The sequence below is a fragment of the Echiichthys vipera genome (genome assembly GCF_963691815.1).
Source record: "Echiichthys vipera genome assembly, chromosome: 23".
In the NCBI taxonomy this organism is placed as follows: Eukaryota; Metazoa; Chordata; class Actinopteri; order Perciformes; family Trachinidae; genus Echiichthys; species Echiichthys vipera.
In genome coordinates, this window is record NC_139848.1 from 13425372 (window position 1) to 13477779 (window position 52408).

The 52408-nt window shown below is 38.2% G+C and overlaps 2 protein-coding genes across 2 annotated transcripts; both read left to right on the forward strand.

Moving 5' to 3' along the window:
• Nucleotides 1–12732: 12732 nt before the first annotated feature.
• Nucleotides 12733–28016, forward strand: LOC310964868 (1-phosphatidylinositol 4,5-bisphosphate phosphodiesterase delta-4-like; the record flags this gene model as incomplete). Its single annotated transcript, XM_083938163.1, has 15 exons — nucleotides 12733–12757; nucleotides 13477–13635; nucleotides 13720–13948; nucleotides 15189–15318; nucleotides 15412–15643; nucleotides 15880–16081; nucleotides 17129–17273; nucleotides 18275–18427; nucleotides 19483–19650; nucleotides 24918–25074; nucleotides 25186–25302; nucleotides 26057–26235; nucleotides 26331–26463; nucleotides 26555–26704; nucleotides 27925–28016. The coding sequence occupies 15 exons, from the start codon at nucleotides 12733–12735 to the stop codon at nucleotides 28014–28016; spliced, it is 2271 nt and encodes a 756-aa protein (XP_083794289.1).
• Nucleotides 28017–30416: 2400 nt separating this feature from the next.
• Nucleotides 30417–43566, forward strand: slx9 (SLX9 ribosome biogenesis factor). Its single transcript, XM_083938166.1, has 6 exons — nucleotides 30417–30703; nucleotides 32407–32503; nucleotides 39129–39197; nucleotides 41751–41928; nucleotides 43261–43326; nucleotides 43415–43566. The coding sequence occupies exons 1-6, from the start codon at nucleotides 30503–30505 to the stop codon at nucleotides 43539–43541; spliced, it is 738 nt and encodes a 245-aa protein (XP_083794292.1). The 5' UTR covers nucleotides 30417–30502; the 3' UTR covers nucleotides 43542–43566.
• The last annotated feature ends 8842 nt before the right edge of the window (nucleotides 43567–52408 follow it).

Below are 52408 nucleotides of genomic sequence, written 5' to 3' on the forward strand. Positions count from 1 at the left end.
CTGTTGTTGTTGATTTTTGCCGAGTTTTGGATCTTATTCCTGCTGGAACATGTTTGATTGTGTTGTTAATTTGTTTTGAAAGCCTTTATTGGTGATTTCTGATGTTGGGAAGTGTTGCTCTAACGTTACTCCACATTCATTCACTGCTACATGTAGCTAGTTACATGCTAACATCAGGGTTATCTTGGTTCAGGTTGTTAATTTCTCCACATTGTCAGATGTGATTCCTGCTGGAAAATGTTGAATTATGTGGTAAATTTGTTTACTTCATTGGTGATTTTTCATTCACTGCTAAGCTACATGCTAATGTCAGGGAAAGCTGTAATCTTGGTTTATGTTTCTTCACATTTTCAGATGTGATTCCTGCCGAAAATGTTTGATTGTGTCGCTAATTTGTTTTAAAACTCTTTATTGGTGATTTTTGATGATAGAAAATGTTGCTATAACGTTACTCCACAGTCGTTCACTGCTACACGTAGCTAGCTAAATGATAACATCAGGAAAAGATATTATCTTGGTGTATGTTGTTCATTTTACCACTTTTTTTAGATGTGATTCCTGTAATTATGCAGTTAATTTGTTTTCTTTATTGGTGACTTTTCATTCACTGCTAAGCTACATGCTAACGTCAGGGAAAGCTGTAATCTTCGTTTCTTCACATTTTCAGATGTGAATCCTGCTGGAAAACGTTTGATTGTGTCGTTAATTTATATTGAAAGCCTCTATTACAACAACTGAGGCCAAAAATGACAGTTTTTTAACAATTCTGTAAATATTTCAGCACTAAATTCACTTCTGAAAAGTCTTTACACAAAAAAATCCTCTGTGATGATTTCTAATATTTGCACGTTGCGACCGACTCTGCGTTGAGCTGCTTCAGCCTGGCAACAGATCAACACTAACAGATCTGACTAACAGACTAACAGAATGTGAATAATTAATTATCAAATAAAATAATTTGTTTATAAAACCACTTCCCTCTGACTTTATTTAGGCAGCAGAGAAGCTTCTACGGAGTGAACCTGAGTGCTCTTCATGGTGCCACAGTGGACGAGTTCTTCAAGCAGCCTATCATGGTTTGTGAAACCTAAGATAGCTAACGTTAGCTCAGTGAAACCTAGTGAACCCTAAGCGGCTAACATGAGCGCTTGCTCATGTTACCACAGAGAAATCCAAGCTGGCTAACGTTAGCTCCTTGCAAACATTAGCTCAGTAGAGCTTGAGCTGGCTAACATTAGCTCCTTGCTAACATTAGCTCAGTGAAACCTAAGCTAAGTGAAACCTAAGATGGGTAACATTAACTTCTTGCTAGCCACAGCTCAGTGAAGGCTAAACTGGCAGAAGCTAGCTCCTTGCTTAAGTTAGCTCAGTGAAATCTAAGCTGCTAATGTTAGCTCCTTGCTTATGTTAGCCCAGTAAAACCTGAGCTGGCTAATGTTAGCTTCTTGCTAATGTTAGCTCAGTGAAATCTATGCTTGTTAATGTTAGCTCCTTGATAAAGTTAGCTCAGTGAAATCTAAGATGGGTAACATTAGCTTCTTGCTAGCATCAGCTCAGTGAAAGCTAACCCGGCTGAAGTTAGCCCCTTGCTCAAGTTAGCTCAGTGAAACCTAGCTCCTTGTTAATGTTATCTAGCATAGATTTCACTGCTTAGCTCCTTGCTAATGTTGGCTCAGTGAAACCTTAGCTGGCTAATGTGAGGCTGACTGGTCACTAACGGAGTCGCTGATAAGTTTATGAACCTTACAGAGACACTTCAACGTCATCTTGATCCGATTCTTAATTGAAATTCTTTTTTAAGGACACATTTGACGTGCAGATCCTGATGGCCAGGTCCGTCAAACACTGCATCAACTTCATGGAGGCTACAGAAGAAGATTTGCACAGGTGAAAACTGTATTCTTTAAGCAGCATATGAACATGTTTTTAACACTAACACAGATGGGAGATTCATTGATTGGATGAAAGATGAAATATTCATTCTGACCACAAGAGTGCACCATTACACTGAAAAACTAACTTTTTGGTTTAGTAAAATGTATCCAATAATAAAGTTTTTTTTGCATAGTAAAATTAAAATTCATTTGGACCTTTTCATATTTGTGATAACTGTGACGTATCTCGGTAACGGAAGGTTGTAGACACTCAGGGGTGGCACAATTGGAAAGCCTGTATATGAAAACATATTCAAGAAATCAACTTCCATCTCTCTACGACCTTCTGTTACCGAGATACGGCTGAAAGAGCCAAACCGGAAACTCCCATGATGCATTGCGGGATATATTTTATCAATAAAATTGCATTTTTCTTACCAATGAGGCATCATAAACACTAAGTATGATATATCACTGTGTTGGTCTTTATCTCAGCTATCAGAATTTATTATTATATATAATAATTAAAAATTCTTTCTGCCTTAAGAATCATTACAGTGCAAAAAACAGGAGTGTTAGGTAGTCTTCATCCCCAAAAGTAAGTAAGTACGTTACACTCGGTATTGTTGAGTAACTTGTACTTGCAGTGCAGTTAAATTTACTTGAAAAATTTGAGTGCAAAAGGATTTTATTCAGTTATACAAGTTAGTTTTTTTCAGTGTACCTCATCTTCTGAATGGAATGTCAATGGAATGGCAAAGGAAACAGCTTGGGTCCATGGTAATGGTGCACACACTAGTGGCCCAAATGAGTATTATAGTATTACACTTCATAAAAGACCCTGATAAAACCGTTTTTTTAAAGGAAACAGCAAAGACAAAAAGAGAGGAAACATTTATGAAATAGTATGCGATACCGATGCATCTAATTGTGATGCAGACAAACTAAAAGGTGTGTCTGTTTCTTGCAGGGTGGAGATTCCCTTTGTGTTTACTCTGCTGCAGTCCGGTCTGGTCCACGGACTGGCCTTCTGGTTTGATGTGGCCTATCGGGGATCCACGTAAGAGATGTGCACCTTTAGTAAACACAGACAGGGACAGTGGCGTGCACAGACTTTTTGAAGGGCAGAGGCCAAAAGGGAAAAAAAGGGCACATGTAGTGTGTCCTCACCACTGATGAGGACACTTTAGCACATGTTTTAGCTGACACAAGGGCACTTTAGAGCGCCTTTTGGCTCCTAGAGGGCACTTTAGCACACATTTTGGCTCCTAGAGGGCACTTTAGCATGCATTTTGGTTCCTAGAGGGCACTTTAGCACACATTTTGGCTCCTAGAGGGCACTTTAGCGCATGTTTTGGCTCCTAGAGGGAACTTTAGCACACGTTTTGGCTCCTGGAGGGCACTTTAGCAGAGGTTTTTGCTCCTAGAGGGCACTTCAGCACATGTTTTGGCTCCTAGATGGCACTTTAGAACATGTTTTGGCTCCTTGGGGGCACTTTAGAACGTGTTTTGGCTCCTAGGGGGTACGCATTTTGGCTCCTAGAGGGCACTTTAATATGCATTTTTGCTTCTAGAGAGCACTTTAGCATGCGTTTTGGCCTCTAGAAGGCACTTTAGCACACATTTTGACTGAAGTGAGGTCACTTTAGCACATGTTTTGACTTCTAGAGGGCCCTTTAGCACATGCTTTAGCTCCTAGAGGGCACTTTAGAATGTGACTGCCCCCCAATGCAAGCCTGTGGACAAGGAACACCTGGGGGAAAGTAAGGTGCTCCTGAACACATCGGAGCTTTCCCAGAGGTTTAGAAACAAATCTCCCCTCTCTGCGTGCCTCTGCAGGGCCACAGTGTGGCTCTCCACAGCTCCCACGGAGCCTTTGACGCGCTGGTATCAGGTCCGATGTTTGCTTCAGACGCCGCTCTTCGCCAAGCTGGGACAAACTCTGTCCGGGACCGTCCTGCTGGTGGCTAACAGCAGGTACACCCCCCAGATGTTTCCAATCAGACAAACCGGTGAAGAATGCTTTTGGTCCGTAACCTGTCATCATGAAAGTTTTTCCCTTACCCTCCAGACAGAGCTACGACATCCACATCACCGCCACAGTCGACCAATCAGGCTTCAGATCCGGAAACATCCTGGACCTCAAGAACCCGTTCTTCAGGTGTCTCCTTTTCCCTTCTCTCGTAGATTCAAAAGCACAACCAGATCAAAACAGGGAATTCCACTTGATGTTGAATGTGAAACTCAAAGTTAACCGTCACCTTTTGTTGTCTGAACTTAACGGAGGAAAAAGAAAGCATTTCTCTGACAGGAGACACTGTGTCTTTGGCAGGACATCGACTTGGTAGAGAACTCCGGGCTGCCGGTGACCACGCGGTCCATCCATCTGAAAACAGGTACATTAGGAATTATTTACGATCATCTTAACGGATAACCATGAGCATTAGCGGCTTTGGTTGGACCTTATATGAAAAGATGAAATCAAATTTCTTGACTTGAGCCATCTGCTTTATAAGTATATAAGTAAATGTAATAAGGATGGCCACGTGCTTTGAGTTTAACACCTTTGTCCTCCTCGTGTCCTCTGACCAGCCTCCCTGACCTGCTCAGAGACTACACCTTCGCCCAGCTCCTGAAGGACGACTCAACCTTCATCCAGGTTCTCGAGGACAACTCCACCTTCACCTACATCCTCGAGGACGACTCAACCTTCACCCAGGTCCTCAAGGACGACTCCACCTTCACCCAGGTTCTTAAGGACGATGCCACCTTCACCCAGGTCTTCAAGGACGACTCCACCTTCACCCAGGTCCTGAAGGATGACTCCACCTTCGCCCAGGTCCTCAAGGAGAACTCCACCTTCGTCCAGGTACTTAAGGATGACTCCACCTTCACTCAGGTCTGCAAGGACGGCGCCACCTTCTCCCAGGTCCTCAAGGACGACTCCACCTTCGCCCAGGTCCTGAAGAATGACTCCACCTTCGCCCAGGTCCTCGAGGACGACTCCACCTTCACCCAGGTCCTCAAGTACAACTCCACCTTCGCCCAGGTCCTCAAGGATGACTCCACCTTCACCCAGGTCCTGAAGGACGACGCCACCTTCACCGGGGTCTTCAAGGACGACTCCACCTTCACACAGGTCCTAAAGGACGACTCCACCTTCGCCCAGGTCCTCAAGGAGGACTCCGCCTTCGTCCAGGTATTTAAGGACGACTCCACCTTCACCCAGGTCTTCAAGGACTGCGCCACCTTCGCCCAGGTCCTCAAGGACGACTCCACCTTCGCCCAAGTCCTGAAGGAAGACTCCACCTGCACCCAGGTCCTCTAGTACGACTCCACCATCGCCCAGGTCCTCGAGGACGACTCCACCTTCACCCAGGTCCTCAAGTACAACTCCACCTTCGCCCAGGTCCTCAAGGATGACTCCACCTTCACCCAGGTCCTGAAGGACGACGCCACCTTCACCGGGGTCTTCAAGGACGACTCCACCTTCACACAGGTCCTAAAGGACGACTCCACCTTCGCCCAGGTCCTCAAGGAGGACTCCGCCTTCGTCCAGGTATTTAAGGACGACTCCACCTTCACCCAGGTCTTCAAGGACTGCGCCACCTTCGCCCAGGTCCTCAAGGACGACTCCACCTTCGCCCAAGTCCTGAAGTACGACTCCGTCTTCGCCAGGTCCTGAAATACGACTCCGCCTTCGCCCGGTCCTGAAGTACGACTCCACCTTCGCCCAGGTCCTTAAGGACGACTCCACCTTCGCTCAGGTCGTTAAGGGCGACTCCACCTTAACCCAGGTCCTGAAGGCCGTCTCCACCTTTGCCCAGGCCCCCGAGTATGACAACATCTTCGCCCAGGTCCTCAAGGTCAATTCCCCCTCACCCACGTCCTCGAAGAAAATTCGACATTCACCTACATCCTCGAGGACAACTCCACCTTCACCCAGGTCCTTAAGAATGACTCCACCTTTGCCAGGTCCTGAAGTACGACTCCACCTTCGCCCAGGTCCTGAAGTACGACTCCATCTTCGCAAGGTCCTGAAGTACGACTCCACCTTCGCCAGGTCCTGAAGTATGACTCCACCTTCGCCCAGGTCCTTAAGGACGACTCCACCTTCGCTCAGGTCCTTAAGGATGACTCAGCCTTCACACAGGTCCTGAAGGCCGTCTCCACCTTCGCCCAGGCCTCCGAGTATGACAACATTTTCGCCCAGGTCCTCAAGGTCAATTCCCCCTCACCCACGTCCTCGAAGAAAATTCGACATTCACCTACATCCTCGAGGACAACTCCACCTTCACCCAGGTCCTTAAGAATGACTCCACCTTCGCCAGGTCCTGAAGTACGGCTCCACCTTCGCCCAGGTCCTGAAGTACGACTCCATCTTCGCAAGGTCCTGAAGTACGACTCCACCTTCGCCAGGTCCTGAAGTATGACTCCACCTTCGCCCAGGTCCTTAAGGACGACTCCACCTTCGCTCAGGTCCTTAAGGATGACTCAGCCTTCACACAGGTCCTGAAGGCCGTCTCCACCTTCGCCCAGGCCTCCGAGTATGACAACATTTTCGCCCAGGTCCTCAAGGACATTTCCCCCTCACCCACGTCCTCAAAGAAAACTCCACATTCACCTACATCCTCGAGGACGACTCCACCTTCACCCAGGTCCTTAAGAATGACTCCACCTTCGCCAGGTCCTGAAGTACGGCTCCACCTTCGCCCAGGTCCTAAAGTACGACTCCATCTTCGCCAGGTCCTGAAGTACGACTCCGCCTTCGCCCGGTCCTGAAGTACGACTCCACCTTTGCCCAGGTCTTCAAGGACGGCGCCACCTTCGCCCAGGTCCTCGGGACGATGCCACCACCACTGAGTGCTGGCTGGCCCAGCGGGTGGAGAACCTGCAGGAGGGACAGGTCATAGACGGGGCGTCCCTCTGCCTCCACTGAGACATTCATATGATTTACACTTGTTTAATAAAGTGGTGCTGGACCAACAGCTGCTGTAGCGTCTTCATTCTGCTGCAGACAAAGACATGTTCAGGTGTGATGTCACACCTGTATAATATAATATAAAATATAATATATAGAATATTTCACATCATTAGACTCCAAAGTCTACCATGATCATAAATATTGAGATATAGATTATATACAGACATGAGACAAGAGACCCATAGACACAGACACACAAGTCTATACAGGACCCCCATCTCTGCTGGTAGACATTTTGGATGTTTTTTTAGTCATTTTCCATCTATTTTTAGCAATTTTGCATCTATTTTATTCATTTTGCATCTATTTTTAGTCATTTTTCATCTGATTTTAGTTGTTTTTCATCTTTTTTATGCCATTTTGATTCTATTTTTAGTCATTTTGCAAATATTTTTTGTAATTTGGCATCTATTTTTAGACGTTTTATTTGTCTTTTGGATTGTTTAGAAATGACTTTCAGTTTTGTTGTCATTTTTTGTTGTTTAAAGTCAGTATGTGTCCATTTTAACCGTTACTTTTCTTCTTATTTTAGTCATTTACTGTGTTCAGTAATCTGTTCATGCCACCACGTGCCTCCAGAATAATACTAAAATTATTATTATTGTTATTATTGTTATTATTATTATTTGTGTTATTATTATTATTATGATATTAGGTCGTGAGCTTGTCTGGTGTCAGAGCGGTGAACTGCTGCAGAGGGTGCCGCTGGGTAATGTAGTCCTCTGATCCCCTGAGGAGGTCACTGTGTGTGTGTGTGTGTTTGTGTGTGTGTGTGTGTGTGTGTGTGTGTGTGTGTGTGTGTGTGTGTGTGTGTGTGTGTGTGTGTGTGTGTGTGTGTGTGTGTGTGTGTGTGTGTGTGTGTAATGTGAGCTGGAAGCTGATCTGATCTGATCAAAGTTTGATGAGCGAGCGAGGCTCAGTAACACTACACTCGCTCTCTCTCTCTCTCTCTCTCTCTCTCTCTCTCTCTCTCTCTCTCTCTCCAGTGCATTATGGGAGAACACATTGAGACAAGCTGCCAGACTGAAAACACTGTTTTATTTAATGTGGCTAAAGTATGCATAAGTTAATATTTCTGTTTCATATAACTTATTAATACATAAATGTATTTAAAATAAATAAATGCACAAATGTAAAAACCTATTTCAGAAAACAAAAGGGTAATTAATACAAAGCAAACAAATACAATTTTTTAACACATGAAAATATTTATCGAGTCATTTATGTATTAGTGTTTAATTTTGGCAGCTCCAGGCCTCCATACTAAAGTTGATTCTGTGTTAATACTCTGAAACTGAAGCAGGAAAAGGAAAAAACAAACAAACGTGTAAAAACATGTTTCTAAGACTTAAGTGCAACAGCGGGTCTTTTACTTTGTTAAAGCATGATTAAAATTGAATTATAATGTTATAATAATAATAGCATTATTTTTTTTAGTGAATTTGCATCTATTTTTAGTTGTTATGCATTTATTTTTAGTTGTTTTGCATCTATTTTCAGTTATTTTGCATCTATTTTTAGTTGTTTTGCATCTATTTTTAGTCATTTTGCATCTATTTTTATTTATTTTGCATCTATTTTTAGTTGTTTTGCATCTATTTTTAGTCATTTTGCATCTATTTTTAGTTGTTTTACATCCATTTTGTAGTCATTTGCATTTATTTGTAGTCTTTTTGCATCTATTTTTTCATTTTGCATCTATTTTTAGTCGATTTGCCTTTATTTTTGGACATTTTATGTGTCTTTTTGATTGTTTTCTAAAAAATGTTTACTTTTGTTGCCATTTTCTTTCATTTGTAGTCAGTATGTGTTACTTTACTTTTCTTTTCTTTTTTTATTTCAGTCATTTACTGTGTTCGATCATCTGTTCATGCCACCACGAGCCTCCAGAATAATGCCATTATAATGCTATTTCAGTAACATTATTTTCTGCTCTAAAAGTCACAAATGGGTTCTCTTTATGTTTTATTTAGTCATAGAAACAAAACAAGGATTTCAGTTTTAGAAAAGTCAAACAACGGAGAGAGAGACGGGTGAGAATGATGATGGTGATGGGAGGAGGAGGAGGAGGAGAGGAAGAGGAGGAGGAAGAGGAGGAGGAGGAGGAGGAGGAGGAGGAGGAGGAGCAGCAGCAGAGCGTCCCACTCTGTCCTCAGTCAGTGCAGAAGCGTGGAGAGGTGAGGACAGGCCTGCAGACACCACAGGACCAGGACCAGGACCAGGACCAGGACCAGGACCAGGACCAGGACCAGGACTCTGAGATGATCCTGCAACAGGTCAGTTCACAGATGTATTCCTGTTTCAGACTGTTGAAGAGAAAACCTGTTTTGTACGGAGGACTGAAGCCGCCAAAATCAAAAATAAATTCCTAAATGATTTGATAAAAAGAGAAAGAGAAAGAAAGCATCCCTTTATATTAGTCACTACTCTTTTGTTGTTGTTTTTTTAAAAACACACACACTTACAAATATCAAATACACACACACGCACAAACAGGTCCTATACACATGGGCTAATGGAGAGATGTCAGAGCGAGTTCTTTGGTGTAATATTAAAATTACCAAGAGTAATGTTCATTAATGAAATTATTTTTGATTTGCTTTATTGATTTACCTCTGTATTCATTTCCCAATGTGTTAACTTCCCAATTAAATTTCCCCCTTTGTGTTATTTCATTTAATATAAATGTGTTTATTTAAATTAAATTAAATTATTATTATTATTTTGTATTCTGTATACTTTCCTTTTTACACTATTTTTTATCAGCCTCTCATTTATGGAGAGCTGATGCAGAGAAAATGAAAATCTTAAAATAACAACGACAACAACAATACAAATAATAATAATAAGAAATAAAATAACTAAAAGGAAAAATTAAACAGTAAAGTAAATACATTGGGAATTATCACAATAAAGGAGCTTTCTAAACAGAAATATCATGAATTATTTTTGTTGGACTCCTTTATGTATTTATTCTTCATTGTACAAGACTGTCGTTCAAATACAATAATAAATCATGTAAATATAAATGTATTAAAAAATGCCATCATTAATGCTTGACTACAAAAAAAGCAATACCTGCATTTAAAAATAAATAAAAGATCATTGTGAAATAAATACGTTTAAAATAAACAAATAGAAGGGAAACTTAAATAGGAACGTAAATATTAAATACACGGGGAAATGAATAAAGAAGCAAATTAAAACAAATATCAAATCATTTCCCACTTTATTAACGTGTAAACATTCATGTTTCGTATTATTTTGGGTAGTTTTAAAGTCATATTCATTCATCAATCTAGATTTTTAATTATTTATTAATGTTTTTCTTTTTATAATTTGGCTCGACAGAAGCAACATTTCATAAATAAATGACTCAGTAAATTTTAATTTGCCATTAAATTTACTAAAATGCAGTCATTAAATAATTGATAAAATTGATAAGGTGGTTGGTGGTGGTTGGTGATTGGTAAGTTGATATTTCTGTTTTAATAATCCTCTTTATTCATATCCATTGTTTTAATTCACCTATTCATTTACGTTCCTATTTAATTTCCCCCTTTATTTATAGATTTATATTCAATTTTAAGTGTATTCATGTAGTTTTTTTTACCTTAGCGTTTATTTTCAAATGTATTTATTCATTTTTATACACTTTTAAATTTGATTATAAATTATTATTTATTTTTAAATGTATTTATTCATTTTTATACACTTTTAAATCCATGGACGATTAATTATTATGTATTTTTAAATGTATTCATTTCTGTATTTATTTTCTTTATTATGGAAATGTTTGAATAATATAAGTCATTAATAAAAAAGTCAGATACATTTGAGATTATTAGAAATAAACGTAAAAATGTATTAAGAAGAAAAGAAAATAGGTGAAATTAAGTAAGAAAGTAAATAAATTGGGGAATTATCACAAAGGTGCATTTATAAGGAAGCCGATTAAAACAGAAATGTCAATTTTCTTCCAGATTTTCCACTTTTTTCTCATCAATTTAGAACTTTTCTACTCAGAGATTTGCCCATTGCTTTCTCGTAGATTTACAACTTTTCTTATTTTGCATCTATTTTTTTCTTTTTGCATCTATTTTTAGTCGATTTGCCTTTATTTTTGCACAGTTTACGGGTCTTTTTGATTGTTTTGTAAAAAAAAATGTTTACTTTCGTTGCCATTTTTTGTCATTTGTAGTCAGTATGTGTTACTTTACTTCTTATTTCAGTTTACTGAAATGAATGAGTGAAGGTGAAATTAAATAAGAAAGTAAATAAAATGGGGAATTAACAAAAAGGTGCATTAAGAAAGAAGCCGATTAAAACAGAAATGTCAATTTTCTTCCAGATTTACCACTTTTTTCTCATAGATTTACAACTTTTACTTTCGTAGATTTACAACTTTTATTTATAAGATTTACCGCTTTGACTTTCGTAAATTTACCACTTTTTTCTCATGGATTTAGACTTGTACTTTCGTAAATGTACCACTTTTTTCTCATAGATTTACCACTTTTACTTTCGTAAATTTACCACTTTTTTCTCATAGATTTACCACTTTTACTTTCGTAAATTTACCACTTTTTTCTCATAGATTTACCACTTTTTTCTCATAGATTTACCACTTTTTTCTCATAGATTTACCACTTTTACTTTCGTAAATTTACCACTTTTTTCTCATAGATTTACCACTTTTTTCTCATAGATTTACCACTTTTACTTTCGTAAATTTACCACTTTTTTCTCATAGATTTACCACTTTTACTTTCGTAAATTTACAACTTTTATTCTCTGAGCTTTATTACATTGTTCTCATCGATTTACAACTTTCTACTAAGTTTTACCACTTTTTTCTTATCGTTTTACTACTTTTTTCTCATCGATTCACAACTTTTCTTTTCGGAAACTTACCACTTTTTCCTCATAGATTTTCCACTTTAATTTCAGAGAATATCAAAGTTCTTTTTCTCCTACATTAACCTAAGACACCTCGAAGGACATTAACCTTCTGAGGTCTAAGGCTATTTTTGCACCTTCCTAAATGACCCTTTTAAGGACACTTCCATAAAATATAACACTTTCAGAGAATATCCACTTTTTTCTCTCGTAGATTTACAGCTTTTGTTTACAGATACAGAATAGAATCAAATAAAATATCCACATGTTCAAATGACATGAGTAAAACATATTAAACATTAAACCAATGTTTTTTTGCCCTAGAATAAGAATAAACATTACACAGGTGTTTACTGTCATTGTAATTATAATAAATGCACAGATAACACACAGACAGATCAGAAATACTTCAGAAATGTTGTGTTGTATCTGTGTGTGGTGAAGTTAGTGATGTGAACTAACACTGTGAGAATTTCCTGAGGTCTATCTTCACAGTTTGAACCGTAAATGAATGAAGGAGTCAAACACGAGTGCGTATTGAGCAGTTTACCATCAACAGACCTGCGGGGAAACACACGACAAACACTGAAAACATCATATTGAGCCGGAGACCCTGAGAACACAGCTCCGAGAGCGTCAAGGTCATCAGTGAAAGGAATGCTGCTGACGCTGTGGTGGGGATTTGTGGAGATTATTTGGCTTAGACGCACCGAGAGAACAAAAAGTGCAGCGGAAAAAACAGAGGAAACAGAACAGAGCAGCGAAACAATCAGGCTGCAACTCCACCGGCTCCAGAAACAAGTGTGATTGTAAAGAAGTCAATGAGAAAATGAGCCTAACCTTCGCACTTGATTTATTACCTCAGTCAACATTTTCCTAATGAGTCCATGGTCTAGATCTCTAGTTTCAATTTGCATCTATGTTTAACGAACTGACTTCTTTTCTTCAGATGGCACAAGTGTGAGACGACAACGAATGGCTTCCACGGGGAGCGGCCTCCGTAAGTCTGCTTCTGTCTCTTTACCGTTCAGAATATACAGAACTGAAACTTTCTCATGTTGTCGTCTGAACTTAACCGTCGACTCTTGTCATCTTAATTTAACCGTCACCTTTTGTCGTCTTAACTTAACCGTCACCTTTTGTCGCCTAAACTTAACCATCTCCTTTTGTGGTCTAAACTTAACCATCAGCTTTTATCGTCTAAACTTAACCATCACCTTTTGTCGTCAAAACTTAACCGTCACATTTTGTCGTCTAAACTTAACCATCACCTTTTTTCCGTCTAAATTTAACTGTCACCTTTTGTCGTCTAAACTCAACCGTCACCTTTTGTGGTCTAAACTTAACAGTCACCTTTTGTCGTCTAAACTTAACCATCACCTTTGGTTGATTAAACTTAACCGTCGCCTTTTGTCGTCTAAACTTAACCGTCACCTTTTGTCGTCTAAACTTAACCATCACCTTTGGTTGATTAAACGTAACCGTCGCCTTTTGTCGTCTAAACTTAACCGTCACCTTTTGTCGTCTAAACTTAACCATCACCTTTGGTTGATTAAACTTAACCATCGCCTTTTGTCGTCTAAACTTAACCATCACCTTTTGTCATCTGTTAGATTCACAAAGAAAACCTTTTGAATTTTGATTCACATTTTAATCACAAATATATTTTTCAGTGCAAACATATTCTGTTTGAACAAATATTGTATTTTAACTTTTCAGGCATCCAGGGGGACGACAACCTCCAGTCCATGCTGGTGGGGACGGTAATGAGGAAAATCAAGTCTCGCACCTGGAAGAAGCAGCGCTACTTCAAACTGCAGGATGACTGCATGACCATCTGGTACAAGTCCAAGAAGGCCGGCAACACCCACTCCACATGTACGAGCACACGGTTCACGGACACGCTGATTTTGATGACACCAGGCGTCTTTTCATGTTTGTGACAACAGTCTTTGTGTCCAGTTTCAGTTTGTGATGTGGAGGCGATACGGGAGGGCCACCAATCCGAGGTGCTGCTCAGCATCGCAGATGAGTTCCCGGCCGACCGATGCTTCACACTGGTGTTCCGCGGTCGAAGGGGCAACCTGGACCTGGTGGCCGAGTCTGCCGAGGAGGCCCAGTCCTGGATCCAAGGCATGAGAAAGCTGATCGAGAACCTGGAGAACATGGGGGAACGGGAGAGACTTGACCAGTATCTTTCACTCAGGGTTTCAGTCATATGCCACAAAGTCTGAAGATGCCTTCAAAGTCTTCAAGACTTTGAAGGCATCTTCAGACTTTGTGGTTGACGGAAATCACAGATATTCAAAACATGCTAAATAACATAATTTAAGGTTGCATGAAGATCCCACCAGCCTGTGATTTCTGTGGTGATGGGAAAAGTAAAGTAACATATATAATAACATGAAATAAAACATGTAACATGTAAAACCAGTTCTCAATAGCCAAGTCCAAGACGATCCCAAGTTCAACAAGGTACAATTCCAAAACAAGTGCAAGACGTCAAATGCTTGTTACAATGTTGAATATTTTGTTGGCTAAAATTTTTGTTTTGTTGGCTAAACTGTTGTTCTGTTGGCTTAAAATGGTTGTTTTGTTTGCATTAAGTGTTCTTTTGTTGGCTAAAATTGTTGCTTTGTTGGCTAAAATTGTTGTTTTGTTTGCTAAAAGTGTTCTTTTGTTGGCTAAAGTTGTTGTTTTGTTGGCTAAGATTGTTGTTTTGTTTGCTAAAAGTGTTCTTTTGTTGGCTAAAATCATTCTTTTGTTGGCTAAAATAGTTGTTTTGTTGGCTAAAATTGTTGTTTTGTTTGCTAAAAGTGTTCTTTTGTTGGCTAAAGTTGTTGTTTTGGTGGCTAAGATTGTTGTTTTGTTTGCTAAAAGTGTTCTTTTGTTGGCTAAAATCATTCTTTTGTTGGCTAAAATAGTTGTTTTGTTGGCTAAAAGCGTTCCTTTGTTGGCCAAAATCGTTCTCTTGTTGGCTAAAATTGTGGTTTTGTTTGCTAAAAGCGTCCCTTCATTGGCTAAAATTGTTGTTTTATTGGCAAATGTTCTTGTTTTGTTGGCTTAAATAGTTGTTTTTGTTACAGTGCAAGACGTCAAATAAGTGGACACAAGTCAGGACTTAAGTACAACAGCCCTGCCTATGGGGACAACAAATTAATTTGAAATACTGTAATCTGTTAGCTCTTGAGATACCTTGTCAACAGGTCAGAGGTAAACTTATACTTGTCCGTGGTGCTAGAAGATGCGTTAGAAAATGTGTCTTTGGATTTATAGGACAATCAGAGTGTTACTGTTCGAAGTGTACTGCAATATACCTGAACATTCATCATACCAGTCGTCATCAGGTTACCCTTCCAAAGCTCTTGGAAACACAGTTAAGTGTTTCAGCCATTGTTGAATGTGACGCTTTCCTTAAGTGGCGTACCCAGGTGGATTGGTGACTGGTTCAAGAAGGCAGACAAGGACAACGATGGCAGGATGAACTTCAAAGAAGTGCGAGATTTACTGAAGATGATGAATGTGGACATGAACGAGCACCATGCTCATCGTCTCTTCACGGTGAGAGCCTGAACTAAAACTGTGGTCATTTGTGATTTAAACATTGAGTGTTTGGTTTCTGCTGTGACCTCTTGGTTTTGTCTCTTCTCTCAGATGGCTGATAAATCCCAGTCGGGTACACTGGAGGACGACGAGTTTGTGCTCTTCTACAAGATGTTGACCCAGCGTGAGGATGTGCTGAGGGTTTTCCAGGAGTACTCGGTGGATGGCCAGAAGCTGTCCCAAAGCAACTTTCAGGACTTCCTGAGAGAGGCGCAGCTGGAGGGGGACGACATCCAGCAGCATGCCAAGCAGCTCATTGAGCGCTACGAGCCCTCTGACGCAGGTACACGGACTGTAACTTCTTTACTGTGTATGGTGTATCTTGGTCTTTGAAGTTCTACCCTGTTTCTCTTGGTGCTGGATCGGCTCTTCTTATGCCTGACACCCACTCTGGAGTACAGACCGACAATTAGGGACCTCCAGGGTTCTTGGAGTTCTTGGTACTGGATAAGGTGCCATCAAGGTTTGGGTGCCAGCACCATGTGAGGTGGTTCTGACACCATCCTGCTGTATTTCCAGCCAAGCTGCTGAACGTCATGACATTTGACGGCTTCTTGATGTACCTCGGCTCAGCTGAGGGCTCCATCTTCAACCCGCACAGGCGAGCCGTCTTCCAGGACATGAGCCAGCCACTGTGCCATTACTTCATCTCCTCCTCCCACAACACCTACCTGATGGAGGACCAGCTCCGAGGCCAGAGCAGTGTGGAGGGATACATCAGGTAATAAGTAATAGTATTTGTTGTTTTGTTGGCTCAAGTCGTTGTTTTGTTGGCTAATATCGTTCTTTTGTTGGCTAAAATCGTTCCTTTGTTGGCTAAAATCGTTCTTTTGTTGGCTGAAATCGTTCTTTTGTTGGCTAAAATCGTTCTTTTGTTGGCTAAAATTGTTGTTTTGTTGGCTAAAATTGTTGTTTTGGTGGTTCTTTTGTCTGGCAAGCTCGTCATAGCTAATGTGATTTTTTGACTTTCGAGTCCTCTGTGCATTAGACCAGAGGGACTTTATTGTTATCCAACATTGTGTTTCCATGGTCCCAATGCAAAAACCCGATTATAATCGGGTTAAGGGCATACTCCGGTTTCTCAAACACCATGTAAACACCGTACCCCAGGTAAAATATGAGTTTTCATACCCCAGGTTAACAGACCTAGAGAACTCCTTTAGTTCACCGATTATTCGTGCATTTACAGCATTCCCGGATTACTGTCGGTTTTCTCGTCTGTGCATGCTCCCCACTCCGCGGTGGTGGCTTTTGACCCTGAACTAGAATAAACCAGGAATCAACGAAGTCAGAAACAATGAGAAAAAAGCAACAATAGACATTACTTACATTTTTTAGGGATGGTGGTATCTTCGGTGTCAAGAAAATCATAATCATAACAAAAGATGTTTATAATTGACTCCAGGTTACAGAGAACTACTTTGCCCATGGTACACATCCAGCAGTGCCAACAACAATTTCTAAATCCACTGCTAAAACCATTTTGCAGATTTTACAGGATTTCCGTCTGCATAAATCCCTGGCCTAATTGTTCTCATGCTCCATTGAGCTTCTCAGGGACGATGTTGCCCTACGGTAATCCTCCACCATTCATGGACTAAATGTGGGATTCTTGACGTCAAATTGTTTTTAAGTAATTACTCCTATTTCATCAAATATACCAGTGTCTCATAATGCCATAAACAAATGACCTCAACTTGGGGTCAGTGTGTGTTGTACCCTCCTGTGACTCTAAGTATAAAGACTATGAATTTGTTTTGCTGCTCAGGACTCTGAGTCGTGGCTGTCGGTGTGTGGAGGTGGACTGCTGGGATGGTGCCAATGGAGAGCCCATCGTCTATCATGGACACACTTTCACCTCCAAGATACTGTTCAAGGATGTTGTCAACGCCGTGGGCAACTACGCCTTCAAGGTAGCACCACCTGTCTGGCTGTATCACCCTATGATTGACAATTGGAGACACTGGTCCAAATGTGGCCAAGCATGTTCTGTTATCCCCTCACGCTTGCATTGCAGTTGTGTTTGCTTTTATTGTTTAGTTTTTTCAAGACCATAATAGTGTTAGGATGGATCTAACAACAGGACTGATCTATCTTCTTACATCAAACTATTCAATGCATAGAAATTAGGCAACAATCTGAACAACTCATCCAGAATCAGCAGCCAGGAACAACTTGACCAGTTCTCAGTAGCTGAGTCCAAGACAATCCCGAGTCCAACAAGGCACAAGACCAAGACAAGTGCAGGGGTCAAATACTTGTAACAATGTTCATTCTGTTGTTGGCTAAATTTCTTGTTTTGTCGGCTAAAATTGTTGTTTTGTTGGCTAAAATTGTTGTTTTGCTGGTTAAAATTGTTGTTTGGTTGACTAAAATCATTCATTTGGTGGCTAAAGGTCACAGGTAACGCGGTGGTGCTACCTTAAATGCCTTTGAGGCAGCTCCACCTGTGTCATGTTATTGACTGACACACTCCCAGACAAGTTTGGAAGGTGATCACTCTGGTTCAAATGTGGCTTTTCATGTAGACCGAGGGTGCTCTGTTATCCCCTCATGCTGGCATTGCAATTGTGTTTGCTTTCATTGTCTACTAAAGCTGTATCAACAAATCGCTCAGCATCTCATTGAACATTTATGAGAGGGAGAACTACTGTGCAATGATATCCAAGACATAATCTGAAGGCTCGATAAAGTCAAAAGAGTGCCAGGTTCACATGCATGACATGGCCCGTTGTGTATGAGCATCTGTCCATAGCTGAATATTGTGGCCTTGTGACCTCCTGTGCATCCATCTGCTGGTCTTTCAAAGGGCCAGCCACAGTCCACAGGTAAATGGCAGCAGGTGTATTAGCTTTCCCCCATGATAATGCTCACCAGTGTTGAATTACAAACTCACTCCCTCTCCCCTGTCCAGGTATCGGAATATCCAGTCATCCTGTCCATCGAGAACCACTGCGGTGTTGAGCAACAGAGAGTCATGGCCCAACACCTCAACCACATCCTTGGTGACAAGCTGCTGAAAAGCACATTAGACGGAAAGGCCCCCATCGGGCTGCCGTCTCCTGAGGTTAGCACTTACCCCACTCTCTGTGGTACAGTAAAAAAAATAAAAAAAACATGCACCTAAGTGACTTTGCAGTTCAGGACTTGGTAGCGCTGACACACCCATGGTACATCAGCACCTTTTGTCTGATTTTCTGTGCAGAATTAAAGCCCAGACACGTCAACCTAGACATCAAACTCACCTCACGTCATCGTAAAAACACAGCAAAACAACACAAAGGGAATAACTGTCCGTACCAGCAGGCAGCAGTAGTCTGGTGGTGGTGTTAGGGGAGGTTCAGCACCTTCACTTTCACCCCAAGGCCTTTCAGAGCCTCCGAGGCCATATGATCTGTGTCTACATGCAACACTGCCACCCTGAATTATTCAACACAATATTTTCCCTCTCTTGCAATGTTGAGAAGGCTTAGCAATAGTTGAATCCAAGACAATCCCGAGTACAACCAGGCACAAGTCCAAGACAAAATGTCCAATGGTAACCAGTAATCGTTCTTTTGTTGGCTTAAATCGTTGTTTTGTTGGATAAAATCGTTGTCTTGATGGCGAACATTGTTGTTTTGTTGGATAAAATCGTACTTTTGTAGGCTAAAATCGTTGTTTTGTTGGATAAAATTGTTCTTTTATTAGCTAAAACTGTTCTTTTGTTTGCAAAATTTGTTGTTTTGTTGGCTTAAATCATTGTTTCGTTGGATAAAATCGTTCTTTCGTTGGCCAAAATCGTTGTTTTGTTTGAAAAAATTGTTCTTTTGTTGGCTTAAATCGTTGTTTTGTTGGATAAAATTGTTCTTCTGTTGGCTAAAACCATTCTTTTCTTTGCAAAATGTATTGTTTTGTTGGATAAAATTGTTGTTTTGTTGGCAAAAATTGTTCTTTTGTTCATTCAACAACACAATATTTCCCCTCTCTTGCAATGTTGAACCCCCCCCTCCCCCTTAAATAGTCAACTGTTTTAAGAGTTTTAACAACCTCCTCAACTAATGTATGAACGTGTAACTTATTGTTACTAAATCAACCTGGATGTGAGGGATGACCCTTAGTTTTATTTGAACTTCCTGTCAGGATCTGAAGGGGAAGATTCTGCTCAAGGCGAAGAAAATCGGAGGTCTGGAGGAGAGTTTCAATGGGATGGTGGAGGACTCTCAGACAGGGGAGGTCACAGATGAAGACGAAATGGCTGAAATCGACGAAGATAACCTGCACCGCGAGAGCATCCGCCGCAGGGTTAAGGTAAGTCAGGTTGTTTAACGTAGACCCAGACAGCCTGTTATACATGGTCTGATGAACCTTCCTGATGTAGGACCAGCATCATCTAGTTCAGTCATTTTGAGGCCAATGCTGCAACACTAAAGCAGATTTTAATGTATGAATGGGATACAAAATAGATTAAACTGACTAATCCAAAATGAAGGCACTCCTTTTGATTAAATACTTCTTTTTAATTGCAGTTGGTCGTTTCTGTAGAATGTGCAGGTTATTAATTGAGCTTAAGACTTCCAACACCTGTGGAATGGACTGTTCAGCATTTGAGTCAATCAGAGATGCTCAGGACAGGTTTTCCGGGAGTCAGGCTGTCCTCATGCCTGCGGAAAGGAACGCAATGTAATTCGTAAACGTATTTGTAACTAGTGAAATTTCAGATGGGTCCCAAAACACAGAACTTTCACTTGGAGGACTGTTGTTTATGTCCTTGAAGAACTAAGACAAACCACCACCTTTATGTGATCTGGACCAAGTCGTATAGTGACTTAACTTAACTGTCACCTTATGTCGATTCAATTTAACCATCTAGACTTAACCGTTGCCTTTTGTCGTCTAAACTTCACCGTCGCATTTTGTCGTCTAAACTTAAAATCGTTCTTTTGTTGGCTAAAATCATTGTTTTATTGGCTCAAATCGTTGTTTTGTTGGTTAAAATAGTTTTGCTGAGTAAAATTGTTGTTTTTTTGGCTAAAATTGTCCCTTTTTTGGCTAAAATCCTTCTTTTGTTGTCTAAAACTGTACTTTGGTTTCGTTGCGTTGTACCGTAAGCTTTTACTTCATCACACTAAACTAAAGTAAACGGCAGAGGAGTGTTGCCTCCTGCTGAGTTTGTAGTCAGTGTTTCGTTTCTCAGTAAGCTTCTCAGAGAAATCTGGTCGTCTTTTTATCCACCGGAAAAGGACTGCATCAACTTCTGTCATCCCTCATGAAAAATCCAGAGCCTTGAAGGGCAGGGAGCAGACGCTGGGTGTTAGATACGCTGATCCGTTTACACTGTGACAGCAGAGAAAGACTCCGACTCTGTCAAACACTTGTGACCGGTGTCTTCTACCGCCGCCATACACACCTGAAGTGAACTGCATCGACTCTTACACAACTAAAGGGAACATGCACAGGAGGATCTCATGGCGGCTGCTGTCCCAGACCAAGCCATGCCATGCCATGCTGGGCCAAAGTAGGTGAAGGTTGCACAGTCTCCTCTGAAATGAGATATTTGACACTCTGAAGGACAGTAATTGCAGTCAGTAATCACCTCTGGAGGTAAAGACTGAGGTGTAGAGTCTCTAAGTAGGGCTGGAACGTAACACCAAGTATCCACTATTCCAGCGTAAAATAAATAAAACACTCATTATGTGACCGAGCAGTTTGATATTTTTTAAAAGAGACATTAATAAAGAACACTTCTGCACCTGATTTATTGTACCATGAAACACATTTGAGAAGCATAGTTCTCAAAGGTCCTTCCGTCAAAATAGCCTCTCCCTACAACAGCCATTGTCCAATCCTAAGTTAGCAACCGTAACTATGCAGGGGAGGTCTGTCAGTTCATATGAACCCGCAGTCATCTGCGACCTCAGCGAGGTTAAGGAGTTGTTCCTGGGGTGATACTTTTGTAGCGTCCAAAGTTATATGTACTCAAATGATGTTTGGTTTAACATGTCCAGTTTTGGGGGTGAAAGGGCCTCATAGTATGTCTTTCTCTGTTTGGGCCTTGAGTGGGGAGCCCCTCAGTTATTGACTATCTTTTCTCCCAGAATCCACAAGCAGGTCCTCCAGCTCCAGCTGCTAACATCAACCCATGTTGCTAATGGCGTATGGCTACAAGTTACTGACAGTCATAGCTAAACGTTAGCATAAAATAAAACAATATATGGACTTACCCTGTTCCTTCGTGCATGGATGGATTACTAAATGGGCTTACGGGGCACAGGCCCTGGGGCCCTTAGGTTCAGGGGCCCTTAGACACAAAATGTTGCTGAAAAAAAACACAAATAGATACTAAATTACCACAAATTCACCAAAAAAAAAAACTACAAACGACCCCAAATGACTACGCAGATGCAAAATGAGCATAAAGAGATGCTACATGATCAACACAATCAATCAAAAATATACCCATAATGACTACAAGCAATCAGAAGCACAAAAAACAACTAAAATAGATTCAATTCGATTCTATATCCAGTGCCAATTTATAACAAAAGTTGTCTCAGGACACTTTACATATGGAGTAGGTAAAGACCACACTTTATGACTTATTGATGATTTACATTGACCCAACAATTCCCCCATGAGCAGCAATCTTATGCACAGAGTGGCAACGAAACCTCCCCTTTAACCGGCAGGAATGAACAGTCAAGCAAAGGAGAGAGAAAGAGAGAACAGACAGATTAACAGAGAGAGACAAAGACAGTAGCAGGAAGCGTCGTGCAGGACCACGGCAGCAGGCACCACCATGATCAGCAGAGACCTGCGAGACGACAAAGCACAAACAACTCCGGGGAAGAAGTTGAATTAGTAACATCTAACTAAAATAGATGCAAAATATAAAACACCACAAAAAGGTGACAAAACAAGTATAAAATGGATGCAAAATAATCACAAAATGACCACAAAACAACCACAAGGAGGTGCAAAATGACTGAAAGTAGACTTTGAGTTTGGGGGTCTAGTTTAGGGTGGGGTCTGTGTTCAGTGGAACATTGTATCATTATCTGTCGAGACATGGGGAACGCCTTGACCAGGAATCCTCCGATAAATTATCGTAACTCTCAAATGCATTTTGACTTTTTTTTCTGTGTCTGATATTTCACAACTGTTGTTCACGAGAGTTGCTGTAAGTTCTTTGGAGTATCTCTCACTGATGTCGTTGAAATCATGTTGACATGAAACTTGACAGGCCTAGCCAAGCGAGGCGGGACTTAGCGACCATAAAGGTCCTCTTGTAATTCCAGAGCTTTCTTTTATAGTCTTGCTGTCTTCGTCTGATGCTAAGGATGTGAGTGTGAGTGTAATTACGGCCCAAAATCATCCCATGGTCTTTTTCAGCACTTACATCAAATAAGCCATGTAGACGTTTTTTTTATTAAAGTAGTAGCTAACAGTGATTAGCTCGGGGCAGTACGGTGAAGGCATTAAAATGTCTTTTTTAACTACTAATACTAATATAGCTCAAAATAACAGTAAACCTCTGCAGTAGCATGAGAAGAGTCCCTACACAGACAACAAATTGTTGTGTCGTGTCGTTTGGTCTGGACTGGTCTTGTCTTGCCTCGTCTTTACTGTTCTTGTCTAGTCTGGTCTGGACTGGTCTGGTCTGGTCTGGTAAATGGTAAATGGACTTGTACTTATATAGCGCCTTTCTAGTCATCTGACTACTCAAGGCGCCTCACAGTGTTTGTCACATTCACCGATTCACCCATTCACACAGACATTCACGCTGATGGCAGTGGACATCTACATACCATCTAATTTGATCTAACCATTCACACCACATTCACACACCCATGCGCAGCACGGGGAGCAATTTGGGGTTCAGTGTCTTGCTCAAGGACACTTCGACATGTGGACCGGGGGGAGATGGGGATCGAACCACCAATCTCTCGATTAGAGGACGACCCACTCTGCCACCAAGCCACAGCCGCCCCCGTCTGGTCTGGTCTGGTCATGTCTTGTCTGGTCTGGTCTGGTCTGGTCTGGTCTGGTCTGGTCTGGTCTGGTCTGGTCTGGTTTGGTCTTGGCTAGTCTTTTCTTGTCTTGTCTTTTCTTGTTTTGTCTGGTCTGGTCTGGTCTGGTTTGGTCTGGTCGGGTCTTGTTTTGTTTTGTCTGGCCTGGTCTGGTCTGGTCTGGTCTGGTCTGATCTGGTCTGTTTGATCTGGTCTTGTCTTGTTTTGTCTGGTTTTGTCTGGTCTGGTCTTGCCTTGTCTGATCTGATCTGGTCTGGTCTTGTTTTGTCTGGTCTGGTCTTTTTTTGTCTGGTCTTGTCTTGTCTTGTCTTGTCTTGTCTTGTCTGGTCTGGTCTGGTCTGTTCTTGTCTTGTATGTCTGGTCTGGTCTGGTCTTGTCTGTTTTTTTCTGGTCTTGTCAGCTCAGGACTCCTTGGGCATTTAGAGTCATGTTTATTGATAAGCATCTGAGACGCATGAAACGGCACACTGGGAACGCTGTCAACACAGTCATCAGAGGTGAGGCCAGCAGCGGGTTTGGCAGAGACGTCAGCTCGCGGGCACTGCTGCAGATGGAGCAGGTGTCTGGACAGTTGGCTGGTAGACAGCTCTTGAAGGCGGGGTAGACCTGCCGGATCGGCTTTCGTGTGGAAAAATGCGTGCACGCGGAGGTGATCTGTGGGTTACTGTTTGGACCACCGCACCTCTCGTCTCAGCGGTCATGGACCCTGGCAGCACTCCTGCTTTTTCTCTTGCCGTCGCGGTCGAGTATCACTTACACAGTTCAAGAGAGGGTTGTCTCGAGTTTTGGTTGTGCCCCTGGGCGCCCGTCCATGACAGGGTTCCAGGGTTTACCCAACCACCTGACTAACGCACTGAGCCAGTTGGTGAATGGAGCCTTAATCAGTCCCTTCGGTGTGTTCATGACACAATGACTCTTTGGGTCACTGGGTTTGGATCTTTTCCTGCAAGTCAGCAGGACCGCTCAAAGGGGCTCCACTAGATACTGGACACATTTAGAAACAGAAATACATTAAATAGGTTAAAGCATCTTTAAGTTGCCTCTTTAAGTAGTCCAGTTTTACCTGAAGTTGCTCGTACCATTGATTAATTCATTAATCAATACTTTTTTAAATTAATGAATTAATACAAAAAGTAAAGACAAAAGTAAAGTCGCCAATTTTAACATGAGTATCAATTTTTACAACATTTGATCAATTAATTAATTAAGTCCTTTATTTATTTTAAATATTATTTTTGGCATTTCTTCTTTATTTTGAAATCAATTTTTAAAATGAATACATGTTAAAACAATTGTAAAACAAAAAAATACATTGTCGCCAATTTTAAACATAAATATGAATTTATATAACATTTGATTAATTAATTAATGCCTACATTTAGTTTTAATGTTATTTTCTTTACATATGAATGGCATATTATTTCATTTATTGAATAATTTAATTAATTGTTAATTTTATTTATTGTGGCACGTTCAGTCAATCATAAGTATGAGTGTGTGTGTCCATACATCTGTTGGTTGAACTTTTATATTCATCCTCTCTCTTAGAAGTCAAAACAGCGTCTGTCCAAGGAGCTGTCCGACTGCGTCGTTTACTGCAAAAGCGTCCACTTCAGCAACTTCAAACACTCTCGCATCCACTCCAAGTTCTACGAGGTGGCGTCTTTCACCGAGTCCAAGGCCCGCAAACACCTGAGAGAGGCGGGTGGGTCCAGCCTTATCACTCAACTCATATACATTCATAGAGTTATCCGCGTTCACGATTAGCCACTGTTGTCTTGACCTTCACTTTACTTCTGCTATTGTCTCATTGCAGGGGCAGAGTTTGTGTATCACAACTCACGGCAGCTGACCCGGGTTTATCCCAGTGGCTTCAGAACCGACTCCTCCAACTTCAGTCCTCAGGAAATGTGGAACGCCGGGTGCCAAATTGGTGAGTGAACTGAAGACATTGACTTCATCTTTTAGACCTCCCGCCTTTAAATTATTGGCATTTCTGTCATTGGGGTACGGTTTGCGTTAAGCTTTATCTTAACCACACTGGCGCCTGTTGCTGCTTGAGCCCAAAACCAAACAATTCAATTGGAATCTGGAATCGAGTAGGACTTGCTGCTGCCCTCAGATACTTGAGACTTGACTTGGACTTGCCAAAAGGGACTTGTGACCATCTCTGCGTAGTATAACTGTAGGAAATATTGAAGTACCAAAAACTCTGCGTAAACAGGAAGGATGGGTTGGGGGATGGTTCGATGGGTCAGACACGCAGGCCTTTAACACGGGAGACCTGAGTTCAAGTCCAAGTGGGTGCTCAAAGTCTGGTTCCAGCTACAGGAAGGTGAAGGGTACTGAAGGGAAATGCTGTAGTACTTGAGTAAATGTACTTAATCACTTTCCACTACTGCATATGTGCGGAGATGGCTGAGGTTGGGCATTTACCTCAAAGGGTCAGGTCAAAACAAAGGACAAAACCCAAATAAATGTAAAGTAGATCTTTTGTATCCCTCTTTTTTTTAAATTATTGTTTGGTAAATGGCGCCAAGATCAACTCAGAAGTCATGCTTTATTTTAAAGTTGAAAAAGATGAGGCTCTTAATAACATTTTCATTCTCTCAAAGTGCCTGCATTAGTATTTTTTTCTTAATTTCTTGTCCAAACTGTAAATTTTGTTTCTTCTCCTTGCTGTTCAGTTGCGTTGAACTTCCAGACAGCTGGGGAGGCGATGGACCTGAACGACGGCCTGTTCGGTCAGAACGGCGGGTGTGGCTACGTTCTAAAGCCAAGTTTCATGCGAGAGGCCGAGAAAAGATTCGTCCCCGAGACACCCCAACAACGAGACGGCTACCAACCGGTTGTCCTCACTGTACAGGTACAAAAAAGAGAGGTCCCAGGACGGAGCCCTGGGGAACAGCTCCAGTTCATCAGCTATTGCTTCATTGATGACTCTGTGTTTATGTGTTTCAGGTGATCAGTGGTCAGCAGCTGCCCAAAGTCAACATCAAAGAGGACTCTATAGTGGATCCTCTGGTCCGGGTGGAGATCCACGGCGTCCCTATGGACCAGGCCAAACTAGAGACCAGATACATCGACAACAACGGTACAGAGTGGACACAAAAAAAAGCACAGAATGGGTATGACTTTTAATTAATTGGCTTCTGGAGATTCAACCATTTGTCCTTGTTCTGCAGGGTTCAACCCTGTGTGGTATGACACTCTGCGCTTCACCATCCACGCTCCTGAGCTCGCCATGGTGCGCTTTGTTGTGGAAGACTACGACAAGACGTCGAAAAATGACTTTGTAGGGCAGTTTGCACTCCCGCTCACCTGCATGCAGCAAGGTAAGTTTGCTTCTCAGGCTGTTTGTTCACTGTTCGTACATATAACTATGAAAAGTACAGCACAGTAATTTGTATGGATTCTGCGTATTAGAATCAGGTGACGTAGTATCGCCAAAGGATCAGACCCCCGGTGCTGGGGTTCAGGATCAGACTCCGGTGCTGGGGTTTAGGCCAGCTGAGGGTCTGTGGGCTGCTGGCCGCTGCAGAGTGTGTGTAGCAGAGGCACAGCATGTGTGTGTTGTTCTGCTCCAACAAAACCCTTTCCCCCGGTGCTGATAAAAATCCTAAACGAAACACTGACATGTGGAATTTATTGTGTGGTTAGCTGCTAATGTTAGCTACTGTTAGCTCATTGCTGAAACAGATGAATTTCTAAATAAGTTTATCAGCTAACGTTACAAAGCGACAGGTGCCAGATCCATGCAGTTTAGCTAAGTGACAACTAGCTAGCTTACGTTTGCTTCATACTAATGTTAGCTCAGTGAAACCTAAGCTAGCTACAAACCTCCTTGCTAATGTTAGCTGATGTTTTGCTGTGTCCCAAATCGCACATTGCAGTCAGTGTACTGACATCCGTGCACTGTGTGCCCTATGTACTGACTGTCCACCAGTAGTGTAGTTGTTACTGCTCCGTTGTTCCACCATTTTTCCAGTTTGAATATAGTCCCACCTCTTCCACTACGTAGACAAAATGGTGACAATTGAGGGCGTCCACACTCAACGGTTTGGCAGTTTTTGAGTGTGCGCCTCGAGAAATGCAGAACACTGCATTTTACCGACTTCCGGCATGAACGCACTTCGACCCTCAAAAAAGCCAGTTTGAGGATGGAAGTGTGCGATTTAGGACACAGCATTAGCGTCTTGCTAATGTTGGCTCAGTAAAACCTTAGCTGGCTAGTGTTAGCTCTTGCTAGAATCAGAATCAGAATCAGAATACTTTATTGATCCCCGGGGGGAAATTCTTTAAAGTGTAAGCTCAGTGAAACCTAAGTTGTTTAATGTTAGCTCAGTAAAACCTAAGCTGGCTAATGTTAGTGCCTTGCTAATGTCACTGCGAAACCCGGCAACATGCAAGCCTCGACCTCGCCTCGGTACGGTCAAGCTAGCTAGCTTGACGGGCCTTGTCTTGCTTTCCCTATTGTCTTGGATTTCCACGACACATAGAAAGCAGCAACCGGGGTTATCTCGGCCTTTAGGAAACAGCTCATTTGTGTTCGCAGGTTATCGTCACATCCACCTCCTGTCCAGAGATGGAACCAGTATTCCTCCCTCATCTTTATTCGTTCACATCCGGATCACAGAAGTGGAATAAAGAAGTATATAGAATAACTGTATAGCTGCTGAAAAAAGTATTTAATAAGATTTAATTTGATGTGAATAAATACGCCAAAGCTTTGGTTGTTGTCCGCAGCAGCAGATGTGTTTGGTGTGTGTAACCTGTTGTTGTTGTTGTTGTTGTGACTGTCTGCGGCTCGTGGTTGGCGAAATATTGTGTTGTAGAGACGAATGTGCCACCGTTTTGTGTTCCTTCAGTATTTACCTTTAACACACATGCATTTCTCTTCCAGCTGCACAGCTCACATATTCGGATATTATCTGGTATCAAGTAGGTAAATCTACAAGAAAAAAAAGAATATTCTCTGACATTAAAGAAGTTACTTTACAAAAAAAAACATGTGTATCATCTGAAATTAAAGTATTACATTCTCAAGAAAAATAATTCATGTTTTCTGAGATTAAAGTGGTAAGAATATGAGTTAAATACTCACAAATTTATGGGGAAAACACATAGACTGTTTTTATTTAATGAAATTAAAAATGTATAAAACACAGATGTAAGGACATTATTTCTCTTCATTTTAACATTTTATGTTTTATGATCCTTCTGTGTAAATGTGTTTTGATATGTTTATTTTTGTACAGCAGCGTTTGTTTTTTATTATTCATGTGACGCATCTACCTGCTAATAAATGTGATTTTCACTGAAGCGTGCAGCTCTTTCATCTTCTTACTGAGATAAATATGATATACAGTAAATATGAATGAACTAAATGCTGAGATGTTGTCTTTGGCGACCTCTAGTGGGGTCAGGACCCTCAGGTTGAGAACCATACACACAAATAATACTAAGAAAACAAAGAAATATTTTTGTTTTTCAGCCTTAACAAACTTTAACACAGAGGGTAAAATTACTCTAAAATACCCATATAATAGACAGAATAAAAGAATGAAGTTTCAAATTGTTGCACCTGAAAATGGGAATTATAATAAATAAATAAACAGTTTATTAATCAAAACATCTGAATATTACACTTATCATAATTCACAAACAATCACAGTGACATAATAAGTTATAATGAGATATAAAATAATACAGTCAGAGACAATAACCTGTGTCTCTACTGATTTAAATCAATATGGAATAAATAAATTTTGCTATGAAGTAAATAAATAATTAAATAATTCTAACAAATAAATTAATAAATAGGACTGTGGAATGATAACACTAATTAATACTTAAATATGGCTTTAAAATGTATGAATTAATAAATAAAGGAACAAATATGGTTATGACATAAAAAGGTAATTAAATATGAAAATAATATGAATATATCAAATAATAAATAAATTACTTAAGTATTTAAAATATATGGATATGAAATAAGTGACTATTATATGACTATAATAGAAATAGATTAAATAATAAATTAATATGGGTATGAAATAAATAAGTAATTAAATATGAATATAACGTGGGCAAATCATTATTAGGGCCAGGAAACATATGTAGTGTGTGTGTATATATATACAGTATATAAATTAATTATGACTGTAAAAAAGAATAAACAAACATGGCTGTGGAAAATATGTTCAATAAATATATGCATAAATGTTAATTTATACAAATATAAATATTTGTAAAAGTTTAAAAATAAATGACAAAGTTTATAAAAAAACATAATTTAACAATTATTTATTGATTCAACTATATTGAGTGATTTATATTTATATTGCGTGTATGTTTTATGTATTGCCTAATTTTATCATTTTATACAAAGCTTTTTTATTTGTTAATTAAAAATGAAAGGCATTTTTAGTCATTTAATTTCATTAATAAACTATTTTTAAAGCGATAAACATCGTATTTATTTAATAAAAAGAAAATCCATTTCATAATCATATAATTTCATTAATACGCTCTTTGAAATGATAAACATCTTATTCATTTATTCATTAAAAATAAAAGGCGTTTCATAATAATTTACCTTAATTAAATCAATAAGCTCTTTTTAAAGCGATAAACATCGTGTTTATGTATTTATTGATTAAAAATAAAAGGCGTTTCATAATAATTTAATTGTATGTAATAAATAAACTCTTTCAAGCGATAAACATCGCGCGGAACATTTGATCTTCGCCGTTTCCCACCGGAGCACTAACCCGGGACACTTAGCACGCTTCCGACGTCAACAACATCAAATTTCCCGGTGGGCGTTTCACAATAAAAGTATTTTTCAGCTCTCCATGTGTTGTGAACGTGAGTTTTTGATAAACACAAATTGTAAAATATGAATAAAATATTTAAATAAACTTTAAAGTGAAGGTTTAAAGTAAATATTAGGACGCGACGCTTTAAACACCTTAAAGCGAGCTTTTATTTTGAAGGTGCAGCAGGTCAGCCCCGGTATTTGTGACGCTGTTTTGACGGGATCCCACGCTGTCGACACCGTTCGACAGTTTATATATTTTAAATATATAAACTTTATATTAATTACTATAAAGTTAAAGTGCAGAAACATGGTGGGGAAGATCCGACACGTCCGGCAGAAGCTCCACCAGGAGGCCGTGAAGCTGCACCTGGACCCGGGCTGCCTGACGCTGAAGCCGGGCTCACTCACTCTGAACCCGGGCACCCTCACTCTGGACCCGGGCTTCCTCACACGGAGCTCCGGGTCAGTGCAGCCTCCTGCAGACAAACAAGACAAGACCGACAAACAGGTCGATATTAAATAATATTAATAATTATTATTATATATTAAATATATATTTAACGCATAGGTCTGTTGTTATGGCTTCAATGTGTTTAACTGCGTAAGCAACGAGACGTGTTTTGTTAATGGACACGGAGTATGGAGGACCCAAGCTGCCAAAATACATAAAAAGAAGAAAATTAATACTGGAAACATAAATTAATATGCCTTTAAATGTGCATGAAAAAAAATATTTAAAATGAGTTAAAATAATTCCCCTATTCATTTACTTTTCTATTTAATTTCCCCTGTTATCAAATTTGTATTTATTTTTTGCCCAATGTTAAAAAATAAAACACTGGAAACATAAATTAATATATGAATATTATAAATATACTTATTCTAATATTCAAAAATATTTAAAATAATTCTCCTATTTATTTACTATTCTTCTAAACTTCCACTTCTATATAATTTATTTGTAATCGATTTTTAATGTATATATTTATGTATTATTTTCTTGATACTTTTCTTTTTACAGTATTTGTTTACCAAAATAAATATTTAGCATAAATTCAGAAGACATGAAACATAAGCTAATATGCCGTTAAATGAACATAAAATAATATTAAAAAATATTTAAAGAAATTCCCTTATTTATTTACTTTTCTATTTAATTTCCCCTGCTATTTGATTTATTTGTATTCAATTTAAGTGTATTTATTTCTGTATTATTTTCTTTATACTCTTCTTTATACAGTATTTTTAACCATAATACATGATACAAATAAAAATAAAAAAGGCCAGAAATGTAAATTAATATGCCATCGAATGTACATAAAATAATATTCAGAATTATTTGAAACAATACCCTTGCTATTTAATTTCCACTTCAACTTTGATTTATTTGAATTATTATTTTCAATTTTAACATATTTATTATTTTCTTTATACTTTTCTTTATACAGTATTTTTTACCAAAATAGAAAATAAAAAGATTGGAAACATAAGTTAATATGCCATTGAATGTACATAAAATAATGTTTTAAATTATTTTAAATAGTTCTCCTATTTATTTACTTTTCTGTATTTAATTTTAATGTATTTATTTCTGTATTATTTTCTTTCTATACTATTTCTTTCTTAATTTTCTTTGTACAGTAGTTTCAACCAAAAATGAATACGAAATAAAAAGACTGTATATGTAAATTAATATGCCATTAAATGTACGTAAAATAATATTTAAAATTATTAAAATTAATTCCCTTATGTTTTTAGTTTTCTATTTAATTTTCCCTTCTATTTAATTTATTTGTATTAAATATGTTTATTTTAATAATATTAAAACGACTGGAAACATAAGTGAATATGCCATAATTAATGATAAAATGTGACATGTTTTAATTAGCTTATAATAATAATTTTTATATCCAGAGTAACCTTAATTATTATATTAATTTTTATATTTATTATTATTACAGATGTTCCTGTCAGGGATCGTTGTAGTTATTATATTATTATATATTTTTATTATTCTTATTATTATTACAGAAATTCCTGTTGGGCATCTTTGTGTTTATGATATGATTAAATTAATTATTATAATTATTATTATTTGTATTTATTAAACTGTTATATTAATTATTATATTTAATATATTTACAGACCTTATCGGGGATCTTTGTACTTATTATGTGATTATATTAATTATTATATTTCATATTATTACAGAGCTTATCGGGGATCTTCTCGGGCACTCACATAAATCCAGAAACTCTCGTCCAAACGTTGAAGTTCGAGGAGCCTCCAGATGTTCCTGATACCAAAGGTCAGCTACGGTTTATGAATTATTATTTATTACAACACATGTTGTAATTGTGTTCCTGTTTGATCTCTTTCGCTTTAATACTTGTGTAAATTATTTTATTTTATATATTATATATTTAGCCTGTTAAAAATGTAAAAAGAAACAAATACAAGACATTACAAGTATTAATGAATTCATGTAAAATGTTATTTATGTGAATAAATTATACAAATGAATGTAAAACCGAATAAAAACTTAATAAGAAAGTAAACAAATCAGGAATTAATACAAAATAAATAAATAAATAAGCTAATTTTAAATAATTTACATTATTTTTAATTATATTTATTTGTTTTGTTTGGTTTATCTGGACTGAATATGCAAAAAGTAAAGAAAATATAAATTAATAAATTATTTGTCAAATAATTTATTTTGTAATTAAAGGTGCCAAAATAACATTTACACATATGTGTAGGCATTATTTATTTATCAATGTGAATAAATTAATTAATTTACTTTCCTTGTTAATTATTATTGCATGTTCTTATTTTATTAATAATAATACAGATTATGTTAATAATTGCATTTATGTGTTTGCCTGATGCCTCCGTACAAGTATATTTTTTGATATATTTAAAGTCAAATATTTATTTACTTTCCTATTAAGTTTAAATTCAGTCTATGTTTGTATCTTTTTTATTTTTCCATATTATATTTTTACGTTAATTTATATTTGTATTTCCTTTTTATGTTTCCTCATACATTATGAGTGGGCTGCCATTAAAATAAAATTATGTAAAAAGATAGAAAAAAATATATATAAATAAACTTAAAAGTATTTTAAAATAAAATGCCAAATAAATACATTTAAAGTTAATAAAAAATGAAATGTATTACATCAATAAAAGAAACAAAATAAACACAAAGGTAAAAACTAAAAAAGGTAATTAAAAAATATATATATATATAGAAATAAACATAAAAAAGTAAAAGTATTTCAAAATAAAATGCCAAATAAATACATTTAAAGTTAATAAAAAAATAAATGTATTACATAAAAAAGCAACAAAATAAACACAAAGGTAAACAATTAAAAAGGTAGTTAAATTTTTTTATAAATAAACATAAAAATAAACATTAAAAAGTAAAAGTATTTTAAAATAAAATGCCAAATTAAAACATTTAATGAAAAAAATGTAATACATAAATAAAAGCGACACAAAAAACACAGAGGCAAATGATAATTAATTGAGACACGCATTCATGTACATTTAAAATATTTGACGGTGGCATCCTGGGGCCTCCATACCCGTGGCCACCAGATGGCGTGGTTGTTTCTAATTTAAGTGTCTGAGGGATGTGGGCTGGTTGCTAAGCTGGTTGCTAAGCTGGTTGCTAAGCACGCCACACTCCATGACAACGGCCTGTTGCTATTTATAGAGTGGCGGCGTGTAAATTTAGCTCGTGCGTGAAATCAAGGTTTGATCATCTGCTGAGAGTTGACTGTTAAAATATAAAATATAACCTTTATTTAATCTTTAATATAAATATACTCCTGAAAACAGATGAAGCTATCATGAAATCAAGGTTTTATAACAAAAATATATTTTTATAAACATGGCCTTAAAACAGTTATGGTCAGAAATGCACATTTATGGCTATAAAATATGTATTTGTTTGTTTATTTTTTGCTTTGGCTGAAATAAATCAATGAGCCAATTAGTATATAAATGTAAATATGGACATATAATATTAGTTGATGAAACAGTAAGGAAAATATAAATAAAATCAATATAGCTAAAAGATAATGCATAAATATGGCTACAAAATAAACAATTATTGCTGTGAAATAATTAAATAAATACATATAACAGTCAAATAAATTGAATAAATACGGCTCTAAAATCAATAGGTATGACCATATTATTTTTTCCATAGTCTATGAAATAAATGAAATAATATAAATCTGAAATAAATAAATGTAAATATCTAAATATATTTAATGAGTATAAATGCGTGTAAAAGATAAATAAATGAATACACATAGCTATAAGATTATATATACATAAATATGTAATTTATAATAAATAATTATTGCTATAAAAGAAATGAAATAAATATATTTTCCATGAAATGAGATCAGTCTGTATTCTGTCAACAGGAAGTGTTTTAAATAGTGTTTAATAAAGTATTTAAAATAATGTTTAATAAAGTATTTTAAAGTGTTTAATACATTATTTAAATAGTGTTTGATACAGAGTTTTAAAGTATTTATATTTGTGTTTAACAATGTGTTTTAAAGTGTTTAAAATATTGTTTAATAAAGTGTTTTAAAGTATTTTAAAGTGTTGAATAAAGTATTTAAAATAGTGTTTAATAAAGGGTGTAACATTGTATTTACTCAAGTGTTAATAGTTAATAGTAAACCCGCAGCAGCCGAGGCCTGTGAGCCTCCAACAGCAGCATCAGACTTCCGTAATCACAGATAATATCCATTTCACCCATCAGCAGGAAGACGATGCTCCCAACGGGACCGCCCCCACCCCAACCCCCCTCCACAAACACAAAGACCCCCCCTCCACACACACACACACACACACACACACACATACACTGAGGACAGATCAGTTGTCTCACCTCCACAACACCGTCCCAGTCCAACAGTGTAACAGTGTAGTCAGCAGCTGATGCTATCTCTGCACCGACACTGTGGTGGACCAGATCCACAGATAAAGACATTTACCGACATACAGAGACGTATGAAGACATTTAAAGACGTATAAAGACATATAACAACATATAACAACATTTACGACATACAGAGATATATAAAGACATTTAAAGACGTATAACGACATTTACCGACATACAGAGACATATAAAGACATTTAAAGACGTATAACGACATTTTCCGACATACAGAGACATATAAAGACATTTAAAGAAGTATAACGACATTTTCCGACATACAGAGACATATAAAGACATTTAAAGACGTATAACAACATTTACCGACATACAGAGACATATAAAGACATTTAAAGACGTATAACGATATTAACCGACATACAGAGACGTATAAAGACATTTAAAGACGTATAACGACATTTACCGACACACAGAGACATATAAAGACATTTAAAGACGTATAACGACATTTTCCGACATACAGAGACATATAAAGACATTTAAAGACGTATAACGACATTTTCCGACATACAGAGACATATAAAGAAATTTAAAGACGTATAACAACATTTACCGACATACAGAGACATATAAAGACATTTAAAGACGTATAACGATATTAACCGACATACAGAGACGTATAAAGACATTTAAAGACGTATAACGACATTTACCGACACACAGAGACATATAAAGACATTTAAAGACGTATAACGACATTTTCCGACATACAGAGACATATAAAGACATTTAAAGACGTATAACGACATTTTCCGACATACAGAGACATATAAAGACATTTAAAGACGTATAACAACATTTACCGACATACAGAGACATATAAAGACATTTAAAGACGTATAACGATATTAACCGACATACAGAGACGTATAAAGACATTTAAAGACGTATAACGATATTTACCGACACACAGAGACATATAAAGACACTAAACGACATTTAAAGACATTTAACAACATATAACGACATTTACCGACATACAGAGACATATAAAGACATTAAACGACATTTAAAGACATTTAACAACATATAACGCCATTTACCGACATACAGAGACGTATAAAGACATTAAACAACATTTAAAGACATATAAAGACGTATCACGACATATAACAACATTTACCGACATACAGAGACGTATAGAGACATTTAAAGACGTATAACAACATTAACCGACATACAGAGACATATAAAGACATTTAAAGACGTATAACGACATTTTCTGACATACAGAGACATATAAAGACATTTAAAGACGTATAACGACATTTTCCGACATACAGAGACATATAAAGACATTTAAAGACGTATAACGACATTTTCCGACATACAGAGACATATAAAGACATTTAAAGATGTATAACGACATTTTCCGACATACAGAGACATATAAAGACATTTAAAGACGTATAACGACATTTTCCGACATACAGAGACATATAAAGACATTTAAAGACGTATAACGATATTAACCGACATACAGAGACGTATAAAGACATTTAAAGACGTATAACGACATTTACCAACATACAGAGACATATAAAGACACTAAACGACATTTAAAGACATTTAACAACATATAACGACATTTACCGACATACAGAGACATATAAAGACATTTAAAGATGTATAACGACATTTTCCGACATACAGAGACATATAAAGACATTTAAAGACGTATAACGACATTTTCCGACATACAGAGACATATAAAGACATTTAAAGACGTATAACGATATTAACCGACATACAGAGACGTATAAAGACATTTAAAGACGTATAACGACATTTACCAACATACAGAGACATATAAAGACACTAAACGACATTTAAAGACATTTAACAACATATAACGACATTTACCGACATACAGAGACATATAAAGACATTAAACGACATTTAAAGACATTTAACAACATATAACGCCATTTACCGACATACAGAGACGTATAAAGACATTAAACAACATTTAAAGACATATAAAGACGTATCACGACATATAACAACATTTACCGACATACAGAGACGTATAGAGACATTTAAAGACGTATAACGACATTAACCGACATACAGAGACATATAAAGACATTTAAAGACGTATAACGACAATTACCGACATACAGAGACGTTTAAAGACATTTAAAGATGTATAAAGACATTTAACGACATACAGAGACGTTTAAAGACATTTAAAGATGTATAAAGACATTTAAAGCTGATAAAGACATTAAAAGACATTTAACCACATTTGTAGATGTATAAAGACATTTAAAGACGTTTAAAGACATTTAAAGACGTATAAAGACATTTAAAGACATACAGAGACGTGTAAAGACATATACAGACATTTAAAGTCATATAAAGACGTGTAAAGACATTTAAAGACGTATAAAGACATTTAAAGACATACAGAGACGTATAAAGTCCTTTCAAGACATATAAAGAAATTTAAAGACATATAACATCATACAAAACATGTAAAGACGTATAAAGACATTAAAGGTTGTCCCATTCCAACAGTGCAACAGTGTAGTCAGCACCTGATGTTATCTCTGCACCAACACTGTGGTGGCAAAGATAAAGATTTGAGATCGAGATGACATGAGGTCATCGGCCTGTGAACCAATCGATGGACAGACACGAGGCGTTTCGTTTGCATGGTGTTTAATGACTTAGATAGAACGTTGGAACGACGAACCTGTCGATGACAACCTGACGTTTTCCATTTAAATCACTTCACTGTCAGACAGGAAGTGAGTGCATAGATTACCGTTCTTTCCCTTTATGACTGACTCTTTCCACTCAGCTCTGTGTGCGTGTGCGTGTGTGTGTGTGTGTGTGTGTGTGTGTGTGTGTGTGTGTGTGTGTGTGTGTGTGTGTGTGTGTGTGTGTGTGTGTGTGTGTGTGTGTGTGTGTGTGTGTGTGTGTGTGTGTGTGTGTGTGTGTGTGTGTGTGTGTGTGTGTGTGTGTGTGTGTGTGTGTGTGTGTGTGTGTGTGTGTGTGTGTGTGTGTGTGTGTGTGTGTGTGTGTGCGCGTGCGTGTGTGTTTGTTTTACAGGACTGTCCTCTGTCTCTGTTAACCCTTCCTGCAGGCGTCTCTTTTCCACTGTGTTCAGTGTTTCCCACTCCACTCCTTTTTTCCTGAGCACAGGTTTTTCTGAGGATGTCCTGACCACAGGGGACTTCAGGGTTCTTCCTGCAGATACGACCATGTTACTTTATTTTCCGTTTGGAAACGGGGCAGATCTATTTACATTAACTAAATCCATCACGTGTTGTCTTGTATCTATTTTAGTCATTTTACAGCATTTATTTGTATCCTGATGATGGCCCTGATGATTGTTCTGATATTGGTTCTGATGATGTCCTGATGGTTCTGATGATGTCCTGATGGTCCTGATGATGGTCCTGATGATAGTTCTGATGATGGGCCTGATGGTTCAGATAACGGTCCCTATGTTGGTCCTGCTTGTCCTGATGGTCCTGATGATCAGGATGGTTCTAATGATCCTGATGATGTTTCTGATAATTGTCCTGATGGTTCTTATGATGGTTCTGATGGTCCTGATGATCACGATGGTTCTGATGGTCCTGATGATCACGATGGTTCTGATGGTCCTGATGATGGTCCTGATGGTCCCGATGATGGTCCTAATGATGGTCTCGGTGGTCCTGATGATGGTCCTGGTGGTCCTGATTCGTTGTCGTAATAGAACTTGTCTCTACTGTCTCCATCCGTAGACGCTGTTCTGTTGCTCACAGTGATTCCATCCACAGCACTTTGAGGACATTTCACCACCATAATAAAAATAAAGATGATCCAACAGCAGAGCTCTCGCTCTCTCGCTACCTCTGATGCGTCTTTAACGCATTTAGGCATCCGCCTGTCTTAACGTTTAATCCCAGCGTTTGATGTGAGCTCTCGTGTGTGCCCACAGGCCCAGAAGAGAAGAAAGTCAAGTCCAAGAAAGAGAAGATGAAGGAGAGGAGGGAGAGATGGCTCAACAGTGAGTACCGTTCTGTCTTTAATTCATTTCATTTCATTTAACTGACAGATCTGAGCCAGCTGAGCCTTTCATGGGTGGAAATGAGTTATTTTCTCTCTGAGTTCTGGCTCCATCTTTGGGTCTCTCTGTAATTATAACATCATCATCGTCTCCCATAATTGTGAAGAGGCCTGTAACTGAAGCTGCTGCTGAGCCAATCAATTCCTGGGTAACAGGACACGTTTCCTGTGGCTGTAATGAGGCGCTAATGGCTGCTGAAACCCAAGAGCAGCACCACCGCCACACTTCTCCGAAATTACAAGGGAATTAGAAACAAGCGTGACCTTGTGTCAGATCAGAGACGGCGCCATTTTTACAGTGTTTGAGGTTCTACAGAGAACCCTATTATATTCCAAGGGTTTTATATCGAGAACCCTGTTATATTCAAAGGGTTTCATATCGAACACTTTTTATATTCCAAAAGATTTATCTAGAACACTTTTCCAAGGGTTTCATCTAGAACCCTTTTTATGTTCCAAGGGTTTCATCTAGAACCCTTTTTATATTCCAAGGGTTTCATCTAGAACCTTTTTATAATCCAAGCGTTTTATCTAGAACCTTTTTATATTCCAAGGGTTTCATCTAGAACCCTTTTTATATTCCAAGGGTTTCATCTAGAACCCTTTTTATATTCCAAGGGTTTCATCTAGAACCCTTTTTATATTCCAAGGGTTTCATCTAGAACCCTTTTTATATTCCAAGGGTTTCATCTAGAACCTTTTTTATAATCCAAGCGTTTTATCTAGAACCTTTTTATATTCCAAGGGTTTCATCTAGAACCTTTTTTATATTCCAAGGGTTTCATCTAGAACCCTTTTTATATTCCAAGGGTTTCAATTAGAACCTTTTTATATTCCAGGGGTTTCATCTGGAACCCCTTTATATTCCAAGAGTTTCATCTGGAACCCCTTTATATTCCAAGGGTTTCATCTAGAACCCTTTTTATATTCCAAGGGTTCCATACCGAGAACCCTTTTATATTCCAAGGGTTTCATTCCGGAAACCTTTTTATATTACAAGGGTTTCATACCAAGAACCCTATTGTTCCAAGGGTTTCATCTGTTTTATTTTGAATCTATCCAGGGCATTCTACCAAGAACCCTTTTTTATAGTCCATGGGTTTAATAAAAAAGGGGGTTCTACAGAGAATCCTTTTATATTCCAGGGGTTTCTTCTAGAACACTACAGTCTGCACACTGGATTACAATTCCCAATACTTAACTGACTAAAAGGTGAAGCAACGTTTAAACAACTTTATACCAGGAACCCTTTAATTTCCAAAAAGGTTCATGTAGAACCCACCCAGGGTTGTCTGGCAAGGGTTTCATCTAGAACCTTTTTTATAATCCAAGCGTTTTATCTAGAACCTTTTTATATTCCAAGAGTTTCATCTAGAACCTTTTTTATATTCCAAGGGTTTCATCTAGAACCCTTTTTATATTCCAAAGGTTTCAATTAGAACCTTTTTATATTCCAAGGGTTTCATCTAGAACCCTTTTTATATTCCAAAGGTTTCAATTAGAACCTTTTTATATTCCAGGGGTTTCATCTAGAACCCCTTTTTATATTCCAAGGGTTTCATCTAGAACCCTTTTTATATTCCAAGGGTTTCATCTAGAACCTTTTTTATAATCCAAGCGTTTTATCTAGAACCTTTTTATATTCCAAGGGTTTCATCTAGAACCCCTTTATATTCCATGGGTTTCATCTAGAATTCTTTTATATTCCAAGGGTTTCATACCGAGAACCCTTTATATATTCCAAGGGTTTTTTCTAGAACTCATCCAGGGCATTCTACCGATATCCCCTTTATATTCCATGGGTATCATCCAGAATCCTTTTATATTCCAAGGGTTTCATCTAGAACCTTTTTGTAATCCATGGGTTTCATCTAGAACCTTTTTGTAATCCATGGGTTTCATCTAGAACCTTTTTATATTTCAAGGGTTTCATCTAGAACCTTTTTATATTCCATGGGTTTCATCTAGAACCTTTTTATATTACAAGGGTTTCATACCAAGAACCCTATTGTTCCAAGGGTTTCATCTGTTTCATCTTGAACCTATCCAGGGCATTCTACCAAGAACCCTTTTTTATAGTCCATGGGTTTAATAAAAAAGGGGGTTCTACAGAGAATCCTTTTATATTCCAGGGGTTTCTTCTAGAACACTACAGTCTGCACACTGGATTACAATTCCCAATACTTAACTGACTAAAAGGTGAAGCAACGTTTAAACAACTTTATACCAGGAACCCTTTAACTTCCAAAAAGGTTCATGTAGAACCCACCCAGGGTTGTCTGGCAGAGAATGAGAGAACGTTTATGAGTGTGAGTAAGTGTGAATAATTGAAGATGAGGATCTTTTAACAGTCCTTAAAGAGTACTTCCAGAACGGTTCTTTCTGTAGATCAATGCTGTTCTTGTTCCAGATTAGTTTAACGTTGTGACGCGTTCACAGATGGAAGTCGGTGTTAGTAGTTCCTTACCTGTAAACGTTCTCTTCCTCTGTTCAGAGATCAGCTCCATCAAACAGGCCAAGGAGCAGCAGGCTGCTGAGGCCCGGAGACAGGCCACGCCCGTGGTCGGGGACATGAGGCCGCTGGCCGACGCCCTGCCGGAGCTCTTTCAGCTCGTCGCCCCCACCGCCGCCACGGCCCTAACCTCTCGCCGCAAGAGCAGGAAAAACAAAGTGTGAGTGCCGAGGTGTCACGTTTCTGGCGTCCTTGAGCTGTGAAGCAGATTCATCAAACAGGATTCAGATTAAAACGAGATTCACCTTCATTATGGGTCCATCGGATGAACGCACGTCCAGGGTTGTTCCTTCTGCTGCGGGATGACCACATGGCGACCATTAATTAAAAGACACTCGTCCGTCCATTCCAAATGTGGTCTCTGGTTCGACCCCTTATACCTCCGTCCGGTTTCAACGTTCTTATGGATGATACGCAACCCATCCTCACGAAGGCAGTGGCGCGTTATAAATTACCGGCGTGTTGACAAAAACTACTACCAATAAAAGTTGGTGTAACGCAGGTACACGACAGTAATTTTGTCCGTGACTCTCTGCTGTTAAGTTTGGTTTGTTCATGCTCTCGTCTTTCATCCAGCATTACGTTTTTTTTTGGTTCCCTTTTCCAATTAAGGTTTAAAACGCTTCATTGCTCATTAAAAAAAGACTTTTGCGTTTCGTTTCAAAGTCGTTGTTGTTGAACCATTTCAGAAGAGGCTAAAATAAAACATTTGTGCTGCAGGAGAAACATAAAGTGTCTGTAAAGAGGAGACTCTTGGGGACCTGGTCACCCAATTGTTGAAAAACGTGTGTTAAAGTGTCCTCTAGGAGCCAAAGTGTGTATTAAAGTGCAACCTAGGAACCAAAAAGCATGCTAAAGTTTCCTCTAGAAACCAAAGCGTGTGTTAAGGTGTAGGAGCCAAAGCGTGTGTTAAAGTGCACCCTAGGAACCAAAGCGTGTGCTAAAGTGCCCTCGTGTGCTAAAGTGCCCTCGTGTGTTAGGGCGCACTCACACTGTCCTTCCACATCGTATTTCGGGTAGAGTGCAACCGCTCCGCGTCTAGCTGCAGCCAGTTGGCCGTCCACAGCTCGTTTGAGAGAGGTGGGCTTTTGTAGAGCGCGTTTGCACATGTACGAGCACGAGCATGACGCCCACGGAGGCCCTCACGTCATTTTATGTGCGCCTGTTCGGACATAGAAAGAAAAAAAAGATGGACCGTGTTAAAGTGCCCTCTAGGAGCCAAAACATGTGTTAAAGTACCCTCTAGAAGCCAAAATGTGTGCTAAAGTGCCCTCTAGGAGCAAAAACACATGTTAAAGTGCCCTCTTCAGTGGCGAGGACATGCATTATGTGCCCTTTTTTTCCTTTCCGCCCTGCCCTTCAAAAAGTCTGTGCACGCCACTGCCACCACTGTGTGTTCAAACATCTGATCAATAAGTAAAACACTTCTGTTCCAATATGAATAAATGTCCCCTCTGTGCCTTGTGCCTTGTGTCCTGTGTGTTCCCTGCAGGCCGGTGAAGAGGCCCGAGCCCACGGACTTCAGTCAGATGAAACAGTCGCAGAAACGCAAACTCCTGTGAGCGTCTTTGTCTTTATCAGAACATTATACACGTGTGTGTGAACGTCTGTGTGTGAGAGTGTGTGTGTTCTGTGTTCTCCTGCAGGGAGACGGAGAGCAGCCGGTTCAGCGGCGCCGTGAAGACGCTGTCCGCCAAGATGAACCCTCTGGCTGACATCGGGGAGCAGCTGAGGAAGAGGATGAGGGAGGAGGACGAGCAGGGTCCCAGCTAACACGTGTTTCAGGCTCCACCAATAAAATCACATTCAAACATCAGCTGTTGTGTGTTTGTGTTGACGGGCGCTCGCACGCCGCTGAGAATAACGGCAGTGACTCATCGGAGGTAACCATGGCGACGGCACTGCTCTGTCGAAGAGAGCTTCATGTCAGGCGCTGAAGGAAAATATCGTCAAACTGTCAGCAGCAAACTCCTCCATAAGACGTTCTGGAAATCAAACCGCCACCTCTTTGAATTTATGACAAACTGTTTCATAAAGAACCTTCTCTCTCTTATTTCAATTTTGATACTTGACTTTGAGACGGAAAAAACAGCGGATTTAGTCATTTTGCATCCCTTCTGAGTCATTTTGCATCTAATTTAGTCATTTAGCATCCCTTCTGAGTCATCTTGCAATTAATTTAGACATGTCGCAATTCTTTTTAGTCATTTTGCATCTATTTTAATCATTTGGCATCCCTTTGTAGTCATTTTGCATCCCATTGAATTAATTTGGCATCTAGTTTAGTCATTTTGCATCCCTTTGTAGTCATTTTGCATCTATTTCAGTAGTTTTTTTCATCCCTTTTGTAGTTGTTTTTCATTCACTTAAGTCATTTTTAATCCCTTCATCGGGATTGTGCATCCCTTTGGAGTTGTTTTGCATTGATTTGAGTCATTCTGCATCCCTAGGCAGTCATTTAGCATCTCTGTAGTTGTTTAGAATCTACATTTATTAATTTTGCATTCTTTTGTAGTCGTTTTGCATCTATTTTAGTCATTTTACATGCCATAGTAGTGTTTGTCCCATTTTGCATCTCTTTGTGGTTATTTTGCATCGCTTTGAAGCTGTTTTTCTTTCTGAATCCCTTTTTTCATGATTGTGCATCCCTTTTGTTTTTGTTTTGCATAGATTTCTAGTCATTTTCAGAATCAAACAAAGAGAAATAAATGTAAACAGAAAAGAATAATCAGGAAATGAATCAGGGGAAAAAATGAATAAACCAATCCATTTTGATTATTCTTTTTTTATTTCTTTGCATATGTATTGATTTAATTTATTTGTTGTAAGCTGCAGCTTTAGTTCTCCACATGATTCGGTGAGGGCAGAGCTAATTAATGCATTAATATCAGTTATAATATAATAACACTTATATCGTCTTATTAACACATAATAACTGTGAAAAGTGTGTTTGGTGTTTGAAGTCTCTGCTGTGATTAGATGAGAGGGAAGTAAACCTAATCAATACAGAGCCGCCATTAGGACTCATTAATAATGAACGGCGTAGGACGAGCGCAGTGTCCCGGCTCACAGAGACGGGTACGGACAAAGACTGACATTCCTGCAGAGGACGACCTAAAGTCAACATGGAGAGAGAGAGAGGAAGGAAGAGGCTTAAAGGGCCACGCTGCTACACGTCTCACGCGTCTGACAAAGAATTCAAAACAGCGTCTGAATGACACGGACGGAAGAAAATAACACGTAAATCATCATCCGGCTGGAAAATCACCTGTGTGAGCTCTCAATGAACGTCCGGTGACATTTGTCTTCACAGATACGCTCTCTTCAAAGAGTCTGCCCTTGTTTTGCTTCAATTTTGAGTAATTTTGCATCCCTTTGTCCTCATTTTACATCTATCTTGTCGTCTTGCTTCCCATTGCAGTCATTTTGCATCCCTTTGCCTGTGTCCCTAACTTTTCATTGTGCTTTCCTTTTAAGTTGTGTTTATCTCTTTAGACATTTTGCATCCCTTTGTGGTAATTTGTGGGTTCTGGGGTAGTTGCATCTCCTTTTAGTCATTTTGCATCTATTTTGAGTCATTGTGCATCCCTTTGTCCTCATTTTACATCTGTGTTGTCGTTTTGCTTCCCATTGCAGTCATTTTGCATCCCTATGCCTGTGTCCCTCACTTTTCATTGTGCTTTCCTTTTAAGTTGTGTTTATCTCTTTAGACATTTTGCATCCCTTTGTGGTAATTTGTGGGTTCTGGGGTAGTTGCATCTCCTTTTAGTCATTTTGCATCTATTTTGAGTCATTGTGCATCCCTTTGTCTTCATTTTACATCTGTGTTGTCGTTTTGCTTCCCATTGCAGTCATTTTGCATCCCTATGCCTGTGTCCCTAACTTTTCATTGGGCTTTCCTTTTAAGTTCTGTTTATCTCTTAAGACATTTTGCATCCCTTTGTGGTAATTTGTGGGTTCTGGGGTAGTTGCATCTCCTTTTAGTCATTTTGCATCTATTTTGAGTCATTGTGCATTCCTTTGTATTCGGTTTGCATTTATAATCATTTTATATCCCTTTGTATTATTTTTGCATGCATTCGGAGTCCTTTTGCATCCCTATGTAGTCGTTTTGAAACTTTGTTTTTCATTTTGTTTTCCTTTTTAGTCGTTTTATCTCTCATTTGAGTCATCTTGCTTCCCATGTCAGTCATTTTGTATCTGTTTTTAGTTATATTGCATGCATACTGAGTCATTTTGCATCCCTTTGTGGTGTTGTATCTATTTTAAGTCATTTTGCATCCCTTGTAATAGTTTTTTTTTCATTTTGCTTTCCTTTTAGGTTGTGTTTATCTCTTAAGACATTGTGCATCCCTTTGTGGTAATTTGGGGTTTCTGGGGTAAGTCTGCGTCTCCTTATAGTCATCTATTTTTAGTTATTGTGCATCCCTGTGCAGTACTTTTGAAACTTTGTTTTTCGTTTTGCTTTTCTTTTTAGTCTTTTATCTCTAGCCCTTTGTGGTCATTATTAATAATTTTGTGGTCTTACATTCGTTTGTAGTAGTTTTAGGTCTCTGGGGTAATTCTGCATATATTATGAGCCATATTGCATCCCTTTGTAATCGTTTTGCATACATTGGAGTCATTTTGTATCCCCTTATAGTACCACTTTTTCTAATTTTGTATCCATTTGCAGTCATTTTGCATCCCTGTGTAGTAATTTTGAAACTTTGTTTTTCATTTTACTTTCCTTTAGTCGTTTCATCTCTATTTTGAGTCATTTTGCATCCATTTGCAGCCATTTTGCATGCATTTAGCTCCCCCAGTAGTTTTTTTCATTATGTTTTTAACAACATCAGTTTGAAGTGTTTTTGAGTTATTTCACATTTCTTCGCGGCCATTTTACCTTTAGTCGTTATGTTTATACTTTTGATGTGTCTTTTATTTTTGTTATTTATGGAGACAGAAACTGGCCCCAGCAGCAGGGAATCAAACCGGGGAATCACTGCTCTGAGCAAATGTGCTGACAGGACTGAGCATCCCTGAAGTCATTTAACAAGTCCCCGTGGTGGTTTAGGGTCGTCTGTCATCGTTTTCTCTTTGTGTTCTTTGACCCAGACCCCTCCATTCGTACACACACACACACACACACACACACACACACACACACACAGTGAAAGGGTGCACATCCGTGGATTGATACACAGTAAACACCGTCAGATGTATTGGATGCGACTGAATCCAGCCGTATGAACATGTGACAGTGTTAAATTAATGTGTGCATAGAAAAAAATCTCTGTGTCATATTTTTATTGTTGTGTACACAAGAATAACAAAGGGACTTGCATACATCAGGACACACCGGTGTCGTCTTTGAACATGTTATATACACCCTTCGATTTAGATTTGCATATTTTTAAGAACAAACAATGATTACAAAAAAACAAAACAAATAGACAATAAGCCTACAGTGAAAAAAGTATTGAGAAATGGTCTGTATAAAATGATTAAACTGGCCACATAATATAATAGGTAAATAATAGTAAAAGAAGAAGAATTACTTTATCTATCCCGCAACAGGGAAATTGAATTTTTTCACTCTTACTGTTATTCATGTTACACACACAGGCCCGAAATACACACACATGCACAAACAGGACCTATACATGCAATTGAGGAGAGATGTTAGAGCGAGGGGGCTGCCAGTGACCAGCGCTCGAGCAGTTGGGGGTTCGGTGCCTTGCTCAACAGCACCTCGGCAGTGCCCAGGAGATGAACTGGCATCTCTCCAGCCACCAGTCCACGCTCCATACATGGTCCACACAGGGACTCGAACAACCCTACGGTTCCCGGCCAAGTCACCTATGGACTGAGCTACTACGTTTGAATAATTTAATATATATCCGGTCGACATACATGTGTAATTGTTATTCATGTGTATTTAAAGCAACACGTCTGAGTTAATGAGTTTAGTTTGTTTTTTTTAGTTCAGTTTCATTTGCACAAAAACAACGTACAAGATAAAGATGATGACGAATTACAGCGCAGGAGAGAAGGAAGTCTGAGACGTTTATTCAAACAATTTACACATAAATCAACACTTTAATACACAAGTCATTTTGCATCTAATTTAGTCATTTGGCGTCCATTCTGAGTCATTTTGCATCTAATTTTGTCATTTGGCATTCCATCTTAGTCATTTTGCATCTAATTTTGTCATTTAGCATCCCTTCTGAGTCCTCTTGCATCTAATTTAGACATGTCGCAACCCTTTTTAGTCATTTTTCATCTATTTTAATGATTTGGCATCGCTTCGGAGTCATTTTGCATCTAATTTAGACATGTTGCATCGCTTCATATCATATTTGCATCCCTTTGTAGTCGTTTTGCATCCCTCTGAATTCATTTGGCATCTAGTTTAGTAGTTTTCTCATCCCTTTTGTAGTTGTTTTTCATTCATTTAAGTCATTTTTAATCCCTAAACAACTTACAAAAAAAAGATGATGACGAATTACAGCGCAGGAGAGAAGGAAGTCTGAGACGTTTATTCAAACAATAAACACATAAATCAGACAAAATCAACACTTTAATACACGAAACTCACAGTCATTTTTGAGTCATTTTGTTTCCCTTTTTAGTGGCTTTGCATCTATTTTGATTACATTTGCATCTATTTTCAGTCATTTGGCATCCCTTTGAAGTAGTTTAGCATCTAACAATCATTTTGCATCTGTTTTGAGTCATTTTCTTCTTTTAAGTTGTCTAAACGTAACCGTCCCCTTTTGTCGCCTAAACTTAACCGTCGCCTTTAGTCGTCTAAACTTAACCGCCACCTTTAGTCATCTAAACTTAACCGTCTCCTTTTGTCGTCTGAACTTAACCTTCCCCATTGTCGTCTAAACTTAACCGTCTCCTTTTGTCGTCTAAACTTAACCGTCTCCTTTTGTCGTCTAAACTTAACCGTCACCTTTTGTCGACTAAACTTAACCGTCACCTTTTGTCGTCTAAACTTTGACAGTATAGAGGGACGTGTATGAACGCAGTGAACGCGCCCCTCTGCTCTTCGTTCTTGTCTGACTCACACATTTGTGCTCGATGACTCATTCATATCTGCTGCAGAACAAAAACACTGAGATGGAACTCTGTTTTTGAGATAAACACCTGCGTGGTGAATGAAACAACATTCCTCTGCTCCCTGAGATCAGATGAAAGGAGAAGCCTCGTGTTGTTGACGGGAGGACAAATGTGTGCGGACAGCAGTTTTACAGGAGGATTAGGGTCGAATGGGCAAATGTCAGCAGTATTGATGTATTGATCAGGAACAATATTGATGTCTCTTCTGCTAAGTTCTGCTCATTTATTCTAATGACCCGGAGTGTCTATGGGATGATGTGGTGTCTGTATATTAAATGGTAATATGGAATTATGAGGGTCTCCAGAATAGATCCTGGTGGGACACCAAAGTGTCAAACAACAAGCAGAAGTAAAATATCACAAAGACCCAGAATGACTAAGAAACTAACAACCACTAAAAGATGCAAAATGACTAAAAACAGATGCAAAACCACCATAAAAAGATGCTAAATGACTAAAATAGATGCAAAACCACCACAAAAAGATGCTAAATGACTAAAATAGATGCAAAACCACCACAAAAAGATGCAAAATGACTAAAATAGATGCAAAACCACCACAAAAATATGCAAAATGACTAAAAATAGATTTAATACCACCACAAAAAGATGCAAAATGACTAAAAATAGATGTAATACCACCACAAAAAGATGCAAAATGACTAAATATAGATGCAAAACCAGCACAAAAGGATGCAAACCCAGCACAAAAGATGCAAAATGACTAAAAATAAATCAAAAACCAGCACAAAAAGATGCAAAATGGCTTTAAATAGATGGAAACACCACAAAAAAATGCAAAATGAATAAAAATAGATGCAAAATCACCACAAAAAGAATTGCACTGACTAAAAATAGATGCAAAACCAGCACAAAAAGATGCAAAATGACTAAAAATAGATACAAAATGACTAAGAATATATACAAAACTACCACAAAAGGCTAGAAAATGTCTAAAAATAGATGCAAAATGACTAAAATAGATGCAAAACCACCACAAAAAGATGCAAAATGACTAAATATAGATACAAAATGACTAAGAATAGATACAAAACTACCACAAAAGAATGCAAAATGACTAAAAATAGATGCAAAACATAACAAAAAGATGCTTAATGACTAAAAATAGATGCAAAACATAACAAAAAGATGCTAAATGACTAAAATAGATGCAAACCACCACCAAAAGATGCAAAATGAGTAAAAATAGATGCAGAACCACCACAAAAATATGCAAAATGACTAAAAATAGATTTAATACCACCACAAAAAGATGCAAAATGACTAAAAATAGATGTAATACCACCACAAAAAGATGCAAAATGACTAAATATAGATGCAAAACCAGCACAAAAGGATGCAAACCCAGCACAAAAGATGCAAAATGACTAAAAATAAATCAAAAACCAGCACAAAAAGATGCAAAATGGCTTTAAATAGATGGAAACACCACAAAAAAATGCAAAATGAATAAAAATAGATGCAAAATCACCACAAAAAGAATTGCACTGACTAAAAATAGATGCAAAACCAGCACAAAAAGATGCAAAATGACTAAAAATAGATACAAAATGACTAAGAATATATACAAAACTACCACAAAAGGCTAGAAAATGTCTAAAAATAGATGCAAAATGACTAAAATAGATGCAAAACCACCACAAAAAGATGCAAAATGACTAAATATAGATACAAAATGACTAAGAATAGATACAAAACTACCACAAAAGAATGCAAAATGACTAAAAATAGATGCAAAACATAACAAAAAGATGCTTAATGACTAAAAATAGATGCAAAACATAACAAAAAGATGCTAAATGACTAAAATAGATGCAAACCACCACCAAAAGATGCAAAATGAGTAAAAATAGATGCAGAACCAGCAAAAAAATATGCAAAATGACTAAAAATAGATTTAATACCACCACAAAAAGATGCAAAATGACTAAAAATAGATGTAATACCACCACAAAAAGATGCAAAATGACTAAATATAGATGCAAAACCAGCACAAAAGGATGCAAACCCAGCACAAAAGATGCAAAATGACTAAAAATAAATCAAAAACCAGCACAAAAAGATGCAAAATGGCTTTAAATAGATGGAAACACCATAAAAAAATGCAAAATGAATAAAAATAGATGCAAAATCACCACAAAAAGAATTGCACTGACTAAAAATAGATGCAAAACCAGCACAAAAAGATGCAAAATGACTAAAAATAGATACAAAATGACTAAGAATATATACAAAACTACCACAAAAGGCTAGAAAATGTCTAAAAATAGATGCAAAATGACTAAAATAGATGCAAAACCACCACAAAAAGATGCAAAATGACTAAATATAGATACAAAATGACTAAGAATAGATACAAAACTACCACAAAAGAATGCAAAATGACTAAAAATAGATGCAAAACATAACAAAAAGATGCTTAATGACTAAAAATAGATGCAAAACATAACAAAAAGATGCTAAATGACTAAAATAGATGCAAACCACCACCAAAAGATGCAAAATGAGTAAAAATAGATGCAGAACCAGCAAAAAAAGATGCAAAATGAGTAAAAATAGATCCAAAGACAGCACAAAAAGATGTCGTCACAGAACTTACTTCAGTAAGAAATGCTGCTACACTTTACTGTACTTTACTGTAACTAACTTACTTCAGTAAGAAAGGCTGCTACACTTCACTGTACTTTACTGTAACTAACTTACTTCAGTAAGAAAGGCTGCTACACTTCACTGTTCTTTACTGTAACTAACTTACTTCAGTAAGAAATGCTGCTACACTTCACTGTACTTTACTGTAACTAACTTACTTCAGTAAGAAATGCTGCTACACTTTACTGTACTTTACTGTAACTAACTTACTTCAGTAAGAAATGCTGCTACACTTTACTGTACTTTACTGTAACTAACTTACTTCAGTAAGAAATGCTGCTACACTTCACTGTACTTTACTGTAACTAACTTACTTCAGTAAGAAAGGCTGCTACACTTCACTGTACTTTACTGTAACTAACTTACTTCAGTTAGAAATGCTGCTACACTTCACTGTGCTTTACTGTAACTAACTTACTTCAGTAAGAAATGCTGCTACACTTCACTGTACTTTACTGTAACTTACTTACTTCAGTAAGAAAGGCTGCTACACTTCACTGTACTTTACTGTAACTAACTTACTTCAGTAAGAAATGCTGCTACACTTCACTGTGCTTTACTGTAACTAACTTACTTCAGTTAGAAATGCTGCTACACTTCACTGTACTTTACTGTAACTAACTTACTTCAGTAAGAAAGGCTGCTACACTTCACTGTACTTTACTGTAACTAACTTACTTCAGTAAGAAATGCTGCTACACTTCACTGTACTTTACTGTAACTAACTTACTTCAGTAAGAAATGCTGCTACACTTCACTGTACTTTACTGTAACTAACTTACTTCAGTAAGAAAGGCTGCTACACTTCACTGTACTTTACTGTCACTTAAATGCTGCTACATTTTTAAGGAAATGCTG

What these genes read in the sequence shown, in the direction of transcription:
- slx9 (XM_083938166.1), top strand. Translation starts at nt 30,503, where the DNA reads ATGGTGGGGAAGATCCGACACGTCCGGCAGAAGCTCCACCAGGAGGCC. An exon ending in AGATGTTCCTGATACCAAAG is followed by an intron (nt 32,504 to 39,128) that starts GTCAGCTACGGT and finishes GTGTGCCCACAG; the next exon opens with GCCCAGAAGAGAAGAAAGTC. An exon ending in GAGGGAGAGATGGCTCAACA is followed by an intron (nt 39,198 to 41,750) that starts GTGAGTACCGTT and finishes TCCTCTGTTCAG; the next exon opens with AGATCAGCTCCATCAAACAG.